At 48.0% G+C, this 72,089-nt stretch overlaps 2 protein-coding genes across 2 annotated transcripts in view; both read left to right on the top strand.

Annotated features, from left to right (window-relative positions):
- Positions 1–25,529, top strand: part of LOC116952634 (potassium voltage-gated channel subfamily A member 1) — a 37,548-nt gene extending 12,019 nt beyond the window's left edge. The window contains exons 2-3 of the mRNA XM_032972209.2: positions 1–14,090; positions 18,596–25,529. The exon at positions 1–14,090 is cut by the window's left edge and continues 4,707 nt beyond it. The gene's annotated coding sequence lies outside the window, so the exon portion shown is untranslated. The remainder of the gene's footprint in view (positions 14,091–18,595) is intronic.
- Positions 25,530–49,838: 24,309 nt separating this feature from the next.
- Positions 49,839–54,660, top strand: LOC116952651 (potassium voltage-gated channel subfamily A member 2). The gene has a single exon (XM_032972210.2). The coding sequence runs from the start codon at positions 50,008–50,010 to the stop codon at positions 51,592–51,594; it is 1,587 nt and encodes a 528-aa protein (XP_032828101.2). The 5' UTR covers positions 49,839–50,007; the 3' UTR covers positions 51,595–54,660.
- Positions 54,661–72,089: the final 17,429 nt, after the last annotated feature.

Raw genomic sequence — 72,089 nt, 5'->3', positions numbered from 1 at the left:
ATTTCCCTTCTACGTGACTTTACCGAAAGAATCAAGAATATGAATTCCTGCAGTCTCGAAAGCTTTAAAACGAGGTGTTAAGATGTTCAAACACCAAATAGAAACCTTTTGCAAGGAAACAAGTCTGCATTAACCACACGTGGTACTTGTGGTGAACACGCAAACAGTTTCAAAGACAATGCATATATTATCAGATAATGAATATTACCTATTTTCTAAAATTTTGCAAAGAGGATGGATTTTTTTGTGTGTGTGCCACTCCTGCTATCCTCGTGAAAATGGATCACAGAGAGGTCTGTGGATCTTCCTGTTGTCCGTTCTACCTTTCGTTTGTGGTTGACTCTTGCCACGGATATTGTAACACCATGCAAAAAAAAGAGCGCTAAATGTCATCATTCAACATGTTTCGCACCTCCGATTAGCACGGTTGGCTATGTACAGTGCAACATAAGTTCAACATACATCTTTTTTTGCCATCATCATTTTCATCCATCCTTGTCCATTGTTGTCTCTAACATCTGTCATCCTCACCCATTGTTATCAACTCCATCATCATCGTCATCGCCGCCGTAATTATAAACATCTTCACCAATTCTCCTAATTACCTCCATCATTAAAGGTAAATACATAACCATCATTATCACATTTGTGTTCATCTCACAGCTGTTGGACCAATCTACAATTTGTCGTCCAAGGCCCTGCTCCTGCGGTACTGTATTCTTTCAAGTGGATTCCCAGCGCCTATCAACAAATCTCCCCAGGATGGGACCAATCCCTCTTAAGCTCTCAGAAGCTAAGCAGCGTTTAGCCTGGATAGCGCTGGGATGGGGGAGACCTCCATGCACGGCAGGCTGTTGTAAGCTGCTGTGGGGGTGACGTGTTGGGCGGAAGAGGCCAGTGCAATTGTTACTGCACTCTCTCACGTCTGTGAACCCTGCCTTCACTAACCCGTACTGACCAGAATGGTGAAGTTTGGTCAAATAGCCCCTGTAACCCATACAGCATGGTGAGGCTCATGTCCAGCAGTAGATTACAATACATGTCGTCTGAATTGGTCGTTGACTCAAAGGTGCACACTGCATCGTAGGGGTTTGGCCATTTCTGCAGCAGTGACTGCAAAGACGGTGAGGATGTGGACGTACAGCGGTGAATCGTTGAATCCGTTTGTACAGAGCGCTGAGACCTACCCTCTCCAATGCGTTTTTTCATTCGGGTATCCGTGCTCGGGTTTCATTCCGCACAGCCAAACACTCGCGGACAGAATTGGCCAAAACGATCCCATTTGCAAGACCCTGCTGAGACTCCGTAAAATAATAATTTTTTTCTGTATTAAAGAGTGGGCATTATAAAAACAAGTTACATCATGGGACCTCCTTTGCCAGTACCAAAATATGAGAATCGGTTTTCCCCTTTTTTTCTGGCAACAAAACAGGTGTTGAGATTTTGACTTCAAGCTTTCGTGATTGCAGGAATTCGAACTCTTTGGGTCTTTCGGTAAAGTCACGTAGATAGAAAAAAATCACGACGTTTTGATCGCAACACAAGCAATCGTCTTCAGGTGAAAAAATTCAGCAGGCAGACTGCTGAGGCAGGAATAAATATTCTATCCACGTGACTTTACCGAAAGACCCAAAGAGTAGGTGTTGAGATGTTAAAACACCAAACTGAAACCTTTTACAGAAAAAGGGGAAAACCTAATCTCATATTTTGGTAGTGGCAAAGGAGGTCCCATGATGTAGCTGCTGACCCCGAGCTCTCATTACTCTGATAGTGGCATTGTCTTTGGGCTGTACGCCTTTTGGCGTCCTCTGGTATAACACCGTTTGAGACGAGGCTCAATAGAAAGCTGTCTCTGGTGGGGACCAATCAGTTTCAAAGACAATGCCAATATATTATCAGAGTGTGTTTTTGTTTGCATGCTGACCACGAGCATTGTGGTTAATGCACACATGATTCCTTGTTAAAGGTTTCAGTTTGGTGTTTTAACAACTTAACACCTGTTTTGTTGCCAGAAAAAAGGGTAAAAACCTATTCTCATTATAAAACAAGGTTTAGCACAGAGACGGAGTGAAAAGTGGCGACATCGATCAGCGGCCATTGTTATCGTCGTCAACGTCGCCATTGATCGCGGTGGCAGCGTCAGTGACTGGTGTCAGACGACGGTCATCCATCGCTATCGTCAGAAACAACATCATCATCATCATCACAGTCTTTGTTGTCGTCCACCATCATTGTTATCGTCGTGTCATTTAAGTTATTATTGTTGGTGTTGCACATCCATACCGACCAACTATCATTCAAAACTTTGACATCCAGAGTTTTAAATGGTTGGATTTACCTCATTGATCAGGGAAACCTTCGACAAGGTTTCGACATTACTGAATGTCATCGGCAGCGTTGTCTCATGCCACCGGATGCCACGATGTTACGGCCTGTGTGACGCATGTTTATCAATTGTACATAAGCAGGTGATGGAAGCGGTAGAGACATTTATGGAGCAACAAAAATCAGTTTGTACGCAGGTGCGGGTGGGGGGGGTAGATGATTACATCGCGGGGATTGTAAGACGTGGTGGAGGCTTTGGGAGACCTTCATCCAGCAGTTTGGTTGTCCATGGCCGATGATGTTGATATTTGTGTCCCGTGTGTAAATTCCACGTGTCTACGATGGGGTTGCATTCTGCCCTTAACGTAACCTCGAATGCATTACCTTTGACATCCGTGCACCAAGTCCCGTATCATTTCCATCGTAATTACGAGAGAGATTCATGAAGATAGCAAGACGACAAGTTACATACCTTCATCTCAAGCCATGATTTGGCCATATTTGGGCAGTAGACAAATATCTCCCGTATGGCCTTATACGGCTTTTGGGGCAAGCGCTGTTAGCGAGCACCTATGAAGGTCGGCACGTACTTGGGCAATACAACGCATACATACGTTTTTGCTGTGTTTTTTATCACTTCGGTGATGCAATGTCATTAGTCGAAACGATGATAATTGTTCGCTCAATTTGGATGCACAAGCTTACGATGACACGCGTCCAATCGCGGATCGATGTGTTTTTTTTCCCAGCTCGTGATGTGCCACGTGTAATCGGTTCACGCCACCCCTGCAGTCACGAGAGGGGCAGCCATCCAGCCCAGTGTAAACAAAAAAACGATTTGTCGAGTTGAATCGGCCCACCCTGAATTGGGATTCGTTGAATCGACTGCACATCGATGGACTTCCACACACCAATCGTTAATTATATTGAGCAGGAAATTGCAGGGCTTAACCTTTTCATTAAAACCGCGTTACAGATCAGTAAAATTGTAAACTCGAGTGTATTGAACCACCGCATTTACTTGGCAACTGAGACTACACTGTTGAAATTAATGTTCGCTTCTTGTAGAAACACGGTACCAAAACCATTATGCAAAATAGAAATATCTTTGCCTGTGTTCAACTTGGGGTTCCAGCTATGGCTCTAAGTATTCTGTAATTACTCTTTGTTTTTTTCGGTAAAGTCACGTAGAAATAATAAAAATAAAATTATATAATAGCATACGACGTTTCGATTGCAACACAAGCAATCATAATCAGGTACAGAATTAACACAAACACATCAGAGGTGGAGGGGTGTGCTCCTCCGCCTCTCTGTGTCACCTGATGTGTCTGTGTTAATTCTGTACCTGATGATGATTGCTTGTGTTGCAATCGAAACATAGTATGCTATTATATTATTTTATTTTTATTATTTCTACGTGACTTTACCGAAAATACCAAAGAGTCATTCCTGCGGTCACGAAAGCACCTAATCAAGTTTTTATTCTGTAATTGTAGTTAACTTATCCCTCATGCAAGTCTTCTCTGGGCATTCTAGGTTTCTTTCCACACAAAAACAACATACCGAGAAAGTGAATTGGCCAACTGTCCCACGCATTCATCTCGAGTCTCATTGGGCCCTTCCCGAGGGGAAGCAGGGATGGTAATTATGGTGTTCGATAAAAAGGTAAACCTATATTCTTGGTTCTTTCGGTAAAGTCACGTTGAAGGGAAACAATAAAATAATAATAATATATATAAAACAATAACATTCTCACGACGTTTCGACTGTAACACAAACAGTCATCATCAGGTGTGCCGTTGGTTTTCACACCTGATGATGACTGTTTGTGTTACAGTCGAAACGTCGTGAGAATTTTATTGTTTTAATATATATTTTATTATTTTATTGTTTCTCTTCAACGTGACTTTACCGAAAGAACCAAGAATATGAATCACTGCAGTCACGAAAGCTTTAAATCAAAAGGTAAACCTACTTAATCTTAACATTTCTGTCACCGCCCGCCAACGATTAGTTCCAAAGCTTACTTGTGTGCATTTACAAACATATCGTCGTCACCATCAGCCTTGGGTCAATCCACTGCTGGATGAAGGCCTTTACAAGCCGGCGTGATCGCTTACGATCCTGCGATTATAACACAGCAACTTATAGTTACCGAACAGATATATAGTGCAGACATTAATTAAATGGGCATGATGTGTGAAAACATGTTGTCATGTGGTGTAGCCATCTCAACAAGATGCGGTGTTTGTCGTGTAATGATTAAATAGTATGATATTCAATTAATTTCGAGTGATTAAGTGAAGATAATTGTTGCAATATTTCTCACCACCTGGTGACGTTTTGAGGTTACCGAACTAAACAAATGTCAACCAGAGGCCAAACCGATCTCCAAATTAACGATTTGGCTTTACATAGCATCGACATGCAACCGTATGTCGAGGCTTTGTAAATAAACAGAAGGAATGTTTACTTTATTCGGGAAAAATGCAGTCAGTCGTGGGGAGAGCGAAATGAGGAAGGTTCTCGAGTCTGGACTATTAACAGGAGCACAGATTTTGACAGCACAGATGCCTGTGGGAAGGTAGTTCCAGACCGTAGGGGCATCGGAGGAGAATAGGTGACCTCCCACCGAGCTACAGTTGCAGACTAGCGAATGAATTTGTAATATTTTCTGCTGAATTATACAATTTCAAGACTAGAACAATGGCAAGTTGCTCAACGCAGTACTGTACAGCATCATAATCCATGGAGATTGTTATTATATGAGGGTTGCCCTAAAAGTAATGTTACATTTTAACAGGAATAATTGTGATTATATCATGACTCTGTGTGTCATACGCGGGCACCATTTCTAGCCGTCACTTGGAACCGATGCCCCAACTGCCTTTGCCTCTCCTGAGTGAGGCGAATCCCTCGTTTTGCCACGGCTACGCAGAAACCGGAGAGCAGGGTGCCCCTGTCCAGTGGCGGAGGGTCGAAGGGCCCTGGTGCAAATAATGAAATGGGGGGTCCTCTATCCACCGCCTTCTCTGTAGCCCAGCTCCTTGTCCCCTCGAGGTCGTGGGCCCCCGGGCGCAGTTGCACCGCCTGCCGCACTCGTCAGCCACGTGACTGCCCCTGTGTGCCCCCCCCCGCCCCCCCCCCCGGTGCCAGCCTGCTTCAGCATCACGGATCACGGCAGACTCGTTCTGGATCTAATTTCGTAAATGTATTCTGTTCCCCATTTTGAGCGAGGCTGACTTCGGAAGCCATCAAATCAAGTCGTGGGTGCGGTACACGTGGGTGGTGTTTGCAGCGTTCTCGCAGCACAATGCTGTCGCGAAAAAAAAAGAGGCAACGTTAGGGGGGTGGGGGGGGCGATGTTATTATGTAGCAGCAAGAGCCTCTGTGCCATCTACATCACTTGCTAGTTTTGAAACGACATGGCCGTTTTTTTTAAACACAACGTGATGTTTACCGGACAAACTAATTCATTCGCGGTTCGGGACCCCGGATATTTGGAACCGGCAGACCCCATCCACCTGTTTACACTGCATACATGGAGTTGGGTTCTGTAACGTGATCTCATTAGACCCAAAATATCTGCTGGAAGCTTATAGAGCGACGAACTTACTAGTTTTAGAAATACAAAAAAATCACGAGTGTGCAGAATTAATCAATTTTGAAGTATGCAAGAAAGTATTTTTTCGTCACCTATTGCAAATTCAAGTCAATCAACACCGTGTAACTGATTGCTTTCCATTATAGCTGACTTTTCAAGGTCCGAGACAGTTTTCTGGCGAGTCCAAGTCATACGGTAATTTATTTTCGCCAAATTGCAAACTCGCCGTCGGTTCTAACGCACGGCGCGCATTCCGCGCGGGCGGAAGAGGCTGCCGTCGTTGTTTTGGCAGACAAACACGCCGCGTTCGCGCAAAAACCACCGCATTCACTGCAATTTACGAAATCGCCCTGCCGCCTGTGAAACGCACTCCCCGCCGTGGCTGCACTTCTGCCGGCGGAACGATCCTTGGTGGCTGGCTGGGCTTAGGGGCGAGCCTGTGCAATGGGATGCAAGCATCTGACCTCACAAATCCATGTATGTCCTCCCCCCCCCCCCCTCCCTTGCTCATGTCGTGCTCCACATGTGGAATAGTGAGATTCCACAAAATCAGAACTGTGAATATCGTGATTATTTACGTAATCGATTACTCTACCTATTATGAGTTCGATTACTCGACTGATCGGATAACACGAAAGTAGTTTATGGAGGGAAAAAAAAGCATCTCCTCCGTTCCCACATGTGCCACTGGATGGGAGGTGACTACCGGCCGGGATTTTTCGACAAGGAGGATGTGCGGGCAGCTGCCGTTTATTAAAGGGGCCCGAGTAATTGACCACAACTAAAAGTAGTTAATAACTTGTTTCGCTCATAATAATGTTTCAGCTGATCAATCGACTCAGTAGAGCAATTCCTCCCAGTTCTACACACGTTGGGCGAGACGACAGCACAATGAGTGGGAAGAAGGAGTGTCAAGGATATGCGGTAGCGTGGCGCTTAGCGCAATTGTGTTACAAATCTGGCGGTCAGAGTTCGATTGCCAACAGCGGTTAACATCACCGGTTATTATCTGAACTGGTCCTGGCGCGGTTCAGATAATAAGTCGATTAATGTACGTATTATCATGGGACCTCCTTTTCCAGTACCAAAAAATATGAGAATAGGTTTTCCCCTTGTAAAAGGTTTCAGTTTGGTGTTTTAACAACTTAACACCTGTTTTGTTGCCAGAAAAAAGGGGAAATCCTATTATCATATTTTGATACTGGCAAAGGAGGTCCCATGATGTAGATGCTCACCCCGAGCTCTCATTACTCTGATAGTGGCATTGTCTTTGTGCTGTACGCGTTTTGGCGTCCTCTGGTCTAACACCGTTTGAGACGAGGCTCAAAAGAAAGCTGTCTCTCGTGTGGACCAATAGAGTTTCAAGGACAATGCATATATTATCAGAGTATATTCTTGGTTCTTTCGGTAAAGTCACGTAGAAGGGAAACAATCATCATCAGGTGTGAAAACCACACATTTCTTGCTGTGGGTTTCACACCTGATGATGATTGCTTGTGTTTGTATGTTTTTCGTTTGCATTCTGACCACAAGTATTGTGGTTAATGCAGACATGATTCCTTGTAAAAGGTTTCAGTTTGGTGTCTGAACAACTTAACACCTGTTTTGTTGCCAGAAAAAAGGGGAAAACCTATTCTAATGTACGTATGTTGAACTTATTTCGCACCGTACGTAGTCAACCATGCTAATCGGAGGTGCGAAAATGCCAAAAATTACTTCTCAGAAGGGTTCAATAGTGCGGTCTGCCCTAGTGCATGACCTTTTGCCAGCAGCTGGGTGAACAAGAAATTATAGGGCTGCACCATTATCTATCTTAAGAATCGTATGCTTTGTCATTTTGATCAAATCTATTGCTTCATCGTCTTTAACATGTGATTTTTTTACTTTTTCAAAATATATCTAATTTGTGCTATCGTATTAGGTGTGCTTTAAGGACGTTTTAATTTTGAAGATGTGAGCTTCTATTTTATTTTTAGCATCATTATTTTTCAGAGACCCGCCAGTTATTATTTGTCCAACTCTTAACAATGGTATTGCCTGAAATGTTGTACACTTTTCCCAAGTACATCAGTTGGCAGAAGGAAATGCCACTAGGTATACGTGTCTGCAGTAGGCAGAGAGCGTTTATCTACAGTACATATCCAGAACGTTTTGTGAATTATTGGCTGGATGAGGGCCTCACCACGGCTTGAGGATAGATTGACCATACTTCACCACGCTGGTCAATTCGGATTGGTTGGTGAAGGTGTGGGGAGTTCAGGACAGTGGATCAGTGTACATACAAGTTAAGAGCAAAAACATTAATACGCAATTTATTTTCCTTTCACGTGTCTTTATAAATATAAGCTTGCCAAAAAAGATAATACTTTTTTATCTTTCAGTTGCAGTGAGGCAAATCGAATTTTATTATTTTTTTCAAAATGTTACATTATTTACTGCCTTGAAATTAAATAATTTTCCTGCCTCAGCGAATGTTTGTATGAAAAGCAAACGCGTACGTAGCTGTGTTTGCATTTCTGAAAGGAAATTATATTTAACTAGCCAGATTTATGAGCCTAAATCCTAGTTTAATGTTTCGCGGTTGCATTTACCTCATAGATCAGGGCAACTTTGGGCAAGCTTTCGACGTAACTGAATGTTATCAAACTGGATTTGAAGCTTTCGTGACTGCATTGGTTATTTCGGTAAAGTCACGTAAAAATAAATTAAATTAAATAATAATAGAACGCGACGTTTTGATTGCAACACAAGCAACCATCATCAGGTACGAATGAATGAGAAAACAAACCTAGTAAACTTGGAAATATAATGGAATACAACGCAGAGAGTCGGCTAACATAACAGTCAATACCCCACCTGGTTGATTTACGTTCTTCCAAAGATTCCTAAATGTGAGAGAGACAAAACACAGACACGGAGACACACAGACAGACACACAAGCAGAGAGAGACAACACAGAGACACACAGAGAGAGACACACAACATAGACACACAGACAGACACACAAGCAGAGGCAACACAGAGACACACACAGAGAGAGACACACAACATAGACACACAGACAGACACACAAGCAGAGAGAGACAACACAGATACACAGAGAGAGAGAGACACACAACATAGACACACAGACACACAAGCAGAGAGAGACTCACACGGAGACAAACAGAAAGACAACTTCTCTGTCGATGCCTTAAATAGAGAGAGAGGGGGGGGGTGGGGCAGAGAGGCAGAGGGGGAGTTGTGTGGAATGTTATCGACAGCGTTGTCTCGTGCCACCGGGTGCCACAATCTTATGGGCTGTGTGACGCATGCTTATCAATTGTATGGAAGCAGTAGAAATATTTGCAAAGTAAATTCCTCGTACACTTTAGAATAAGTGGGGGAGAATACGTTTGTGATGTGTAACTTTAGTCCAGATCATCGGAGAGTGCCCAGTTGGTAGATCGCAAATGGATGGGAGCACGCAAATGGATGGGAGCACTTGAGACACCCACGAGCTGTGATGACTTAGCCAGGATTAAAATAATAATAAAAAATAAAAGTAAAAGAGTGTTGATTTGAAGCTTTCGTGACTGCAGGAATCCATACTCTTTGGTTCTTTTGGTAAAGATCGCCACACAAGCAATCGTTTTCAGACGGCTGCTTGTGTGGCGATCGAAACGTCGTGATCTATGATATTTTCTACCTACGTGACTTTACCTAAAGAAACAAATAATATAAAAGAGTGTTGTTTTAGTCGACGACAACCTTGTGGATTTCATTTGGTATCTTAGTAGTCAAAACATTCCACTCTTGAATGTTGGCTTGCGGGGCACGCAGTCACTCCGCCCTTCCCGGTTATTCTCATGTCAGGCCATCGGTAAACATGTAGCCGTATTCTTTGGGTCTTTCGGCAAAGCGACGTAGATAGAAAATAAGATTAAAAATAATAAAATATATAATAGTTGTGTGGAAACCCTCCCCCTAGAGGCGGTTAAATCTTGACAAAGCTTTCGTGACTGCAGGAATTCTTATTCTTTGAGTCTTTCGGTAAAGCCACGTAGATTGAAAAAAAAGATCTAATAGTCACGAAAGCTTTAAGCCAAGATTTAAACCGCCTCTACGGGGAGGGTTTCCACACAACTATTAGACCTTTTATTATTTTTATTATTTTTTCCTTCTACGTGGCTTTACCGAAAAATAATACAGTTACGTATTATGTTTTCTATCTACGTGGCTTTACCGAAAGACCCAAAGAATATGTAGCCGGTTACTAATTTTGGTCTTCCTCGGTGCTCTGCCATCTCGAATAACGTTACGAGATGATCTTGAACCTGCGTCCATCTTCCTTGAGGCCACGTAGTTAACTGGGTCTCGTCAGTCAGTCGCGCTTTGGTGGTTGGTGGGGTTAGTCGTCGCCATCGTCGCACGTGATCGCGTTCGCCCCACTCGTTGTCATCGCCGACACCCTGAAGGCGAGCCTTCGGTAGCGGCGAGTCCGCGTGTTCAGCACGCGCCTCGAGACATCACAAACAGGAGCGGCGAGAGGAGGTGGCGACAACGGCAATTAAACACTCGATAAAAGTGTCACTGGCCAAATCTCAGAATGTCAATCGAACGAAGGCAATGAAGCTCAAAGCAGGGGACTAAAGATAGTGTATCATACTCTTTGGTTCTTTCGGTAAAGTCACGTAGGTAGAAAAATAAAAAAATATATATCAAGACGTTCCAAATCAAGATAGGGTATCCCGTCTCCAATTAAAGTTAAACCCACTTTTTAAACATAACACTGTCCGTGGCGCGAACATCAATCCCTACCATAGCATTATCCCCGTGCCCTAACTTATAACGCGAACTTAGAAAACATAAAACAACCTTAGCACAAATCATAGTAATAATTCTAGCACGAGCATTAGAGCTATCTCTCACACTGAGGTTTGACCAGGTGTTGCCGTTAGCAGAGAGCTTGACTCACAGGAAGTAGGACAAGTTTATTTCCAGTTCGGTTGTCTTACTTAACCAATCCTCCAGGGTGGATAAAATAATGCACCATTTTCTTTGAAGCGAAAAGGGGTTGTGATATTTGCCAGATGCCCCTCTGTCATAGGAATGTGGAATGGTTTATCATTGGTTCACGAGGGAAAGACTACCCAAACAGTGCGTCTTTGAGGATAGAAACACTTTGACTTTTGGTATAACATTTAACTTATTCTATCTGTAATAATCACATTGGATATAATTGGAACACGGTAATCGGGCTTATCCTGAAATTTTCTTACATTTTCAACCAATCCAACTATACCGCTGCCATTAAACCTATTCCTAACACGAATCTTTTATCATCACCATCATCATTGTCCATTGTCTCTACACCGATTGAAGGTCTCCCCAAGCCATCGCTATGTCTCATAGTTTCGTGATGCAAAAATCCATTGAGAAACTGACCATTAGTTTATATTATCACCCCATGGTGGACGTCTTCTCGGGCTAACCATTACCCTAACACTATTCCTCACTATAACAATAACACTTAACAACAACAACTTTGCCACGACTGGAACATTAATCTTAAACACAATCCAAAAAAATCGCACCGTGATGCTATCTCTTATCTTTGTGTACACTTATTCTGCATTAACATTAACCCTAGCCCAATTTGGTCAGTGGGTGCTCCCACCTCTTACAAGGTGCATTGACCAGCGTGGAAGAGTAGGCCAAAATAAAAACCTCCAGAGGGACACTTTCCAGAGCTCTAAGTGCAGCCCCTTCCGCCAGCAGTGGAATGAGCAATACATTTTAGATTCCTCACACCTTTACCTACCCATTGCAATAACCCTAACACTGTCCTAACATGAACCGTGATCCCCAGCTCCTAAACCCCCCAATCCCTCTCTTAACACATTAAATCCGCGCTGTGTGAAAGTCGTGCGAAACAAAATCCTTTAAATATAATTGCGGTGAGGGTTTTTTTTTAATATTTGCAGCGCTGCACCTCGGCCAATGTCACTTTAGTAATAAAAGTGCGCAATTACTCCTCCTCCTCCTCCCTCTTCCCAAAGACCCCCACCGCCATCGCAAGCGAGGCCTCGCGCAACGAGGACATCGCGCAGTTAGCGCGAGACTTGCGACTGAAATCGTCGTTTTTAACCCTTGCCTGCAAGCGTATCGTTAATTAGCGAACTCCAGTAAGATTAAATTTATTTTGGCGTCTTATTTTAAAGAGGTTGGTTCTTTCGCAGATAGCACGCTCATAATTAAAGGGAGTTATGGATATGTTCCAGATTTGATGGTTAACTAATAACGAAAAAAAAATCCCCAAATCAGAGCTTGACATGAAATTTAAGACGATCCAATAAAAACGTGTTTGTGGTTTATTCCGAAGGGAGAAGTGGCGGTGCTAATATGACGTTGCTTCGAGCGACGTCACTTTTGTGAGCCTCAAGACACACAACTACGTAACAATGTAAATGAGACTCTTTGGTTCTTTAAATGTAAATGATCAGAAATATTTAAAATCTGAAAAAAATGCATCCTAAATTTTACTGAAAAAAAATCTCCCAAATTATTTTTCCTCCAAAAAAGGGAGATATTACATTAAAAAACACAACCTTTCAAATTAAAGCCACTACACATCTAACCACCAATCTCAATGCACTCATTCAATCTTTTAGCAATTTTCTCAATAAGATATGGTGCCATCGCGTTCACAATATCCAATCACCTACGGAGAAGATAGAGAGGATCATGGTGAAATCAGTCGGCTATCTACAAATATGGTTATAGCGTGAAGCGTGATCACTATATTTATCGCTATATTTGCAACTATGGTTGGCTGCTCTTGGTCACAAAAAAACATATTACTAATCCTGCGATTCCTAAAACATTTTTTCGTCGTCCAAAACGATCGGCTTTGAGTAATGAACTGCAGCGTTGTTCTTTCTGTAAATAGACCCGCTAGCTGCCCGCTTATAGCCTACGTTCTCTATCCACTGCTGCATGCTCTTGTGTTCCGCAAGCCTTTGCTGCAAATTAATCTGCGCTGCGCAGCACGGAGAATACTCTTCCCTGGCCGTGCGTATCCGTGCGTTCTAGAGCCTTTTTAAAACGCTCTCGGCCCCCCTGTTATATCCCCCCCTCCCCCTCCTCCTCACCACCCCCCCCCCCCACTGCAAAGTGTCTATCACTGGGCATTAATTGTTTTGTAACTTTGTTTTTCACGCAACGGACACAAAAAAAACACTGAAAGAAAAAGACCACGGTGAGCTGTGTTGCGTGGATGTCTGCTGCAAAGGCGTGGGAGTGGATGTCTTGCTGAATGACTGGAAGCGAGATGTCTTTGTTGCCTGAGCTGGTAAACACTACACCGGCATGACATTGGAGAATATGGTCGCACAGAAGAATAGCTTTGCTTCGAAAAAGTTGAAACCCGAGCTGTTTACATCGGTTTATGATGCACACCATTCTCAAAGGATACGCAAATCGTTAAACGATACGATACGATGAAGAGAGATCGAAACATTTGTCTGAAATTGTCCGTGGGATTTAACAACTCGCATAATAATAAGAAGAATAAGAATATTGAAACCACATAGAGAGAATCTGCTGAGCTCATTTGAAAGCAATCAAGTGTTCAATGTCAAAAGTCGTAACAAAAATTAAGATAATGATGACGATGAAGGTGATGATGACTAGAGCTACCAATGGCATCGGGAATATTTTGAGAAATTAAAAACACCTCGGGACGGAAGAACATAAAAATGGAAAATAAACAAAAAAAGTGAAATCCTCGTGAAGAACAAGGTCGCATCTGCAAGCCCTTTACTCGTACAGAATGTACAGTGCCACTTTTCATTTGTTCAAGGAGTCATTTTTTTTTTTACCGAGCCTCTTGAAGAAGGTCTTTGGGGATGACACCGGGCTGGCTGCGAGGAGGATCGTCATGGCGATGGGAGGGAGGCTGGGGGTAGGTTGATGATGGCAGCGCGCAAGAGATGTTGCTGGAGGTGAAAATCGCCCACCAGAGAGATGGCGATTGGTTTTGATGCGGGTTGCTACATTACAAGGGCGGCGTGCGGGGTTGGTGGCTGCTTTGGATTGAAAAACGATGGAGGAAGAAGCTGCGGCGGTGGTGGTGGTGATGGTGACGGTGGTCGTGGAGAGACGAGTTCACGTTGTGGTGAGTTGGACACCCCGTTTTTTAACCATTTGTTTTGTTGAGTCTTTAATTGTGGAAAGATATAACCGACCTTTTTCTCTAATGGGTATTTTGATATTTTCCATTACCCATTGTGCGACACAACGGCTACACACAAGTTCAATTTATCTAGATCACACAAGTTCAATCAGTGACCCACAACCACTCACAATAATGAGTAACTCAATTAGGTTTGGAATGTTTTCATTTGTTGAGTACTCAGTTTTAATGAAGGAACACTTTGAGGTAATTAGTAGACTTAGCAAAGGGATGATTAATGGGATACAGTATGAAAAAAAAACATTTACGCACTGAAATAACAACAATTATTTAACTTTAAATGTAAATATATGTACCTAAACACGCTTTGGGTGTGTTTCTTTAGTGGCTGGTATCGCCTAACTCTTACATCTCTTTTCCACCACAATCGAGCCGTGCTTGGTGTCGTGCCTAGCCAGCCTGGCGTGGTTCAAGAGGCGCCAAGTTGTTCTTTTTTTCCTACTGCTGAATCCGACCTGTGCCTCAAACGTCACCTTAGTTCAGTCGCATGTAGATGCAACGTGAAACAAAAATCATGAGCCTGACGCCGATCACTGCTCGGCCTCGCGCCTCATGTCGATGCGTTGTGAGGCCAGAGTGTCACGGTTTGGTTCTGGCTCAGCTTGCCAAATGGCCAATGGAAAAACAACCCGTGCCGTGAGGGTCCCGTGCTGGCACGGCTCGGATGTGTGCTCAGTGGATCGGGAATATTGGTGAACTATTGACAACATTTTCAAGGAGTCGAGGATTCATGGCCTAATAGAGGCACTGTGTTATTGATGCAGGGTGTGTCATGGTTATTATTTAAAACAATGCTGTCTACTGTGAAGTAGACATCGAAGACTCGTTGGCATCTTCATTTTTAGAGATTAAGGCAAATGCAATTGGAAACATTTACTGCACCTTAGTAAAGACGGATTTTTATTTAACCGTTATGAACAAGGTGACCCCTTGTAGAGGAGATTATTACAAGTGGAACAATTTAACTCCTGCGATAAATAATAAATTCCACAAATTGTCACGATTCAGGGTAGCGTTTATTTTCAATAATTTGTTCTATTTAACAATGTGTTAAGTTTAGCGGCCTCTGGTGGCTGCAGGGGTCACGTGAGCCCATTATGTACAACATGTACGGATGAAAGTAATCGATTCTCACACTCGTGACTCTTTGCATGTATTGTGAGTGAAAGAATCGATTTTAATCGACGGATCTTTACACGAGTCGTGATTATGCGTTTCAAAGCACTCTCACCTTATTAGAAAAAGAAAAGATTATGGTTAAATAATAAATATCGCAGGCTCCAGCCACCCATGAATAAAGCAGGTGTTAAAGTGTTCTGAGCCGAACGTATCAGCCCAGTCACCAATGACTGCACAAAATGCAATGTACAATTATGATTCATAATTTCAATCAGTGCACCATAATTAATGCCTTAATGGGCTTCATTGTTCCGTGTGGTGAGAGTCGTGTGAAATCACTGGGATATGGTGGCGTGTAAATAAGGTTGCCACCTGCCCTGGTTTTCCCCAAGATCGTTCCTCTTGTTGGGGCAGCTGTCCTGGGCAATCTGCAAAGTATTCCCGTGACATTTGAAGGATCCGCATGCAGTTCTCTCTCCTTCTGGCATTGTGAGAAATTTCTTTTCCCACGATACATCTAGGTATTTTCATATCTCAGAGCTGGCAGCCCTACGTGTGAACAAAGAGCAAACGTGATTGACTCACCGCTGCACGAGAATTTAATACAAATTGTGACCGTGGGAAAAGGGTATGGAGCAAGGATTATCCTACCAAACATTGTGGATTGAGGCCTGCATTGACTTGCATTGATCACATATGCATAATCAACAATATAAATCAAGATATAATCGAGAGATGTATTCATAATAGAGATGTAAGAGAGAGATGGGAAACGCGTTTGGAAGTGATAGAAGCTGGAGATGAGATACACGAGAGATGTAGTCAAACAGCTGGAAAGAAAGAGAACAGAGATGGCAGCAATGTAGATTATACAGAGGACGTAGAAGAGGTAGAAGGGAGAAGTGATGTAAACGTACATCGATAAAAGAAAGTACAGTAATAATAATAGTTTTTTACCCTTTTATCTGGCAACAAAACTGATACATTTTTTTACAAGGGATCATGTTTGCATTAACCACAATACCTGCGGTCAAAATGCAAACAAAAAACAACACTGATGACGTATGCATTGTCCTTGAAATTGATTGGCCCACACCCGAGACAGCTTTTCTTAGAGCCCAGTCTCACATGGTGTTGGACCAGATGACGCCAAAAAGCGCAAAAAATGTATCAGTTTTGTTGCTAGATAAAAGTGTAAACAAACCTATTATTATATTTTGCTAGTGGCAAAGGAGGTCTCATGATGAAGAAATTACAGTATTTATCTACTAACAGAAGCTGCAGTGCAACTCATTTGCCAGGCCTGCACCCCCAACACGTCACGTAACTACGGCATTTAAATGCTGACTCACGTGGTTAACTTCATTCAATTTCAAATCCACTGCGGATCGTATTTAACAGTAAATTTGAATGATGCCACGGGCCACATTAAATGAGCCGTCTGGGATCGAGATTTGCCCAACCGCCCCCCCACTCACTCTGCCACCCCCTCCCGGTTTCTCCGTTCTGGCCCTGGCATAGAGCAAAGGAAATGGAGCACACACAGGACAACAGCAGTCACTGGCAACAGAGTTTTAAGGACCAAGTACAGATCAACAAGGCCACATATAATAGTGTCCACAAGACGGAGCAAAACAAACAAAATAAAAAATCTTGCGAGCAGACAAAGGGAAATGAGAGCAAAGGATTTGCTTATGATTGCATCTGCAAGACAAACGGTCGTTGTTGTCAGCCCGTAACGTCCCACTGATGGGCAAACCGCCCCAAATGTTATTTTATTTGTTCAGTTGCCCCTGTCCGAAAGTGGTCTCTGAATGCTTTGGCATCATCTCGCTCCGTCATTCGTTTCGCCTCTCAGCTCTCGTCAGCTGTTCTCATGACGCGTCCTGCCCATTTTCGATTGATTTATTATGCTTTATCAGCAGCGACATCGGTGACCCCTGCCATTTTATTTATTTATTAATTCCTCAACCTACCTCTGCGACCTACTCCTAACATACTTCATTCGAAAGACAACATTTACATATTGTTCATAAAACATGGCAAGCAAGCAAACACGTAAAACCCACTCTCATCACCCATCCATCTAACCCCAGTGAGGCTGTAAACCATCTCCAAAAACCCGAGGCTGTAAACGTCAAAATTCCACAGGGACCCGATCGTCGCAGGGCAAAAAATTGACGGTGTTCGGTCCGCGCGTCCCCCGGGTACAAATTGATGGAGTAGGGGGGACCAGAGTGACTGAACAGGGAGGTCAGTCACATTTCAGTGGCTGCAGAGTGATCGCGTAAAAGATGCACGAAGCGCAGAGACTGGAGCGTGAAACCCCTTTCTGCCTCTTGGCCGGGAACGGGCGCCCAGTGTCAATCGCCCGACCATTATGAACCGGCCGCCCAGAAAGCCTTTGTTAGGCACGTTCGGAAAGCCGACACGGCCCCCGGTGTCCCGATACAAGATCTCAACAACGGACACATTTGGCGATTGTTCTCTCGATGATATTTTGTATTTGGCATTATTATTATTGAACATTGTGAAAATGAAAAAGGTTAATTGTCGTAAATTTTAATATGCTGGTAGGCCAAGTATGGCGATCGCATTCAGGGAGTTTGCTAAGTGATTGCAGATGTTGTTCTGTTAGCAGCCCTACCACGACACGATAGCTCTTTCCTGATGGATACCTGAGATAATAAGCTCATCTTTTATTTAATGCCAGTTGAAATATCAGTGATCCCAATATTTGAGAAGAGTTCAGTGGTTTCAATGAATTACAACAAAAAAATCCAATGTGCTCCTCTGCTTAAATAAACATTGAGCGGTACTCAACTTGATCTCGAACCAGTGCTGCTTTCCACATTCACATGGAAAGTACTAAACAACAACAAAAAAATCTATCTATAACACAAGCTAAAAAAACAACCAGATTACATTTCGTTTATACACTTTATTTGGATGAATTCCAGCTCTGAGAATAAAAAAAACCATCAGGTTAATTGTCATGTGACAAACATCATTGTAGATAAGCCAATAATGATACAACTTCAGAGATCTGTCGTTCTCTCACACGAAGGGCTGCATCGCTTCACGAGAGATCCCAAATTAATTATTCGTCACGTGACATGATGCCGATAAGACTAAATTTGGGGAAATGACACAAACCACTGGATCTATACCCATATCTAATATCCTGGCTAGACTGTATCAGAGTACAACACCAAACGTCAGAGGATGTCCTGGTTGAGATTGCTGTCTCGGGCAAAAATTAAGTTACGGTGGCTATTTGTGTGTCCCCCATTTTTATTTCTTTACAGCTGGTCAATCAACACGATGCCCCCCACGCATCTCCGTCCGCAATGGAGCCGACACATCAGCGAAGGACGTGGCCCCAGCCATCATCGGGATCCACCTCGACCCGCGTCACCCGAAGGGCACGGTCTGAGGTAGAGGCCAGAGGAGAACCAGAGTAGATCGGCAGTGGCACAGTGGCAATAAAATCCATACTACGTGCCGGTAAAATGTCCAAGTTTGTTCCCTCAAGCCGCTGCTCGGCCTGCCCCAGTCAAGCACAAATATAATGGTGGTTCAATATATTTTTTCCTTTTCATTTTCAAATTTCTGAGCTCTCCCTGGTGCCCGTACTCTCCTCCCACACGCTCCCGTTCATCGCCATGAAGGTGGCATTGGATATGAGCGAGGGTGGAGTTGGTCCTCAAGAACGAGGCTCGGCTATCTATAGCTTTTGTGGACCTCTCACGGGAATGTGAACAACCGACGGGATTCTCCTTGGCCTTTGCAGGGGAAAAAAGCGAGAATATTACTGCAGTAAAACAATATTTGTGCGCGCGCGTGTGTTTGCGGTGTTCGAGTGAATCTATACAAGGTATATACCAGACGCATTTATCAAAGTCCATCATGCTAACATGTGTGCAGACTGCAGCTGCATTTGCTCATCGATTGGCTGTCCCACCGTGGCGATGTAACAGTGTCCGCTTGTAGGCACGCAGAGGCAGTCGACGCTGGCCATAAACAAGATGGGTGAAGTGGATGTGTTGTTCAAGCAGAAATGTGTGTGTAAATCTCTACGGCTGCTGAGATTCACAGCAGACTGCCTGCTTTATGAAGCCACACGTGTGAAAGCGATGTTGGGAAAGCACATCAAGAAAATTCTGTGAAATAAATAATGCCAATAAAGCTGGGAGCTGTAGGCCACAAACGCTAGCCACCTCAACAGACGCACCGAAAGATGAACACATAATTCAGGCCATCCTCCTTGGCAGATGCGGATAGCTGATGCACACATTGTAAATGATAAACTCTCCAGTCGCGTGCGACTGTGGTCATCCCGAACAGAGAGAGTACAACGTATAACCACGCAACGATCGATCCACAAAATACACTGTTCCTGAACGCAGTTATCTTGCTTGACCGCCTGAATGTGAAATTGTAGTTGTTGCTCTGCATCTACTGCATCAGCAGCCGTACGAAAGAAGAAGAAGGCCATCCTCCTCACGTTATAGGCAGAGTAGAGAGGCCCATTGTAGATTGGTGTGAAATTGGAAAGGCACAGGGTGTGTAACACGATTGGTGCAACACGATGTTGACATATACATACAAACAGTACGAGGTGATTCGCTTGTCAATGCAATAGATGGAATTATAACCATGATGTATTCAATTTGGTGTTTATGATTACAGCAGTTTATCAATCGGGCAGGAAGGGTGACTAATTACTACACTTTGTGGGTTTCGTGTCTACTGTCATATTGTGAAAAAGGGACTTTGATAAATACTTTCAATGCATATATAAGTTTACAAAAATCCTTTGCGGAAATATATACTTTTCTGTTATTTGGAGAGGAAGACACTTTTATTTTTATCCATTTTCTTCAAGGTACTTTTGCAACACGATACCTTGAAGAAAATGCATGCTGCCGCAGTGCTGTGATGGTCAGCACACTGGGCCTGCAATCCCAGAGGTCGCCGGTTCACGCCTTTGCCACGGCCGTTGAAACAGTGGCGCGAAAATAATTGCCCTCTCTCTGGCCTCTGTCCACCAAGCAGTATAAATGGGCTCGCCACGGTTCCGAGATTGGAAGGTCACGTGAGGTACGGTAAAAGTCTGCATACTCGCACCTCTTCCAAGATGTCTGCCCAGGCGTGGAGGAGGAGGCCAAAATACCCTCTCTAGATGGAGCTCTGTAGAAAGTTCTAAAGAGCTCTCTGCCTCTATCAGTGTATGAGCAATACATTGCAGGCCCCGAATCTCTTTCGCTTACCTTCAAGGAATCATCCCGGCTTCAATATTGATCTATTTATTTCCATTGGTGGGGAAAATGTATTTTTTTAATGTTTACTTTTACACGTATATAATATACACACATCTCCATACTCACGTGGGGCAATCACAACGTTTTTTAGAATGGGATTCTGAAACAAATCAGGTTGGCGTCACGTGACACGATTTCTCTCCCGTCACCGGTTTAGCGTTAGCTTCACCCGAGCTTCGTGATGCCACGTGGAGAGTTCCGCAGAGGAGGCAACCTCACAGTCAAAATCTAAACGCCGCCCGATTCATAAATATGGGCTTCCATATTGAGCGTAGTCATCTGCAGCTTGTTTTCGAGACAAAACAAGTGGTGGGACACAGACGAATCTCAATTTCGCCGTCAAACCCATCGCAGCGGCGCAGACTGAAGAGTCAGTCAGATTACGTCTTAAAATGCCACGACACTGCAATTCCCCCCCCTACCCCCTTATCAAGAAAGACTGTGAAGATGATTTCTATCAGAATAACAGTTCCAATTGGTTTACATTCCGGGGCCAAGGACATAAGCAATGTCACAATTACACGAGTGATTATCCACCTGTTTAACACGTGGGAGACTTTCGCGACCAATGTCATAATACAGGTTTTTTTTTTTTTGGGTGAGATCGCGTAAATATATACATGTGTCGTTAAACCCGCCACCACCCGACAGCCAATTGGTAAGATTTGTCACGTAAACAGAACATGCCATTTCGTTACTAGTACAGCACACCGGTGTGTTGGAGAGCAAAGCCACATTTACAATCTGAGTACGATGTTTCGCCATTAATTACAACTGGCACCATCAGGCATACAGCCCCTTTTTGTCACTCCAGCCCTAGATGAGAACCTCTCCACGCCCGCGGGACACGGGAGGTTATTTTACCACACTTCACTACGCTGACCAGTGCGGGTTTGGTGAAGGTGGAGAGCAGATGTGGGAGCGCGCATGCCCACACCTCCGATTGGCACGGTTGGCTACGCACGGTGCAAAAGAAGTTCAATGTACGATACAACAACGTAATTTTCGACACTGCCCCCCGATGACAACCTTTTTGTGTGCGTGGTGGTGGTGGTGGTCACCCACGCAACCGCTTTCCACAGCCTCAACACTGCTTAGCTTCCCACATTTAAAATCGGTCGCATTCCGGGATGCTTTGGTCGCAGGCGTGATGCAAGAAGGTCACCCACATCTTGAACGTATCGACAATGTACTCTACGACAAAGGCACCTGTACCGGATGAATTTTTTAAGTGGAAAAACGTTGATGATCCACGGTGTATATTTTAGAATAACCCCCCAAAAAACTGGTTCATTTGCTAAGTATAATCTTCTTTGTAACCCACTATTTTATAAGTGGGTTGCAAGTGGGTGTCCCGGTGGCAAGATCCTATCTGCTTCGCCTGGTTTACAGGAGGTTGTGGGTTCAACCCCAACCCTGAGGCCTGTATCTTTGGAGTTTGCATGTTCTCCCGTGGTCGCGTGGATTTTTCTCCACGTCCTCCGGTTTTCCCATCGCCCTTTAGAAACATATGTTTAGAAAATTTGGCTTCTATACATTTTCACATAAGGCACTTCGTTCAGCTATCATTTGTGGCCAGGTCGCTTCTGAAAAATAGCTATATAGCTCAGTGGGTCTTACCTGGTAAAATAAAACATAGTTTAGTTTAGAATATCCTGATAGATGGTCGCTAAAATTAACTTGACAATTGACTTTTTTTTTGTCTTCATCCACTTAACTTGCCTGATGTAAACAAAAAGCCGACTTAATGGACAGTGAGGTTCCATGGGTTATCACGTTTTTCCAAGATACTTCCTCATAGGGGGTTTGCCAACTCCGATCGCGGGTAGATGAATATCTCACAATGCCCGGAAGACGGGCGGAACTGCATGTAAACGCATCGTCTTGTTGTTGAACAAACGACAAAAAACCTGGAACTTTTAATGTCCCGGAAAGACTTTCAGATTTCCCAGGAGGGCAGCTACCTCAAAAAGAGGACAATCCTGGGAAAACCAGGACACGTGGCGATCCTACCGTTATATGATCGTTTTTTTGTGCACTAATCGGTGACTAGGCTGAGATCATTGCCTCGCTAGGCATGAGAATCTAATCATTGGTTTGGAGCTCTGACATGGCCTTCACAAACTCCCCGAGTCATCTGGTTCTGAAGTCCCCTCCACTTGTATGCACAAATCAAGTGCCACAATATTACACGGGGTAGCATAAGCATGGGGTGACTATTGGCAAAGTTCCAGGAGTGAGCTGGTACATCGAGTGATGTACTTTTATTATCCCGTTCTCAAAACATTCTGATTCCCCCCTGTATAAAATGAATAAAGCCATGGCATGCATAGTATACGGTATACGGTATCAGATTGTGCACCGGTGGTGTGGTTGGTAATTTAACTCGTTAAAACTTAACGCAACACAATTTGAGAAACGAAAGAATCGGGCGGCGGACAAGGAACTCAAGTTGGTCATCGCTGCCCTCGTCGTTCATTGAACAAGCCATGGATGACGTTCGCTGGACCGGGAAAGTTCACCGACTCGCAGCGGCAGCAGCAGCATCCAAAAAGAATGTCCTAAACTGAAAATGTGAAGAAAACAAAATCATCGTTTGATGAGATACACGAGCTTTCACACAACATGCTGTATGAATGGTGGGTGGGTGGGGGGAGGGGGCGACCCAGCGACTATTGATGAAATTGTGAAACTGTCATCGCAGTGTGGAAAAGTACAGACAGTGAACATACTCGAGAGGCAGACACCCCCAGCGGAGACCGCGAGTCGATATTCTCGTCTCGTACATCTTCAGTACGCAAAATTCGTGGCCGCAGAGTTTGCCATGCGGACATCTCTCCGTCTTTCTCTCTCTCTCCGTGATCTCAGCTGTCGAGCAAGAGATGAACGGCACTCACTGTTCAAGCAACGTTGCATGCCCTCTTTTGGGAACGGCTCAAACTTGAATTCATTTATCGCCTTTATTTATCATTCGTAAGCAGGGATTGTTGCCTTCTTGAAAAAAAATAACAACTGTCGTGCTCTTATTTAAAAAAAAGTCAAACCTTTTTTGCGTTTATCCACCCCAGCCTACGGTTTTGCTGGAGGACGGGGAGATAAACAAAACAAATGAATGTGTCATTTATTTAATGTAACTTACGATTTTTGTTGTTGTTGTTGTTGCCGTCTTACGTTCGTTGCGAGAACTTTTCCTCGCCGTTTTGTTTTCTTTGTTTACGGTGATGCTGCGATCTGCTTCGCCAAAAAGGCCAAGCTTGGTTTGGTTGTTGTTGTTGTTGTTTTTTCGCACGCGCATTCGGACCGCGCACGCACGCGCGGCCCCACGACTCACGGCGCCTCCACGTGGCATGAGCCGCCAGGGTCACTCACGGCCGTCGACTGCGCACGTGGCGACCGCCTCCTCCCACGCGACCTCTCGTAGACCCGGCCCCGCGGACTCGTGGCGAAAAAAATCGGCCATCGTTAGTCCGTCGTGGCTGAGATTTTTTTTTTAAAAAGGGGAAACGCCAACTGGTCGTCGCGAGCAAAGCTACTAGCACGTGCAACGCCGCCCCTTACACTTTTGAGCTCACTTTAATACGCGAGACGAAACAGGCGGTAATTCTGTGATGAGACGCCATATCAGTGTAACTGTATTTTGTAAAGCAGAACCAGGGCTTGAGACAAAGGACTGCCTAGGTTTTCAAGGTCGCGCTGCACAGCTCCCGGCGATGTCCGCTTTCGGGTTGCACCGCCGCGTGTTGTCCGGCGCGATGTCCGACGTTTCGCGCCGCGCGCATCGAGACGGGAAAGGAGCTGCCAGCACGCGTGGGGCGAAACGTCAGTCGTAACGCCGAACAGGACGCGGCTCAAACCCGAAAAAACGCACATCGGAGAGCTAAGGATGGTTTATTTTAAAATGAGCAGTGCGCGGGGTTCAAGGTTGATATTTGGGCTGTGACTTTCGCACAATGGTCTACACGCACAGAGTGACGTCACGATGTCTTTGGTATCGGCGGGTGCTCCAGTTTGGTTCGTTGTAATAGAATTGACTTTCGGGCTATACCCAGCCACCTGATTGCAAAAATGTTTCCCCCAATTATTTAAAAGTCTTAAGTCGCACTGAATGTGATTAATTGAGAATCAAATTAGAGCGGTAATTTTTTCTTACAAAGTAAATTTATTTCAGACGCAGTCACGCCAATTTGCCACACTTAGTATTGGTGATGAATGATTAAGCAGAAATAGATTAGTACGTACGCATCTCTTTCAAGAGAGACTGGGGGAATATTGTAAAAATATTAACTACAAGAAAATTTATTTCAAACTTCGTAAGATGCGTAATAATCGCTGTGAAATCAGCACGAAACACAAGACGCTTCCCAACGCGTTACAATTTTACAGTGGAATTGAACTCATTTGCCATGGAGACAATAATATATACACAAACTTCAAGAGTTAACCAGTTGTGCAAAAGATACAATATACGTATGATTTGAACTCGAGGGCTGTCGGGGATTGTGGGAGACAATGAGTGATTCACCCAAACAGAATGATGTTCTGTTCATTTGAAGTGGCCACATAGCCACAAGCTTTGTGCATGCCTTCTGTAAATCTGGCAATTTTTAGTAAAAAAAAGAAAAAATATTAAAATTTAAAAAAAAATCACAAGGCTATAGTATTTATATTATATACAATGTCTGCAGAAGCTACGGACACTTTTACCAGCATTCACGATGTTTTGCCCAGTATTGTTAAAGTGTGTGTTTTCATGTAAAACAAAAAAATCACATTATTACTCTAATTGATAACAACGATAATTATGATATTGTTTAAGTTTATTTTGCAAAAAATTTTGCATGTGAATTGAGACATAAACTATGCAGATAGATAAGCAAATGTGGATGTTATTTCACTCATTAATGATGACGTGACCGCCTTCTTGTCTGTGTCGTGTGTGATTTACTGCACACTGTCGCGAAATTCATTTGGATTGCCGAACGCACCTTGCGTGAATTTAAAGTTACGCGAATGTCGCCTATGCCCGATCTCATCAGATTCTTCGGGGCTAAGCAGGGGGCTGAGCCCCGATGGGTTTAAAAAAAAATAATTTGCTGCAGGCTGCTGCCGGGGGCCCGTACTGTGGACATCGGATGGCAGTGCAACAAAAGCAATCCGAATCAGAATCAACATATTTGCTTATACTGGAGGAATACGATGAGCTACAATGTTCCTTTTGACAAATGTCCAGTTATTTTTGCTGAACCACACTACGTTCGTAAACGTTTATGCTACCCCTCCTTCGCTAACCCGCTCTGGCCAGCGTGCCAAAGAATTATTTTTAAAAACACCGTGATCCGTACGATGTGGGGGGAACCCTCATCCGGTGGTGGACTGACAATTGGGCTGTACATGTGCATACAAATGTATGTGTGTATGTTGAACTTCTTTCGCACCGTACTTCGTCAACCGTGCTAATCGGATGCGCACATGTTAATCAAGCCAACATCTGTAAATCTCAGATGTGGAATAATCAGAATGAAGCGGATATTTTTTTGTTAGTTCAAGTCATTGCTAATCGGACTGCATCAATCGACTCACTTCAACTTGAGAACACGGTTTTTAAGTTGTGGGTGGTTTGCCTGGATTTGAACCCAGAATTTCAGTGGTGGAGGCTCATGTACTGTGATGGGGCATTACGTAGTCCACTGAGGCAGCTGGTCACCTCAACAATTCCTTAATTTTTTTTATCAGTCTAAAAATGGGTCCTACGAACGCAACGAGGTGATTCCACACACAAGACACCACGCCACCCCTCCAGGTCACTCTTCAGTGATTGTGTTTATATCGGATACAATTGAGTATCCTCTTACTGTAATGGACTGAGAGTCAGATTAGTAACTCAATGCGACAGAAACGCGAGCTCAAATCTATACGTTGGTGTACAGAAGATACCGCGTTTAAAATTAAATATGAAATATATTTGGCCACCGACACCACTTCACGCCACCCTCCACCGCTCTCGACTAGCGGGGTCGACTGCTGTGAATGGGTTATTACTTTCACAGTCATTGTCTGCACCGTTTCGAAACAGCCACTGCTCCGACGGGATTTCATTGTACGTTTTAGGAAGGGAAGGCTTAAGTTATTTTCTTTTTCCGAGCACAGAGGCGCACAGAGGCCCAGTGCGCATCCGCTTTAGGAGCGACAATTCAGCGGGGTTGAAACATCGAAGAGAATTGCAATAATTCTCGCAAAATCGTTATTTAAATTTGGGAAGGGAGATACATTTTTTTTCACCCGGGCATTTCAGATATAAAGTCAGCGTCGTTGACATCAGTTTGCTTAGTGCAACGTCTATACAGTACTTGGTGTAACATCTGGCTGTTAATTCAGAAATGCCACGTGTAAAGCTGTCAAAGCCCCACCGGGACTCGACAACTCAAACGTGGTTTCTCTGGAGACTGGGCACTGCCAGTGGAGCCTGGAATTCCACCGCTGCCTCTGGCTCAAGAGCAGCGGTGAGCACGCGCCACCCGATTCTCGTTCGGGCATTGCATTTACTCGCTTGCCATGGACGACACCGCCATTTGGTTGCGCAGCTTGTACGTGTGTAATGACGACTTCACACACTTCTCTTGAGATCGCACTTTATTGAAGACACGTTCGCTTGACACCAGGCGGAGCCCCCCACTGCAACAGCCCCGAGTCTCCCTTTTATACCAACACGAGGCCACGCCCCCCTTCTCGAACCTTCTCGCTGACTCTGGACGCTCGCTCCACCGGCAGACTCCACCGTCCTCTTCCCTCACCTGACCACGCCCCCCTTCTCGATCATTCCCGTAGCCACCGGTCCCTTTGCACTCACAGCTGACTCCCCTGTCATTACCTAGCGTGGCCACTGGTGCATCCGTACTGCAGGCTGACCTCCCTGTCATTACCTCCAGTGGCCACCAGTGCCCTCACACCGCATGCAGGCTCTATTTTCATTACACATGCAAAGCCCCTGTATCAGTCCGCTGCTGGACGAGGGCCTACGTTCTAGCCGTCTATCCGCCCTGCCTGATGATGGCAGGGCGGATAGACGGCTAGAACGTAGTCCAGTAAAACAGTGGACGTTGCGGCACTGCCCTCTGCTGTCTACAAACCCAGCCCCACAGCACCGCTCCTCCTGCTCATTTGCACCAAGACTTTAAAAGTATATATTTTTTCCCAGGTAAGGCCCACTGTGCTGTGTAGCTTTTTTTCAGAAGCGACCTCGCCACAAATGATAGCTCAACGAAGTGGCTTATCACCTGGGCATTTATTGCTGCCAATGATTCTAAAGCGCACGACCATAGGGAGAGAGACACCGCAAACTCCTAGGGTCCGAGCAACAATCGTGACCCAAGACTTTGACCTCCTCCCTTGCCTACCTCCTCCACGACACACAATGCTGAAACTGTTCACGCATAGACATTCACACACACTCACATGCGTAGAGATATTCACACAAAGACAAAGATCCCCTGCATAGCCTGAATAGACTTTTGGGGCAAGTGCTGGTAGTGAGCACCTACAAAAGACCAGTTTTGCGGCTAGCATCATGCCCGGCCGCCTTTGTCTCCCTCGCGGCGATGTTTCGCACACCGCATCGTGTGCGCATCGTGATGCTGAGGCCCACGACCGGTTCAGATAATCGTCACTGGTGTTGCCCAGTGAGCAGGGAATCGAACTCGGGCCACCGAGTTGGTAGCGCGGCGTGCTAACCACTGCTCCACCGACCCCCCCCCCCCCCCCGCTCCACCCACACAGATGTCCCACACAGATGTCCGCACGTGGCAATCGTGGCATTCACATTGGAGACCAAATTAAAATAAACTCTCAGTGAGACTGCAAGGGTACCGACACCCACCGGCATCCTATGAGAGACTCGCCCGTCCCATCGAGTTTTAAGAGGAGATCAGAGATCCGGCAGCTTTATCATTGTCTCGAGAACCCCATCATTGTTGTCGAGAGACTCCCATCAGGGACCAGTCTGTTAGTCGTTTGCTGTATCGTCTCCAGACCCCCATTATAGACCTGTGTCGCGGTGCTTCTTATTGTCTGGAGACCCCAACAGAGAACAGAACGTTACATTATTGTCCAGAAACCCCCATCGGAGACAGGTCCGAGAGTCTATGCTATGCCAATATCTGTGTTTACGATCAATATGTGAGTCACAGCAGGTAATAAACACTGAATGAAGCCACATTGGAACGTTGCTTTTCATTAGGAACTTGAGTTTAACATGTACCTGATCGGCTCACAAGTAGCGATGTAACGTGTATCCCTCTAAGACCGAAGCAGGAGGATTTATCCCCCAACTCTGGCTCTCCGCCTGATGATGCTAGTTGGAATTACCGGCAAAACGTCGTACTCGAATTGAGAATGTTGTGGGTTTACTCTCCAACACACTGATGTTCTGAACTAGTAACGAATTGGCACGTTTTGTTTCTGTGGCAAACCTCACGAATTGGCTGTGTCGGGTGGTGGCGGGTTTAACGACACACATTTATATTTACGCGATCTAACCCCCCAAAAAGCGCTCTATTATGGATTAGGCACTTGCTTGGCATTAACCCCGAAATAACAACGCATGGATATAAATAAATAAACATCCATACCTAATCTAGAGACATCGTAGTGACTGTTAGGAAAAGTGGCCATAACGAACGGCAGCCAGCGGAGGGAAACGCAACGTCGGGGGAGGACATCTCCCGCGGAGATGGGGGGCCAGGAAATCAATTCGTGTAGCCCAAGGTGCCAGCGTTGCATCGCAAGACCTCGAGAGAGATGACGATGCTACGGAGGACGCCTTCACCCGGCAGTGGACAGACGACGGGGCCGATATAATCAGAGCCTTGTCGTGAGGACTCTGCGGAGCTGAACGTCTTCGGCGAGATCAAATTTCTTCGTCCGCGTACGCCAACGCCGATCTGCCGCGCGCGCTCCGGGCACCTTCTGCTCGCTCGAGGCTGGCCCTCGACAAAAGTGGAATCGAGATATCATAAAAGTCGAGACATCACCACCCGCGGAGCCAAGGTCAGAGGAGGCTTGGTGATTGATGCTGCACCGACCACTCTCTCGTGGTATAGTGACCCCGCCCTCAATAGGCGCTCACGAACAACGATTGCACCAAAGTTCTACCAAGGCTAAAGAGGGGGGGGCAGGGGGATGTTTGCGTTTGTGCGAGCACGCTTGATGGTGGGTTGCTCTAGTGCAATGTGTGTGTGTGAGAGAGATCAATACGCTTCAGAGCAATCTTTCGGGCTCGAGAAACGCATTTGGTTAATGCATTGTATTGATACACACACTTAAATGTATGGAGACTGTACACGCGTACAGAAACAACAAGAGCAGCGACAACAACCGTCATTGCGTACGAAGCGATCTTGATGTTTGAGATGATGCCTGCGCCAGGGTTGGTACCAGCCCCGAAACGTCGGGTAAGGGGCTGGAGGGGAGCTGAGTTACCGCAACCCCTCCCCCACCCCCTGCTTCTGCCCCGTTGCTAAATGATTACAGTTAAGTCAAACAATAATAATTATTCATCAGTAGGCATCGGCAAGCCTTGTCTCATGCACACATGGGGTTAGCGCCGGGGAGCGGGACGCACGATGGACAGAAGCAGATCGCTTCGTTGCTCAATCTGCTTCGCGTTCAACATTTTGTTTAAATTTTGATTTAAAGCTTTCGTGACTGCAGTAATTCATATTCTTAGTTCTTTCGGTAAAGTCACGTTGAAGGGAAGCAATAAAATAATAAAATATATATAAAACAATTAAAATTCTCACGACGTTTCGACCATAACACAAACGGTCGTCATGGTCGAAACGTCGTGAGAATTTTTATTGTTTAATATATATTTTATTATTTTATTGCTTCCCTTCAACGTGACTTCACCGAAAGAACTAAGATTATTTTGTTTAAAGTTCGTTTGTAACGTCGACTGCCTCGTGCGGCCCACCCACCCCACCCCCGCCACTTTAAACCAGGTCACGCTACTACAGAGCCGCTTCGCACGTAATCTGGCTCGCAGCACCCGAAGCGAAACGTCGGACAACGTGCAGAACAACCCGAAAACACCACATCGGAGAGCCGTACAGCAACAACAGCGAACTGGAGAGTTCCCTTAGATTCCGGAATGACTGACGGAGTTAATGGTCTCGGCACACGCTAAAGACAAAGATCCCCCGTGTAGCCATAACAGACTGTTGGGGCTAAGCGCTCCTTAGCGAGCACCTGTGAAGGCCGGCACGGCACACGAGGGGGTGGGTGGCTAGCACCACGCCCGATCGCCTTTGTCTCCACCAGTGGCGATGTTTACACACCGTACCAGGCACTAATTTGAGGCTGGGTCGACCTAGGGGAGAACGCCCTGGGCCGGTTCAGATAATCGTCACTGATGTTGGCCATTGGCCGTGAACGGGAAATGAACTCGGATAGCCGGGTTCGTAGCGCAGCCGCGCTAACCGCACACACACCACGCCACACACATACCCACGGCGAAACATGAATTAAATGCCGTGCCACTGAAGGCGAGTCTCCCACCCATGCGGTATTTCTATGGGGGGGCCATGAATTATCAATGCCGAACGATTTAATCTAAGACACCCTCCCCCCGGGGTTAGTTGGCGTGTCGGTTTGACCAGGAAGCCGAGGAGGAGATCGACCCATGGAGGAAGACAGAGGGCTCTTCCATCATACCCATCTCCTGCATGCTCATTTTGCTGGTGTGATTACAAATGTGAGACCTTTACTTAACCGTGGGGTTGAACCGATTAGAATTCCCCGTTGAGTCTGTGAGCAGTATCGCACCTTTGGTCACTGCATGCAAATTGTTGGATTCTTTTTTGTTCAACTTGCACGCTAAAAACACCCACACTACATGAGCCCACGCTTATGGATAACGTCAAAATAATAAAAAAATTAAACGCAAACTTTATTTTTCAAATCACAAAATAAGTGGGCTCGGGTAGGACACGTCCCAAGAGAATGCACTTTCAAGAGGGTCCCAGTCTGGGTATACAGCATTAGTCGGTGTTCTTGCAGTCATATTAGCGAAACAACACCCGTGTATTGTGTGCGAGGGAACGTACAGTGAGGGAAAAAAGTATTTGATCCCCTGCTGATTTTGTACGTTTGCCCACTGACAAATAAATGATCAGTCTATAATTTTAATGGTAGGTTTATTTGAACAGTGATAGACAGAATAACAACAAGAAAATCCAGAAAAACGTATGTCAAAATTTTATAAATTGATTGCATTTTAATGAGGGAAATAAGTATTTGACCCCCTCTCAATCAGAAAGATTTCTGGCTCCCAGGTGTCTTTTATACAGGTAACGACCTGAGATTAGGAGCACACTCTTAAAGGGAGTGCTCCTAATCTCAGCTTGTTACCTGTATAAAAGGCACATGTCCAAAGAAGCAATCAATCAATCAGATTCCAACTCTCCACCATGGCCAAGACCAAAGAGCTCTCCAAGGGTGTCAGGGACAAGATTGTAGACCTACACAAGGCTGAAATCGGCTACAAGACCATTGCCAAGCAGCTTGGTGAGAAGGTGACAACAGTTGGTGCGATTATTCGCAAATGGAAGAAACACAAAAGAACTGTCAATCTCCCTCGGCCTGGGGCTCCATGCAAGATCTCACCTCGTGGAGTTGCAATGATCATGAGAACGGTGAGGAATCAGCCCAGAACTGCACGGGAGGATCTTGTCAATGATCTCAAGGCAGCTGGGACCATAGTCACCAAGAAAACAATTGGAAACACACTACGCCGTGAAGGACTGAAATCCTGCAGCGCCCGCAAAGTCCCCCTGCTCACGAAAGCACATATACATGCCCGTCTGAAGTTTGCCAATGAACATCTGAATGATTCGAAGGGCAACTGGGTGAAAGTGTTGTGTACAGATGAGATCAAAATGGAGCTCTTTGGCATCAACTCAACTCGCCGTGTTTGGGGGAGGAGGAATGCTGCCTATGGCCCCAAGAACACCATCCCCACCGTCAAACATGGAGGTGGAAATATTATGCTTTGGGGGTCTTTTTCTGCTAAGGGGACAGGACAACTTCACCGCATCAAAGGGACGATGGACGGGGCCATGTACCGTCAAATCGTGGGTGAGAACCTCCTTCCCTCAGCCAGGGCATTGAAAATGGGTCGTGGATGGGTATTCCAGCATGCCAATGACTCAAAACACACGGCCAAGGCAACAAAGGAGTGGCTCAAGAAGAAGCACATTAAGGTCCTGGAGTGGCCTAGCCAGTCTCCAGACCTTAATCCCATAAAAATCTGTGGAGGGAGCTGAAGGTTCGAGTTGCCAAACGTCAGCCTCGAAACCTTAATGACTTGGAGAAGATCTGCAAAGAGGAGTGGGACAAAATCCCTCCTGAGATGTGTGCAAACCTGGTGGCCAACTACAAGAAACGTCTGACCTCTGTGATTGCCAACAAGGGTTTTGCCACCAAGTACTAAGTCATGTTTTGCAGAGGGGTCAAATACTTATTTCCCTCATTAAAATGCAAATCAATTCATAACATTTTGACATGCGTTTTTCTGTATTGTTTTTGTTGTTATTCTGTCTCTCACTGTTCAAATAAACCTACCATTAAAATTACACACTGATCATTTCTTTGTCAGTGGGCAAACGTACAAAATCAGCAGGGGATCAAATACTTTTTTTCCCTCACTGTATAAGATGGGGGTAGTGGGGGGGTGCAGGGGAATTGGTCAAGTGGCCCAATTTCATTATATTGTACATCTGTGAAAAAAGCTTTAGAGCTCATCGGATTCCTACAGTATAAATATATATTATGACTCAGTGCACCAGAGCCCGTACCAACTCTGCGATGCGTGCGGCTCTATTCGTGCGTTCGCGTATGGGTGTACAGGCCGGGCGTGGTGCTGGCCACCATAGGTGGCTGCTCGCTAACAGCACTTGCTTCAACAGTCCGTTAAGGCTATACAAGTGTAGTGACATAGAATCGGTCACTTAGCAGCACAGCGCTGGCTGCTGGCAGGGAAGGGGATCTGCAGCTACAGCAGCCCTGACTGACAGCAGGTCACGTGATAGACCAGACAGAGGGATGTAGGGGAAAGGTTACAGAAGAGGCACATGGAGAACCCGCTGGTAGGTTCCAGAAGGGGGGCGTGGCCAGGGGCGGAGCCAGGCTACGCTGACGGGATAAGAGGGGCCCCGGGAGAAGAGCTCGGGGCTGTCGTGTGGAGTGGGATCCCCGTCGTGCTGCTGCTGGAGTCTTCACCGTCGTCTCTGTCTTCACCATCTCGGCGTCGTGAGTCAGGCAGTCTGCCAGCTGTCCTGACTGGGAACCGTAGTTGCTAAGTGTGAACTGTCGAGGCCGTTTTAATAAACAGAGTGCCTCCTACTCGTAGTGTCTCGGAGTCAGTCACGACACAAGTGCGCAGGAAACCTTTTGTCATTGCGTACATATGAATCGCCTACGGTTGCATGCGTCTGTTGGTTTTTACGGAATGTCTCCGCATAGCCAAGGAATCGCTGGGACGGGCATGTATTTTGTTGTTGTTGCCCTGGCAGGTCGCCTTCTGGGCGGTTTATTGCAGGCACAAATAAGTGGCGGTTTCCAGAAAAATTCCGCACGAAATAAGTTGCGTGGATTTACACGGGGCCATGGCCCGAAATCCCTCTTTGCTTGAATCGGGAATATAAACGCACACGCCCTGCATATGTAAGCCCTTAATGCACAGCATTTGTATCTATATACAAAGGTCGCATGTGTAGCCTTAACACACTCAAAGGACAAGTGCTGCTTACGGACACCTATGAAGGGCGGCACGGTGTACGAGTGGGTGGCCAGCACCACGCCCGGCCGCCTTCATCTCCTCCAGTGGCGATGTTTTATACACATCGCACCAGGTCGTCATTTGAGGCTGAGTCGGCCTAGGGGGAATCGAAATAGGGCCGCCGGGTTCATAGCTCAGCGCCCGAACGAAGCTCAGGTCCTAGCAGGCAGACCATCGTAACCACGGGAGATGCTGCATTCTCCACGGTGTGGTTTACGGTATTACTGGACAAAGTATATCAATATATTTTTTATATGTTTAATCAAATATTCGGTCATACTGCGTTGGCAGTGGTGAACAAGTAAAACATAACGTTAAAACTCAGCACATTCGACAAAAACACTGTGGCCATAAAAGGCAAGCATAAAAGGCGACGTTTCGGGCAATGGCCCTTCGTCATATAGGACAAATTTGTTCTCGAATCTTGCCCCAGAAATAGCGACAACGCATCGATGGAGCGACGGGGGGGGGGGGGGGGGTGAGGGTAGATCGCTATACGTGGGGAGCGGTGGTGCATCGGTTAGCGCTCTGCGCTACGAACCTGAACCGGTCCTGGGCCTCCCCTAGGTCGACTCCGCCTTAAATGTGTACCTGGTGCAATGTGTAAACTACTACTATTGTACCAGGCAAGGCCCACTGAGCTATGCCGCTCATTTTCAGAAGCTACCTGGCCATCACAAATGATGGCCCAACGAAGTGACGGGGATTTGTAGCAGCAGCCAAAAACTCTGATCGCGTGAGGGGGAAAACCCGGAGGACCCGGGGAAGAAAATCCACGCGACCACGGGGAGAGAGAGAGACGAGAGACACAAAAATATTGCAGGCGTCGCCACTCCGGTGACAAAGCGTGGCCGGGCGTGGTGCTGGCCACTCAACCCCATCGCGTTGCTGTGCCACCGCCTTCACGGGTGCTGCTCGCTAACAGCACTTGCCCCAACAGTCTGTTAAGGCTATCCGGCGAGGGGTGGAGAATCTTTGTCTTTGGGGCAGTGGTGTCTGTCCGCCACGAGAGGGCCCCGCCGCTCCGTGGCGATGACCGGAGCCGCTGCGCGCTCCACTGCCTCCCTCGACAAATGAACCTTATGGCGGTCACCCCGAGGTAACGATGGCACAGTCATGTTTGGTCCGTTGATGGTCGGCGATGTGGCAATCGACTCATCTCGACGAGCTGTACTCACGACGCACCACCACCACTACGGTTCGTGCGAGCGTTCAGGGTTTCAGCACAATCGTCCTCGCTGTGTTTCAACATCGCGGAGTGTGACACTGATTTCGGATTGATTGGTACCCCAGTCGCGGAGTTAAGTAACACCCCTGAAAAAAAATATATAGTGTCCCCAGAAATAAAATATTTTATTGCCTCGGCCATTTTTATATGATTTGGTACCCCAGGGTACGGCCATAAAGATCAAAATAAAACAACCACAGCCGCCTTCCCTCGGCCTCCCCCAGACGCCTCCGTCGGGATGGAAACACACACCGCGTGCGCAGGGCACAGCGAGCCTCTCCGACTCTAACAGTGGGGGCGGCGGCCGTGTCACAACACTGATGATGATGATGAGGATACGACGCAGATGGTTTTACGCAACCCTAATGGAACCCCATTGAGGGTTGTGACAACTCTAATTTGTGGCCGGCAATGTGCGGACGACCGTGGAAAGTGATGTGAAGAGGCTATAAGATGTTAACGACGCAATATTTATGCAGGCGGAGGCTGTGACAACACCCGTGATATAACAGCAGCAGCCTCGATCTACCCACCGCTGGATTGAAGAACTTTCTCAAGCCGTTTTCCATGTCACAATCCGGCGTGCGCCTGCATCTCGGTCACCTAGCTGCCACTCCAATTCTCTCGTCTCCGATCAGCACGGTTAGCTACGTGCGGTGCGAAAGAGGTTCAACACGGTACAGCCAAACATTCTCGACCTTTAGCCATCATCCCTTCGAGGGACATATCCTACCGAAGCCCACCTACCTTTAACGGCCATCATGATGCCTATTAGTTTCCGTGTGTCCTCTAAGCCACGTGTTCCTCTCGTTGTAATGTCGAGCGCACATAAGCTGGGCTTCACACCTTCGTTATATATTTGTGTTTTAATCCAAATAAATCCTGAAAATTTATCACAGCAATTACACGCCGCTCCACATTCGCTGCGGAACGTGATGACTTACTGGCAGCAGCAGCAGCAGTAGAGCCATCGAGAGGGGAGGCACGGCAGTTTATAAGGTTTCGAGAGCAGTGGCTCTTAACCTGGGGTGCGAGATGCCCTTTCTGGGGGTGCGAAACTGATTTTTTTTAGAAGGTAAATAATCGAAACACAAATTCAGCACGGGCTCGTAAGTACAACTACTTTGTTTCATCAAACCGATGTATGTATTAACGTTGCACATGTTTTTCCTAACGATTGAATACCAAAGGGATTTCAAGGCTGCAGTTAAAGGTTCAGAACCACTGATCTAGAAGGATAATTTGTCATTCACAGCCAGAAAGAACCGTGTGATTTAGGACAACAGCATGTCAACAACAACGTGACAACTTGTCATATCATATATCGTAACACAAATTTATAATAACGATAAGAACACAAAGTAGAATACATCTCAGTAGCCCAACACCAAATCGGCCGAAATGCTCCATATCTTGTTGGATCGGAAGCTAAGCGACGTGGCGCCCTGATAGTATTTGTTTAGGGGCCGCCCATAAATGACGTCACGCACCTAGGGGGGGGGGGGTAAGACATTTGTGACGATGTGTGCCGAGGGGGGGGGGGGGGTTGAGAAATGTGACGTCACATCAAAATGCGCAACTTTAAATAAATATAGAAAACACGTTCTACTTAATTAAATATACTTTTTTTAATAAATGTTTTCTCCTACAACATCAGTGCAGCGCCACATTAAATACGCACTACAATGACAATAATTTAAAGCGATTTGAAGCATGGTTTTTTTGGGGTGGGGGAGCAGAGCTTTGTGACGTCATATTTGAGGGGGGTCTGACTTTTTGTGATGCCGTGTGACGAGGGGGGGGGGGGTGAAAAATCGTCCAAAATCGCGTGACGTCATTTATGGACGGCCCCTTAGACGACCACGTGCATAACGGGTGTTACAGGAAGGCTGCGTTACTCCGTTGTAGGCAGCAGAGGGCGGCGCAGCAAAGTTAGTTGTTGTACCGTACTTGGACAACCCCCACGCCTCTACCTCCCTACCTTCGCCAACACGCAGTGAGCAATGTGACGAAGAATTTGTCAAACAACCTCCCCCCCCCCACGGAGCGTATGGGGGGGGGGGGGCTCATCCAGCAGTGGATCGACAACAAGGGGGGGGGGTACACCTTTCACAAGGGACTGTTCGCCAAAGACGACAGGGGATCGCGTCGAGGCACCGTTGCCAACGGAGGCCTCTATGAGACTTCCTTCCGCACCGTCGAACCACCACGAGCTATGGACGGCACCCCCCGCCCCCTCTAACGTCAACTCTCAGAGGGCTTGCTGTCTCCCAGAGGCTTGCTGTCCCCCAAAGCGGCCACCTTCGTTTCACGCGGCTACTTTTTGTTGTTGTTGTTCACTCGCACTTTGGAGCATTTCCGCTGCTCGCGAGCGGCTGCAACATACGCAAAGGCTCACGGTCGGATCCACTCTGCCGCTGGATAATGTGATTACAATCAGCGTTAAGTCCCGAGTTGTTGGTACCGAGTGCTCATTTCAAAAAGAGCGGGTGGGGGGGGTGGAGGGTCACCGTTGCTCATTTGAGCGTTTTGGCATCGCTCGTGGATCCGGCTGATGCTGACCCAGTTGTGGAAATTTCACGAAAATCCTCCTGGCCACCGTCCAATCTCACTTGCCCTGACTTGTGACAAAAAACGATAACGACGACAACCGAGCACTTCAATCCCCATCAGCCTGATTCTCACGTCCTCGTCGACCCTCATCGTGATTAAGTACTTGCTCTTCATAAGAGCTGCAGCGTGCCCCGGCAGCTGTGATTGATGAGTTGTACCAGCTTCTGTTTTTTTGTGTTATTATATTGCATCCAAATGGGCCGCTTCTATTTTATGCTACTTATTTACTTTTTTTTGTTAAACTCAAATAACTATGAATAAATACCGTATAAAAATCAACAAATGTAGCCGCAACAATTGGTTTCTATAAAAGTCTCCATGACTAACACTGCTCATGAGGACCTATTACCAACTGCAACGCGCAATGAGGAGCGGTAGTGTAGCGGTTAGCGCGCTGTGCTGCGAACCTGGCCACCCGAGATCGATTCCCGCTCACGGCCAACACCAGTGACGATTATCTGAACCGGTTAATGGGCATCCCCTAGATCGACTCAGCATCAAATGAGTACGTGGTGTGTAAAACATCGCCACTGGGGAGACAAAGGCGGCCGGGCGTGGTTTTGGCCACCCACCTCCTCGTGCACCGTGTCGGCCTTCATTGTTGCTCGCTAACAGCACTTGCCCCAACAATCTGATCAGCCTACATGGGGGGTCTTTGTCTTTAGCAGTGGTGGTGTAGGAACAATTTTTTTCTCTGTTGCCTTTGGACTCAGGGCTACAATAATTGTACACGTTGGTGGGGAGTAGAGAAATCGATACCCCCATCATCATCATCGTCATCAGCAGCAGTACGCCTGTGCGTGCTTGAGATCACGGAGCTTGATTGGTCCGCTTTGTCCGTCAACAGGGCTAGCGTGGTGACGTCTGCATTGCATGGCCCACGTTCCCATAGGCAGCTGCCACGGCCCCGTTGCTGATTGGATGCGGAGTTTTTCTATGGAATGCGACCTTGGCCATTCCTCGCGGGGAATAGAGGCGAACGCGCGTGCCTGAAACGGACGCAGATCACTTTTTTCTCTCTCTCTCTCCAAATTTCCACCTTTGTCTTTTTGGCAAAAATCCATAAAAGCGTGCAACCAAATTGTGCCTCAAATGGGCCAAATATCCACAACACTCTGGACGCTCCATTAGCAGGGTATAACAATGACTGCATACCGATGAGCTGGTAAAAAGGGCAAAACAACATCATTATCCCCATGCGATGAAATGACTAATGGCTTCATTCGGTGCATGTCCAGGGAAAACCCGAGCAAATATTCGTCGGAAAGCGAAGTCCACGATTTAATTGTGAAATATTAGGGGGGTAGAGCAAAGCCGTGCGAGGTTGTTTGGAAGTTTTACAAAATTTGCATTAGAAATGCAAACTAAGACCAATGAAAGAGACGTTTAAAACAAACATCCATAGATTGTCAACACCTAACAGTGTATTCGTAAAATAATGCTATTCATACAATCGATTGGCTCCCATTCTCCTCGTCCTCAAAACCTCTACCAGACTCCAACATTCGTGCAAAATGCCATCACATCTCGCGTCTTCCTTTCCTCGTGAAGGCGCTGGCCAGGACAACCTCCTCCGACGTCTCCCACCTTAGCACTTCTGCCTCGCACGCAGTCTGGATCGACCCCACCCCAGCCGTCGGTGCTACCGACTCCCTGGCCCTTATTCAACGGCGGGTGCAAACGACCTCCTCTCCTCCTTTTGCCGACAGGGAGGACCTTTTCTCAGTTTGCCACAGTTCTCCTCCTCCCTTCTTCTTCTCCTTCTTCTTTCGTATGGACGAATAGCAGCAGCAGATTCAAGATGTAATGTTACATGTTGTTATCCACTCAATTGTCTGTTGTGAAGCAGAGTGGATCTCGTCAATTCCTCCGTGAAACGAGTGAAGACAGCAGCAGCAGCGGAGTGTTTACGATGTGGTCGATGATGGTTTGGGATTCGTGGTCGATGTTTGGGATTCGCAGTCGATGGTTTGGCATTCGTGGTCGTCGATGGTTTTGGATTCGTGGTCGATGGTTTGAGATTCGTGGTCGATGATGGTTTGAGATTCGTAGTCGATGGTTTGGGATTCGTGGTCGATGGTTTGAGATTCGTGGGCGCACTCGCAGGCCGCCGAATCATTGATGGCGCCATTTGCTACAAGATCCAAACATCGCCGCAAAAGGCGAACTGGAATCAAGCGAACGGCCTGTTTATTGCACCACGGTTTGCGGCGTACGTTGCGAAAGAAGTTCAATGCACACACGGTGCAAACGTCGCAGCGTGCATCAACACGCCGCCTGGAGCAGGTGGTGCTGATTCCACTCGCATCTTTTTTTTTCCTTCCACGTCCGCGTGACAATCTGCGGAGGCACGCGCGCGCCACATTCCGGCGCATTGGCGGGGAAGGGTCACGTGATGTCGCTACAACGCTCCGACCGAGAACGCGATCTAACAAGGCTGCTGGCACACACTCAAAATTGTTCACGTGTGGAGTGTTCAGGACAAAAAAGCAAACCAGGTGGAGCCGTGGCACAGTGGTTCGTACTCCGCGCTATGAATCCGGAAGAGAGAGAGTTCGATTCCCAGCCACGGCTAACATCAGTGGCGAGTTTACATATTGACCCGTTCCTGTGCCACCTCTTTCACAGACCCGCACCGACCAGTGTGGTAAAAAAACCTCCCAAAACTAATATGGCATGGGTAGGAGGGAGGCCTTCTGCATGCATCTGTGAATAGGCAAAGGGAGATGAATTATTATAAGGGTACTCCTATTACGTAAGCAGGTGCAGAGGAAAGATGGGGTGGAACTGGAGCGCCTGAACTATGGAATCTCATTTGCACGTTAGGTATGACTCAGGAAGGGGCGCTTCCATCCCTCCCTCCTCGTCATTGAAATCCCCAAAATCCACGGCAATCATTACATGTTTTGTTACGTGCCAGTGGGAGCCAGGGCATAACTAGCCATCATCTGACACGTTAATAGATCGTAAGGGATGCTATGGAATTCGTGAATTCACATTTGTGATTATATACACGAACGGGTTACGTGTACGTGTGCAGTCCGTGCAACACAACAATGTTTGCAATGGCACACGGAGACATTTTTAGCACTCTGGGGAGTTGACTGCTATTGCCCGAGGCTCACAGGGACAGACAGGATGGATGGTATTGAACCCCTTACATCAGCTTGAAAAAAAAAACCCACGCATATCGATGACCCCGTGGTCCCGTGGCCACCTATTTCCCACGGCCCTTTTGGACGCAATTGCATTTCGGCGTTCTCTAGATCCCAACTGTATTCTATTGCTGCCATAATCATCAATCATCCCTCCAAGACGATTAAAATCAGTACCACTTTCAGAGTCTGGCAGCACGCTGTGGGAATTAAACAGTGGTTGTCCTACTGAGAGGGTAATAACACCCGTTGTCGATCCACTGTTGGATGAGGGCCTCATCACGCCTATCCGATCATGGGAGCTACCTGACCCTTACCGAACTTCACCACGCTGCTCAGTGACGGTTGCTGAAGGCGGAGGAGCAACATTGAGCCAAGCAGCTCTTGTACAAGGCCGATCATCTGAAGACCGTTCGACGCGCGAGCATAGAAGTGCGGCACAACAATGTGTATTTTTTTACAGCACTGCCCTCTCCTGCCAACAGCGTTGTCCCGGAGCCTATGGCAACGTTATTGTTGAGGATCCATCGTCCGTTCGAGAACTATACAGGATCGACGCTGCTTAGCTTGGAACGGATTTGTCGAGTTCTTTCTGCTGAGCTTCCCTGGACCCCCCCCCGACAAGATCGGACGCATTTCCTGTAGTTTTTTTGCTGACAGCTGGGCACGTGGAGAGAGAGAGAGTGGAGAGAGGGTAGTCCCTTCTTCTCCACCACTCCATCTCAGTTTCCATTACTGGCCTCGGGACCACCAACGGAGATTAGCTCAGCTTGGAGCTAATTTGGGCATGGCTTTGAACATGAGCTTAGGCAGTCAGCAGCGAGCAGCAGCACACCGTGGACTTCAAAGTGGTGTCTTCAATCAGATATAAAGTGGACGTGGATGCGCATTCGGGGGAGGAGGGGGGGGGGGTAGATGGTTCCAGATAATTGCTATGTGCAATTAATAATGTTAAATGCAAGACATCCTTATGAGGAAGGACCGTTTCTCGAAACGTCGCCTGTTATGCACATTCCCTTTAGGGCAGCGTCGTGACGCTGCCAGTGCAACGTCACGAAAGCGTTACAAAATGTAAAGACATAAAATTGGGTCAGCTTTGGCTTAAATCCGTCCCACCTGATCAATAATATTGCCTCCTTATTTTAACAGCACCCCTGCCCCCCCCCCCCCCCCATGAACAGCGCGTGTTACGGACTCCCTCATCCAGCAGTGGACCGGCAAAGTTCTATATTCCCAAATGTCCAAAGCGGAAAAAAAATCCACTGTTGTACTGCACTTCTATGATTTCTGCGTATATGCTACACATTTCCACAAACCCACATTGACTATCGGTGTGAGGTATGGCCAAACAAATCCCATCACCTGGCAAGGCGCGGGGCTATAGGTCCTGATCCAGCAGCGGATTTGACCCGTGGCTTTGAACGCAATTGTCAATTGGGCAGTGGCATACCGTGAACTTCTAAGTACTGCAGTGCATTCAATGAGATGGCGGCTGGAGGTAGGTAGACGTTGGGAGATCATTGGTAATCAAAACTGTAATTAACACGATTAAAGCAAGCCCACGTATTGGGTATAAGCTTTGGCTTCAGGCCACCTAACCTGGTAAAAATAATTTCCTCTTGATGTCATCATGTGTGGTATGTTGAACTTCTTTCGCACCGTACGCAGCCAACCGCGCCAATCGGAGGCGCGGGGGAAGGACAACAAACTGAACACAAAAATCATGTATAAATAATTGAGTTTTCAATCTTAGATGATTTAAAAGTGCACAGCTCCAGCGGCTTCCTAACATCGGAAGGAAGAGCGTTCCAGACGGCCGCATAAGCGCATCTGACAGCGCCCCGCGATGCAGTCATCATCATCATCAGCAGCAAGGATCATTCTACTCACAAACCGTCGCCTTTCCTATGACAGTCCTGCGATGTAGCGATCCATCTCGCACCTGTACACGAGCTGATTTCATCGCTCCATCTCCGGAGCGGATGTCCTCCTTTCGGGCGAGTTTCCCTCCCTTGGCTGCCTCACCGTGGGTTATTCTTCACGACCCCCCCCCCCCTCCTCCGCTTTATTTAATTATCGGCCCATCCACTGCCGGATGAAAGTCTCCAAATTCCCTTTAATTAACGGCGAGCACCTTTCAAGGCCGGCGCGTCGCGCGAGGGGGTGGGTTGCCAGCACCAGCAGATAATCGTCACCGGTGTTGGCCCTGAGCGGGAATCGAACCCGGGTGGCCAGGTTGGTGGCGCAGCGCGCTAACCGCTGCACTCTCACTCCCCACACCAACCCACCGCCCAGCGTGCAGCCACTGGAGGTCGCTATGTTCACAAAGTTCGTTGACAATTTAAGTCTCACAATCGAACTCTTTGAGTCTGGATCATGACAATTAATCCAATTTGTGACTGCTGCGGCTTGGGGTTGGAGGGGGTTGGTGGCGAAACGTCGGGACACCCCGCACGTGTGTGTAACGAATGCACAGAGTGACCGCAGCACCCGTTGTGCCGCCGACTCACACCACCACGCGCCCGCATTGCGCGCGCATTCTGCCCGAAATAGCCACGTGCGCAGAATCCGTATCGGGCAGCCACCACCACCACCACCCCTACCAATGGCTGTGTCCAGGCAGGAGAGGGGGGGATGGAAGAGGCGGGGGTGAGGGGGTGGGTGGATGGGGGGGGGATGTGGGAGTTAATTTCACAACAGAAATATTTTTTCCGGGTAGCTGCAAGAAGAACGAGAGTGTAGGTACGTGACCAGTAGCCACAGTCACGACGAAGAGGGGAATCATGGATGTGGTGTGCCGGGGTGCGGTACATATTTTCCTTAACCGGCACCCGGACAGACAGGTGAAATTGTACCCTCCGTACTTATAGTACTACCCCTGAAGTACTTTATTATTATACAGGGTCGTATCAAATTAACTTCACGACTACTGCTGCTGCTTTGAGTACCGATGACGCTTCGACTGCGTGCCGGGTGTCTCGGAAAATGGACTCGTGACCGCGTGTTGGACACTGCGCGCTCGTTACATTCTCCCAATGAAATATTTTGTTGTTGTTTTTACAACAACAGCAACATAAAACATTGGACGCACGGTACTGACGGCCAAGGAGCCGCGTGGGCTCTCACATCGCCGTTGTAACTCGATGCGCGCTCGGGGGGGAGGTGGGGGGTCCCTGACCTCGTCTCGTCCCCGTCGGCCGCAAGCGTCTCAACAGCGTGAGAGGTTGCGCGGTGTCGCGATTCGTTTCCCCCCGACGGTGGACATGCCTCCGACGAGCAACCGTTGGCTACCTACGTACGGTGCGAAAGAAGTTCAACATACACGTACATATGCGGTCACAGATTGTGGCGATTTAGGGACGGAGATTCCTCACTTTTACCGTCTCATTTGTGTTGTTATGAGTGTTTTTTTACGTCTCGTTGGTAAATGTCTTCGCTCTATTATACCTAAATGTAGTCAACATTTGCATTCACAGAAAATGCGTACAATCTTACACGGGTGGCTTCCATCACGACGTACCTTGCGAGCTTATGCGAACCGTGTAATCGACGCACGGTCAAACTCACTGCCTATGTGTTCATCATCCTCCACCCTCGTCCTCCGCTCCCACCCTCTGCTTTCAAATGCAATGGTAACGAGTGGCAACGCGCCACGGACGGCGACAGACATACGAACTTCAGTTTTTTCAGTTTCATTTATTAGGTGTAGCCCTGTGAGCCATGCGGCTCTTGACTCGGGTGCAACCGCAACAAACAAAAACATGAACAAGAAACATCTTAAAGTGACGACACACAACAGAAAAACCCAGGAAAAAACAGCAAAGTCTTCAAGACAAAACAACCGTATTTCAACGCTGTGTGCAAAAATCCCAGTGGGATGCAAGTCAAATAATAACAACCATAAGACAATTTAGATTAAAGTTATCGGGCTAACTCTGTACTACAACAAACAAACATGGCTAAACCAAAACGTTTGCAAAATTACCAAAATAAAGCTATAAAAACAATGTAACAGTGATCATAGGAACTGTGATTCAAATTTAACAATAAACGATATATACATAACATGTACGACCAAACTTTGCAGCCATAGCTGGCTGCATGAGTCACTCCATAACAACAGGAGCATCAGTAGCAGTAGCAAAATTTTTCAATACACCTGCAAAAGATCAGCACACTACGAATTTACAAGTGAGGGTTACGTGTGTGGTGCAGCAGCGTAGCTCACGTGTGTGCAGGCGGTGAAATTGTACTATGGCCCGTAAGCCGGAGGGGCACAGAGAAGGGAATTGGAAAGGGGAGAGCCCCCCGGGAGGAGAGGGGGGAGCCCCCCCCCCCACTCCCCACCAAGCTACTTGCTATAGGGAAGATCCTGATGACGCGTGAAGCTTAATCAAGTGGTTTGGTGGATGCTGCCACAAGGGGGTGCTGTCAAGGATGGAGGCTGTCATGTTCGAATCAACATCACGCGCTGCTATCAATGTCCACGTGATAAGCACACTTTCGTTGAGCTATCATTTGTGACCAGGTAGCTTCTGAAAAAGAGCTACGTAGCTCAGTGGGCCTTACCTGCTAAAATACAAATAGTATGGATGGTTAGAAACTATTAAACGAAACAGTTTATGTTTTTATTCTACCAGGTAAGGCCCACTAAGGTATATATATCTTTTTCAGAAGCGACCTGGCCACATGATAGCTCAACGAAGTGGCTATCATATGGAAATCTATAGCGATTAAAATACTCTCAACGCGTGATGTTCATTCTAAATGTGGACGGGAAAACCTGAAGGACCCGGAGAAAAATACACGTGACCACGGGGAGAGAGACAGAAACCGCACACTCCAAATATACAGCAGCCGTCATGGTCGGGATTGAACCCACGACCCTCCTGCATACCAGGCGAGGTAGTTCACATCTCGCTACAGTGGCGGAAAGTGGAGCCTTCTGTTACAGCGGCTTGAAGGCTTCAGGGGACCCGACGCGCGTAAGAACGTGGGGATGTCTCGCATAACGAATACAGCGAATGGCACCGACGAATTCGTGGGATCGACGCGCTGTGAAAGTTGAACGGGTTCGGGCAGTTGTGTGCGTACGTCGCAGAGACCCCCCCCCCCCCCCACAGCCCCCCAGTATGTTTATGTATTTTCTTTAGTCTGTCGGTAAAGTCACGTAGATAGGTTCAAATTAATAAAAAATAAACAATTATGAATTTGAACCTATCCAAGTGACTTTTCCGAAAGACCCAAAGAATATGAATTCCTGCAGTCACGAAAGCTTTAAGTCAATATGTTTACGTACAGTTACACATCTCCCGGCGCACTGAGTAGACCCAGCGTGGTGAAATATGGTGAAACAAGCAACAATCCCCATGACCTACACGACGCGCGGGGAAACCTTCATCCAGCAGTGGATTGCCAAAGTGTCTGTCAACGTCGTTAAACGCGTTTCGAACCTGCACAGGGACGGGACGACCGATGTCTTTACAATAATCCAAACAGACACGGGTAGACACAACGCTGTGCGTCGTACAGGCAGCCCTCTCTTTCTCTCCCTCGCTCTCTCACTCTCTTACCCTCTCCCCATGCACACCGCACACTCCCCACTCTCCAACCCCCCCCCCCCCCCCCTTATTCCATTTCAAGAACAACACAGGAGCCGGTCAAGAACAGAGGTCCTCTCTGCGTGACCCCCAGTCAGAAGGCGGGGAGACGGAGGGAGGGAGACGGAGGGAGGGAGGAGAGGGAGGAGAGGAGAGGGAGGAGAGGAGAGTACATTGGTTTCGACCGAGCAGGGGGAGTTCAAAGAATGAAGGTTTAAAATAACCCCTCCTACCCTTGACAGACACGAGTTCTAACCCCCCTACCCACCCCTCTATCCACCCGGGTTACATTGAGGCATCCCTGGTTCCAGCAGAACACGAGAGCAGGGTGGTGGGGTTAGTGAGTGAGTGATGGAGGGAGGGGAGGGTAGGGAAGGAAGTCAGTGGGGTCAAGGGAGATGATGAAGTTGGTGGTGGAGAAGAACGAGCGGTGGAGGGCCGATGGGATCAAGCTCAGCAGGGTGGTGGGATCAAGGCCAGCTGAGACTTTTGGGGAATTCGGAGATCGAAACGAGAGGGGTAACTTGATCTAAGAAAGTGGGGGTCAAGTTGGGGGACTGGCTTGGGGGGGAGGTGGCTCGGGTCAAGAGGGTTGTGGTTGTGGCGGCGTCTTTGCTTGTAAGGTCAATCAAGGGAGGTACAGGGGTGTGCGCGTGTGTGCCGTGGGGGGGGGGGGGTAAGTTATTAGCGCACTGCTATACGAACCCCGGCTATTTAAGTCGGACAATTCCCGCTCACGCTCAACATCGGTGACGAATATCTGAAACAACTCTGGGGGACAACCCCAATGTCGACTCATCCTCAAACGAGTACTACCCGGTGCGGGGTGTAGACATCATCACCGGCGAGACAAAGGCGGCCGGGCGTTACAGCTGGCCACACCAGCCACTCGTGTGCAGCCGCTGTCCTTTTGCCTATAGGTGTTCGCTTGACAGCGCTCTTGCTCCGACGGCCTGTGCAGGCTATACGCGAGATCTTTGTCTTTATATTTTTTGTAGTGTGGCGGGAGGCGAGGCGAGGGTGGGGTGCGGTGGCTGGTTGGTGGGGGGAGGGGGTGTTAGTGGGCGGAGGGATAGTGGGGGTTGACTGGTAGCTGGTGGGGTCAAGAGGGAGGATTGTCCGGCTGGGGAGAGTCACACAGCAGTTTCGCTGTCAGGCGTGAGGATGTCGGACGCCCGTTCGAGAGAACAGCGAGCGGGTCATCAGCATCAGCATAGCCACGCATAGCCGGGCCTCTCTCTCTCTATATATAAACACCCACCCACCCACAGCGCAGCGCTGCCCCCTCTCTACTCACGCAGTAGTCTCGACGCCGGCACGCGTCCCATCGCTCCTCTCTCACAGCACCGCGCGTACGAAGCGCGCACCCCATCGTTGTGACATCGCAATCATCATCAGCATCACAATTATGATCAATTTTTTTTTTTTTTTACAATCGTAGGCCATTTTTACATCGTAGCAGACGTGGGCAAAGTGTTGGGGGGCTCAGGCGGTTGGCGTGTTTGTCTCCGTCGGGTGGATTGCAAGCTCGTTCGTGAGAAGACGAATCAGTTCGCGTAAGAATTTGAAGGCTGATTTGACGTCGAGGCTCATCGAGGAGGCAACTGGTAACGTCGCCGTTTAAAGTTCGCCCAACGTCCGTGCCCGCACGCCTGTGGGGACAGACAGAGAGAGAGAGAGAAATAACACTCTTCCTCGTCGTTGAAGCCACTCGCGTGTAAGAGCTGTCCTCAAGGTAAAACAGAAAAGAAAGCCACGTGAAAAAGTTCGCTGTCGTTATACAGGTCTGGCTGCCGGCGGAACGTGTTCCGTTAGCTCGCGGTTTAATGTCCGTGTTGAAGATATCGCCTGCGCGTATATTCACCCCCCCTTGAATGATCGCACGTAGATTAATACGGCACGCTATTCCGAGGCGCTTTACGGCAAATGATACAATTGGACATTTTGCAATCTGCGAAAGGGGACGCTTCGCAGGTAGTCGGATTCCTCCCGTTAACATCAAGATTCTCGACAACAGCAAGAGGAAGATTCTGCTGAAAGTGGTCGAGATAAAGAGTGAGAGTTATTGAAAGTGGCGGTGCAGTTGTGGTGACGGGACAGGCGGGAGAGGTTCAAGGGGAGATTTCGGAACTCGACTGGTCTCTCGTGCGCCTGCAATTACCATAATAATTAGTACAATTATAATAATTTTAGTACAATTATAATAATTGTACTAATTATTTGAACGGCTACGTTTTGTCGCGAGCGAACGAGATTTTAAATTAGACGGTCGTACCGTTAAGTCTCATCTGGTTCGTGCAATTGGTATTTAGGACAGCGATTGCTATTTAAGATTGCTATTCAAGATAGTAGGGATGCGCTGGGTCTCGTAGCCTGCGCTAGGGTCGCGCTCCATAAAGCAACGATGACTCACGTGACAAAGATCATTGTTGAGAGATACGGAACACTTGCTACGCTTCTAGTATCGTAATTAGGAACGTGTCTCGTACAGCGTATCTCCATGTAGCTATTTATTAACGGTGATGCGGTCGAAATAATGGGATAGTCGTGCGTGCTTGACTATCACCCGATTATTCTCAAAATAGACAAACGCGAACTTACCGGGCCATAAGTTCGTCCACAGCACGGACACATACACGTGCGCGCGCGCATAATTTTCAAGAGACGTAAATTAACATTAAGGTTATTAATAACTACAAATCAACAGAAGACAAGGGCTTGCTGACTCACAGTCACTGCCCCCCTCCTTTTCCCGCCCATCCCCCAACTCCCCCCCCCCCCCCCATTTCACTCTCCTGGCCATCCAGCAGCCCTCACACCCCCGAACAAACACCACGACCATCTCACCGCCACCGTCGCGACCGATCGAGCCATCGTCGTTATCGTCGTCATCCCGAGCCACCGTCACCTCGTGTGGGGTGGTGGAGGGGGTGGTGGGGGGTGGTGGTGGTGGTGGTGGGGACTCCGCAATGACGGTGAGCGGAGAAGCGGCCAGGGACGAGGTGGCCTGTGAGGGCTCTCAGACCCCACACGCCGACGGCTTCCGCTGCGAGCCAGAGCTGAGCGGCCACGAATTCTGCGAGCGCGTGGTGGTGAACGTCTCCGGCCTGCGCTTCGAGACGCAGCTGCGCACGCTCGCGCACTTCCCCGACACGCTGCTGGGCGACCCCCAGAAGCGGATGCGCTACTTCGACCCGCTGCGCAACGAGTACTTCTTCGACCGCAACCGACCGAGCTTCGACGCCATCCTCTACTACTACCAATCGCGCGGCAAACTGCGCAGGCCCACCAACGTGCCCTACGACATCTTTGCCGAGGAGGTGCGCTTCTACGAGCTCGGCGAGGAGACGATGGCGCGCTACCGCGAGGACGAGGGCTACGTGAAGGAGGAGGAGAAGCCGCTGCCCGAGAACGCGCTCCAGCGCCAGGTGTGGCTCCTCTTCGAGTACCCGGAGAGCTCGAACCCCGCGCGCGTCATCGCCATCGTGTCCGTGCTCGTCATCGTCATCTCCATCGTGATCTTCGTGGCCGAGACCCTGCCCGAGTTCCGCGACGACAAGGACCTCCACTCGGGCACGCGCCACGACGTCGGTGCCGGCGACGCCGCTGTTGCCGCTGCTGGCAACAGCAGCGGCGGCAGCAGCGGCGGCGGCAGCGGCCACGCGCACGGAGGTCACGCGCACCCGGGCGGTGGCGGCGGTGGCGGCGGCGCTCTCGGCCACGGTTACGGCCACGTGCCGGGCGTGCACGTGGCTGTGCCGCACGGCCGCGGGAGGCCCACCCCCGAGTTCGGCAAAGACCCGTTCTTCATCGTGGAGACCGTGTGCATCGTGTGGTTCAGCTTCGAGCTGCTCGTGCGCTTCTGCGCGTGCCCCAGCAAGCCGGGCTTCTTCAAGAACATCATGAACACCATCGACATCGTGGCCATCATGCCCTACTTCATCACGCTGGGCACGGAGCTCGCGGCGCAAGACACGGGCGCCAACAACGGGCAGCAGACGATGTCGCTCGCCATCCTCAGGGTCATCCGGCTGGTGCGCGTCTTCAGGATCTTCAAGCTGTCGCGCCACTCCAAGGGGCTGCAGATCCTGGGCCAGACGCTGCGCGCGTCGATGCGCGAGCTGGGCCTCCTCATCTTCTTCCTCTTCATCGGCGTCATCCTCTTCTCGAGCGCGATTTACTTCGCCGAGGTGGACGACCCCAACACGCACTTCCACAGCATCCCCGAGGCCTTCTGGTGGTCGCTCGTCACCATGACCACGGTGGGGTACGGAGACATGTTCCCCGTGACGCTGGGCGGCAAGATCGTGGGCTCGCTGTGCGCCATCGCGGGCGTGCTCACCATCGCTCTGCCCGTGCCCGTCATCGTGTCCAACTTCAACTACTTCTACCACCGCGGCTCGGAGGCCGAAGAGCAGACGCTGTCTGTGCAGGAGGACAGCGGCGGCAGCTGCGAGGCCGGCAACCAGATCAAGAGGAGTAACAGCGTCTCGTCCGTCAGCAAGTCCGAGTACATGGACGACATGGCCTTCCTCGGACCCAACTACATCGAGTGACGCTCTCAGTGGGTGGCTCTCTGTCTCTCCGAGATTTGTGTTTGGGTGTTGTTGTTGTTGTTGCTGTTTCACGGCAAACTTGCACTGCGCAGCGGACCGTGTGTCCGCAGTGCGTCTGTCCACACGCGTTGGGATGGAGCCGGAGGGTCGGAGTGTGTCGGCGCACTGCGCGACGAACCCTGCCAACAAAGTTCGATATTCGGCCACGGCTTACATCAGGTGGCGAGTGATATCTGAACCGGTTTTGGGCTTCCACCAGGTCGACTCAGCCCTAAGTGAGTACCTGGTGTGGTGTGAAGCATCGTGGCAGAGGGGTACAAAGGTGGCCCGTCGTGGCGCTGGCAACACGCGTCCCCTTCCAGCATTCGTAGGTGCTGGTTAAGAGCACTTGCCCCGAACAGCCTCGGTAGGCTCCATGGGGAACCTTTCTCTTGTTTTGTTCACACGCATGGGGCTATAGCGACGCGGTGGTCAGTGGTGTGATGCTGGTGACGCTTTTTCGACTGCTTACCGAGCCAGGCGTGGTAGTTTCGTTGGGTCAACACGTTTAAAAAATAATTTAGGGGCTGGAAAGCCGGCAGTGCCATGTCCTTTGGCCACATCACTCCTCTCGAGTTCTGTGCCGATCCTTCTTAATGCGTTCTTACCAACAACAAAAACACTCTTTTTTATTTTACCAGGTAAGGCCCACTGAGCTACGTAGCTCTTTTTCAGAAGCTACCTGGTTATCACAAATGATAGCTCAACGAAGTGGACTATCATGTGGAAATGTATAGCAGCCAAACACTCTAAACTCGCGTGTGTAAATGTGGAGGGGAAAACCCGAGAACCCCGAAAAAAATCCACGCGACCATGGGGAGAAACACGCAAACTCCAAATATGAGCAGCAGGTGTCGGGATCGGGATCGAACGGACGCCCTCCTGCGTACCAGGCGAGGTAGTCGACATCTCGCCACCGTGGCACCCAAACAAGGCTAGCCACGAGAGTGTGATTGTTTAATTTATTTATACGCACTAAAGACAAAATGTTAAGATCGGCGTCGTCGACGCCTTCTTGATGTGACGGAATCAACACCCCACGTTTGTTATCGATATCGGCACAGATGGGGAGGGCGCCCCCTCGGGGCAAGCGGTGGACAGAGTCGGAAACAACGCAGCGAAGTTGTGCGTCTCCGCGACGCTTCACGTCGAATGGTCCACAAATCACCGCCGCTGCAGTCGGGGGGAGATTTCAGACTTTAGTCGACCTCGGACGGTGATCGGACGGCTCCCGTGGTTACGTGTCAGAGTGGGCAGCTTCACAGCATAAGGGCGGTGTTCTCGACTAAACCACGTGTGGGTAAGAGGAGAAAGATATCTATTTTTAAAAAAATCAGAATCTGGGTCAACTCTCAATAAGTTCATATTGGAGGTGTTTGTTTTTGGGGTTAGATCGCGTAAATATAAATGTGTCGTTAAACCCGCCACCACCCGAATCGGCCAATTGGTAAGGTTTGTCACGGTAAACAAAACGTGCCAAGTCGTTGCTAGTTGGGCACACCGGTGTGTTGGAGAGTAAACCCACTACATTTACTATTCGAGTACGACGTTTCGCCGGTAATTACAACCAACTTCATCAGGCGACAGCCAGATCAATAAGTTAAAACCACTCATTCACGTAAGAACTTTAGCGTTGCGGGATGCTATTCGCATTAATGACGCAGTATAATATGAAGTATTATTGTTAACTTAATTATTATTAACTTAATTTGGGGCGGTGACATGGCCAGGCAGTAGTGGGGTTTACCGCTTGTTGCAGAGGATTTCGGTTAATACTGCGGGTGTGTTAAACACAAATAGGAGCCGTCCGCACCACAGAGGACGTTTAAGTTCCCGTCACTTTATTTGGAAGAGTGGGCCGTGTGTCATGAGCCCAAAGCTGAAACATTACTAAAAATTTCATCACTTGCAGCAACCAATTGACAAATATTCACCCACTCACAGGGCAGTGCTGTGTTGTCGCCTTGTGCCGCACAGAGACAGCTGACATTAGTGGGTCCCCTTAGGTTAAGATAACACAAAAGTGCGCTCCGAGACATTTCATTACCTTCTGCGCGCGATGTAAATGTAAGTATTGTTACAATATTTCATTTGACTTTAGCATTGCTTGAAAGGAAATCTCGATTGCAAGTCGTCCACTCAAGAGATGTTTATTTTGGATATGTCGGGGATAGCGAACTTGAAGGATCAATCGTCTATCAAGTTGTCTGAAATTTCGACGAAGCACCTTCGTCCACAGTTGCTTCTATCCACTACTGTGCATCGACTGTGATAGAGCAGAGTTGTGGGTACAAACCCAACATATTTCGAAGTTCTCAAAGAGTGGGGACAGCCCGTCGTCCTTCATCTGCAGCATCGAATGTGCAGGGGTGACTTGACATGCCATGACTCGATTGTTACGGGGACAATTGTGGGTACAAGCCCAGTGTGTCCCAGTGTTCTCGAAGAGCGGGACAGAGGTTGTTCAAGACGGAGAGCCTCTTATCTGCAGCATCGAGTGTGGTGCAGGGGTGATGTTAATGACGGACAACTGTAATCTTTACCCGCGCAAGCCTCAACGAGTCCTAAACGGCCGTGTTTCAAGGAGTGTTCTGCTTGTTGTTGTTTGGCCAGTTCGTTTTTGAAATATTTTTGTACAATTATTTGTATGCATGATATGCAAATGGCAATGCTCAGAGACAACTATGCATAACGGAAGGGGAGCTGTTGCCCAAAACTCCCATTGTACAGCTAGCCCATCAGGAACATAAGCGACCCTCTCGGAATCAAGCTGGTTATGATGCTGTCCCACCTACAGCCATCGACGCCATCACCTCGGTGCTCAAGAGTCTCATGGAACGTAATCACTGTGGCCCAATGCTGGAATCAGAGATTCAGGACTCTCATCCCGGCACAGCCCATCGGCTCAACGTCCTCCACGTCACGTGCAGTGGCGTAGCAATCGAGTGCGCAGGCGGTGCAACTGCACCCGGCGGCCCACAGCATGGCGGGGGCCCATGCGGTTGGCCTACGAAGAGAGGGGCGGGGATAGGGGGGGGGGGGGGACTGAGCAGGGAGAAGGGGCCCCATTTCATTCCTTGGGCCAGGGCCCATGCCAACCTGCGACTACGCCACTGGTTACTTGGTCACGTCGAGATCTGTATCACCAGAGTCGTGACTCTCTTATTTATTCGTCAAAAAGAAACGGGATTTTACACGAACCAGAAAGACAACAACTATGGCGGTTCATGTGACAGCAGGACGTTGTAAAGGGCTTGAAACAGAGATGAATTCTGTAACTCACATTCACCTTTATATATAAACGCAACTGAAATGATTAAATGCTATCAATTTGAAATTTGCAGTACCTTTGCATTTTATATTCTCCATTGAAATGTCAACTTTAACAGGTCATTTCTGAACATGCCACAACCACTAATTTTCTGCACAATGCCATTACAAGGTGTTTTTAATCCGTTGTCATGTTATACTTGTTACGTCTCTGCAACAGTATTATGTTTAAGTGCGTTATCCCAAAATGTATAGCTTGGGGACAAGCGACTGATTTGTAAATGTTTTGTTGCTATGTACATAATTCTTATGATATATTTAATGGAATGGCATCGCGAAAATCTTAAGCCAAATAACATACTGACGAACGTTTTACACATAAAGGACCTTTTAAAACAACAAACCAACAAAACGTCAACTCGTTTAATTGAAATCGTAAATGTTTTCCGTTTTATCGGCTCGTATGTTCGCTTTCACGTGTTTTTTTTTTAAACACGTGATGGAATTTGGAGCGCCCGTAATCAACATGGCATTTCTCACTCATTATTCATGAATTCAATTTGTTACAAAGCATATGCGAGGTGGAGTTATACATATATATTTTTTTAATTTGTCAAGGTGACCAGGTGGCGGAGTGAACTCATAACGACCCTGTCAGGCCGGATCAGCATTGCCAAGATCCTGGATTAGAATCTCAGGTTCCCAATCACACCATCGATTAAAACCAGAAGTATAGCAGCGCTGGCAGCCCACTTATTACGACAAAACACAACAAATTACAGCGAAGGAGAGTGCAGCCTCCCGCTTGGAGTAAGATTACAACTGTGTTTATAATTATTCGATTACTCTTCCGATTATCCGTTCGATTTTACTTGATTCATCAGATAACGCGAAAATAGTTGGGGGAGGGGGGGTGGTGGAAGGGGTTAAAGCTGACCTCTGTTCCCGCGTGTGCCGCTGGACGGGAGGTGAGCGGCGGTGCTTGATGACGTCATCAGTTACGTCACCCTGTGCCTTGTGCGGGTGGGCCACCGTTTTTTTTTTAAAGGGGTCCAGCAATCGACCATACAAAGTATGGCGCAGTAGTTGACGACAAGCTCTAGTCGATGGAGCAACTTCGTTTACGAATCTTTTCCTATTGGACATCTGTGAAAAAAGAGCTTTATGGCTCATCGGATTCGTCCAGTATCAATAAAGATTCCGATTCTGAGATGCCATTTTGGGGTTGGACCCAAACGTTGAGTTGTCAGCGGTGAATTCCAGATGTTCACGCGTGGACCTCCATACATTCAATTCGTTTGTCAACCATTTACCTTATGTGGTTTGAGCACCCTTTATGTCTACACAAAGGAAGCAAACTTTTGTAATCTGCGCTTTTGCGTTTTAACATTTAGCAATACATATGTATAAGAATGGTTACCTGTAAACATGTGACGGTTAGAGGCAGACTGTTCGTGATGACATGCAACAATTGAAGTTGACAGAATGACAGCGTTTTATTGCATGATTTGAAAAACTAAAACGTCAACGTAATTTGTTTTCAAGCATCTTGGCTTCAATGCACCTGGTGTCATTGTACATGGAATTGGCACGACGATTTGGAGTCTGCCCATGGTAGTTATTTGTGTTAATCGCCCAACGGTGGCACACGTTGCAGCATACAGTATCTTTAGGTTCACACCACTGCTAAGAAGGGGTTGACGTAATCAATATACTCTCTATATATGTTTGTTTACGAAGAAAAGCTTGACTTGGTCTCAAGACTCAATTTCAGGATGGTTCTACAACGGGATGTTTGAGCCATTCATTGTTATTGTTGTTGCATGTGGTAGCTGACCACAGTGCCTGGAGAGAGAGATAAAAAAAAACAAATGAGTTTGAGGGGAGAACTGTAAAGCTGAAGAGCGAGCTTACAAAAAAAACACTCCTGTAGTAGTAATACCTCTGGGGTCAGTCATGAGACGGTGATTAATACAGGTGTAGCGATGCTTCGGTTCATATCGATCCTGATACGCTCCACGGTACGCGCATGAAATCGCGTGTTTTTTGGAAATCGATGTTGACATGCCGCATGTAAATGTAAAAAAAAAACAGAATCGATTTTGAATTTAGTTGCGACTGAGAATTCAGAAGTGAATTGTTTCACGTTGAGTCATTGCAATGCCTGGGTTCACCATTTCTCATTTCTGATGGATTCTGGAGTTCTACAATTCTTCTATAGCACACACATGGGCTTTAACAATTAATTTGCACAAGAAAAAGCAAATAAATAATTGGTCAAAGTGCAGGCATTAATATCACAATATATATTGCTTAAAGATGTCCTGCTCAAGTGAGCACTGAGTTGGTGTTCATCTCCTCTTGAGAGCCCTGAGCCAAAATTGAATATTCCACATTCCTAAGGTTGGGGCGAGTCTCACCAAAGGACAACAACAACTGTTGACCTCGACAATGTATTTATTATTTTATCGACCCCGGAGGCATGATGATGATGACGATGAACCGAGTTGACACCCCCCCTCCCAACCACAATTTAAACTCAAAACCTTCCAAAACGCCAAGTCGTCTGGCTGAATTCTTACCCACAATTACACGAAACGAAAAAAAACCCCAACCCACAAACACTTCCGAGCGAGCGGGACACGGACGAGCAAAAAAAAAATCGATAGAAAAAAGTGAGCGCCGGAGGCGGGTGGGTGAGTCGGGTGGGATGGGATGATGATGGGGGAGCCTTGACGATGATGGGAGTTTGTGTTTTTTGTGTCCCAGCATTGGGCCCGCCCTCGTCCTGTGTGCGCTCGCACGAAAGCGTCGCGTGTTGGCGGGGGGGGGGAGAAGGTCGCCTCCTTTCGCGCTCTGTGCGTGACAAGCGGGGCAGCTGCGTACGCTGACAGCTCCGCAAGCCTCTAAATATGGAACGTGGGGGGGGGGGGGTATCTGGTATTATACATTTATCTGTGTTGTTGTTCCCCCCCCCACCACCACCCCCGCTTTCTCGTTTGCCGGCCACTCTCGGAGTTTAAGTCGTCCCGAAGCCACGCTTGCATCTCGAGGATTTAAAAAATATATATTTAAAGAGCGGTTACGTCGATACGGGGGAAAGGGATGGGGGTGAGCTTTGAGAAATGCGATGGAGACGGGAGAAGACGGTCAACCGGGTGGGAGTGATGCGGTGGTCACCCTGGTTCGTCGCTCCGCGCTTCGGGTCATCATTTTATACAATCATTGCCCCCTTAATTATTTTCCCAATATCACAGCGATCGCAACGATGCCATCTCTGCCTGGACGCGGACATGCGACGTCCCTATGACCAAACCGGGCGCTCGGTGCCACAGCGTGCGCAGAACATATATGGATGGCTACCCGCTCAAATATGTTTGGACATTTCCAGACGAGCCCATTCATGCGTGGGCAAAATTACAGCATTTTTAAAAAAAATGATTCTTACGTTGGAGGTAAGGGTTTGGGAAGGGGACTAGGTGAGTCGTAATGCAAACGTTGTTTTAAAATATTATTTGAGTTTCTTATGCGGGCGTGCTCATAAAAGCGCGTACATGTTGCGATTGCTGGAATCCCGTTCTTGAACCTCGCGGAAATCGGCTCGTTAAACTACTCCCAATGAAGATCGCGTCAAGTTCGGCGTTGTTTTTTGTTTGTTTGCCTATCCACTGCTGGATGAAGGCATTCATCCAAGGCTTTGTGGGTTGGTGGGGGCTTTATTTGCTCACACACTGGTTCCGGTTTGGGTTGGTGAAGGTGGGGCGCATAGATGTGGGGTTGTCGAAGTACCGCACAGTACGGCATTGGATTTTTCTGCATTGCCCTTTGCTGTCCGGATGTGCAGCCTTTGACACCTGTTATGCACGGTAGTCGTCCACCCAAGCGCTGTTCGGGCTGAGCTCCGGCTCAGCTTCTGCGATCCGACGAGATTCGTCATATTCTGAGTGATTTCCTCACAGCTATTCATGTATGTCAAGGTTGCATAAAATCATCGTCATCACCACCATCACCAAAATGTAACATGGGAAATGTGTATCTAGTTTTGCTTGAATTGCGTCGCTTCAGCACGATGTAGCCAGTGGAAACAATGGCATCGCTTAGTTACGTTCGAGTTGTGGAGATTACCAATATCTCATCATACGTAGCTGTAAACCCACACGGTTTACCCGTACTCTTGTACAGGGAAATTGAGTTTTCAGGTCCATACGGCGTACAGCCGTTTCAATACGAGCACATATTTTATTTGTGCATTTGTTTGTGTTTCTCTCCCTTGTGATGGGACTTTGTAGGATGAACGTTGAGATTTATCAGGGGCACGGGGTGATCAATAAGAGTCTGAATTGGTCTGTAATACGGTAGGGAACTGATGCGGGGTTGACAGGTACGTCTCATTATCAGCAGCAGTAGCAGCAACAGCGACAATAGCGGCAGTCTTTCATTTACATTGTGAGGCCCATCTTCACGTGAATACAAGGTTCCTTGTTGTCTTGTTTGGAAGGTTTATTCAGCCTCTCATGAGTTGGCCCTCTGAGCCTTCGACGTTACCACCGGATATTAAGAATCCTCAGTGGCTTAGTTTGGGTTAAGGCACTCACGATGATAGATATATATTTTTTATAATGTAGAGGTCATAGAGATATTAATTTATCTTTTATAATAATGATGATAACAGTCCCTGCCCTGACATAAGGTAATCCTATTTAATGATCAGTTTTCAACAGACTCATTTTGCCTGCGCTTTTTGAAGTTTTTATTTCCGTACAGTATACAAAATATGTAAAATAGTTTTTATTCCTGTACAGTATACAAAATATGTAAAAATAGTTTTTATTTCTGTACAGTATACAAAATATGTTAAATAGTTTTTATTTCTGTACAGTATACAAAATATGTGAAATAGTTTTTATTTCTGTACAGTATACAAATATGTGAAATAGTTTTTATTTCTGTACAGTATACAAAATATGTAAAATGGCGATTTAAAAAAGAAATGCAATGATTGCTGCCGATTTTATCAGGATATCTTTTTTCATCATCCGCCAATAACGTCCAGAACCAGACGTTATTAAACACTTTGCTGTGCGGTGCCACAAGAAGGCCTTACGGTGAACGATGAAACGTGAACTCTCATTCTTTTACTCGGTACCGTGTACAAAAATCCAATTGTTCATTCCGAAAATCAGGAGTGACTAGATACTGGCGGAGTGAAGCTGAACCATTAGCAAAGTTCATCCTTCAAACTCTTTGGTTCTTTTGGTAAAGTCACGTAAAACAGCGGTTTCCCTGCTGTGATTGTCTCACCCAATGACGGCCACTTGTGTTGCGATCGAAACGTCGTGATCTATTATTTTTTCTACCTACGTGGCTTTACCGAAAGAACCAAAGAGTATGGATTCCTGCAGTCACGAAAGCTTCAAATCCAGATTCATCCTTCAATCCACATTTATCCACGGATAAGGAACGTTATTTGGGCGAACAGGTGCGGATAACAGCATCCGCCAATAGCACCTCCGATATCGTCGCAGACAAGCAGAGCTTGAATATAAGCCACGAGCCCATACTCGCTGACAAAAGTACAGCTCAATCATTTGGCTGGCAAGCCTTCTAAGAAAGGCATTGGCCAGTCTGCAGAGGGAGAGCACCGATCTGTTTATTTTTATTTTTCTCGAGCCAAGTAAAGCCACACGTTTTACATTTCCTCACTCATATTCCAAGGTGAGATCACGAAATATATTAGAGGGTAATCAGCAAGCCATCGTCAGCTGGGGTAAGTTGCGATATCATAATTACACTGAAAGCTGCAGCAGCATACCGACCGGTTTACCGAACAGTTACGGAGCCAAAGAGAAATGTAACATCTAAAAAAGCACAACTGACGATGGCGTCCCTTTAGTGTAGGCGGTGCAACGATGCTCGGGTCCATCAATCAATCTTTATTTGATGTTTGCCAATATCGCCCCCGATAAAGTAGGCATCAGTGCACATTACAGCAGAGCATCAACGGTACAGGCAGGGCCGTATTATATTATAGGCACAGAGGGCACTGTGCCTAGGGCTTACTCAAACCAAAGGGCCTACAAAAACAAAATGTAACCATGTTTTTTTTTTGTTTGCATGATTAAAAATGGAACCAAGATATCTTCTTGAATAAAATATATGCATATAGCAAGGATAGGCACGGTGTAGATACAAAGAGGTCAATGTCAATCGTTTTTTCATGAGGTTGAGAGAAATTAACACCGGAGATGACCTTGTCGGTTTTTTTGTTATTGCTAAATTACCAATAACATCTTCAAATGGTGTATTTCGCACCATCTCATCTTCCACAGAGAGCAGCGCGAGCGAAGACAAGCGTTGTTGTCCCATGGTTGATGAGAGACATTTAAAAAAAATCAGCTTTAGCTTCGAAAAAGAACGCTCCCCTTCACAATTCCAAGTGCCGCGTGAAACAAGCGGAGTGACATCGTCGATAGTAACACGGGGCAGCAGCAGCAGTATCCAACTGTAGAAAGTTATCACTGAAGGCCTACGAAACAGAAGTGTCTAGGGCCTACAATAACCTAAATCCGGCCCTACAAATTGTAGAAAGTACCTACGAAGGTACGCATGCGCCAAGTGAAGTGACAGCGGCGGTAGTAGTAGTAACATGTGCAGCAGTACCAGCCTGTAGGTAGTTATCACTGAATGCCTACGAAACAGAAGTGCCTAGGCATATGAAACTTGTCATGATCTCAGCGGCTAACATAGACTGCCCACGCCAACAATTGCTACGTCGCTGACAATTGACAGCAGTAGCTGTGTCTTTCTTCCATGAGGCAATAAAAAGAACACCTCATTTGTAAGACGTGCCCTGCGAAGGCTTGATACGACAGGTCTCATGATGCAACGATTCGTCAATTGATATACATTTTAAGTTCATGATACATGTATCGAATCCTTACACGTGAAAATAGATGTTAATTTTCCCATACGGTCTATGCAATGAGTTCATGTGATGCCTGCAGACACTAGTGGCCATTACATTCACTACAATTCTAATTAAACACTGAGTTTAATCGTGACCTTAAAGTGCGACGAACCATCAAATCTCAGAATGGGGATGGGAGCAGCGGGGGGGGGGGGGGGGGGAGTTGATTCGTCTACCCCTCTATTTGATACAAAATTGATAAGTTGATGAGTTCAGGATTGATGAGTTCAGAATTTAGTCCTGTGGCTACAATCTAGAATTGACCTTTCTTTGAGCGTGCGAGTGGTGCAGTTGTAAATTCAGGCTGCCATGAGAAATCTGCATTTGCATTAAGTGTTGTGTCTCATAGATGTGCATTCAATTGGACACATATTGAAGTGAGCACCCATAAAACCCTGTTATGTATGAGGGTAACCCCATAAGTGATTCCTGCACGTTAAAAGGTGTGGTGCAGATCCAAAACTGCGTAAATTGTCCCGCCACTTTCTCTGCAAGAAACTTCCCGAGGGGTGTCCTGGGGGTAAGACCGCACGCACCCTCCGATTCATGAAATCGATTCATGAAATCGACCGGTCTCCGGCCTTTGCCGAAAGTTCCCGGCGGCAGAAACATTCCACGGAAACACTTCCACTCGTTTCATCAAAGCACTTTGTGACAGTGTGACAGCAGGAATGGGTGCCCACACCACCCCCCCCCCCCCCCCCCCCGTAACCAAATGCCAGCCAATCCCTCTTCGGGACGGAGTGAGGAGGGGAATCCGCCCTGGTGTCATGACTTGCATAATTCTGTCTTGGCGTCAACGAGAGTAATCCTCAGCCACGAAGTCGATCAATCAGCATCTGATCTGTCTGACAACAACAACAACGACAGCAGCGGCCGCCGCAGCCATTCACCACTGACAGTGACATCACAACAGGGCTCGTGCCAGGCTGGGTGTAGCTTGAGGCCACGTGACACACCCAGGTGTTATGGGTTCAGTGGCTGAGATAATTGGTCGATGACGAGTAGATGACCCCAACACCTGCGTCCCCCCCGCCCCCCCCCTTGTTGCGCAAACTTCCTGTGCTTTATCCGCCCGGCGCTCCGCTCGTTTGTTGTGGGCGTCGTTCATCCGCCCTCCGTCACCTTCATCTCGACTGCCCAGTAGCATCCTTCACGAGCCACCTCCACACAGAAGGCCGACCTTGACACCGCTGGATGGGAGCAGTGACCGGGGCAGATCCACTCGACGCCCTATCCTTCCGTACACAACCTGTGCATGCCGAAACATTCACGGGCAGTCGCCTGCACAGAGTGTAGCTGTGGTGAAAGTCGAAGAAACCAGTCGGCAGAGCACAAGTGGCGGAGTGAAGCATGGCATTGGGCTCTGGTGCAAGAAGATGAAATGGGGGGCCACCCCTGCCCCCCCCTCCCCCATCGTCATAGTTTATGTGCTGGGTCCCTTCTGACCGTAGTGCCACCTCCCCCCCCCCCCGTGCGGGAGTTTAAAACCGCCCTGCCGCACACTGGGCAGCTAAGTCACTGGCAAAGCACAAGGGGTGGACAGCCATGTGCGGAATGGCTGCGTGTACACTTTGTGACATCGCTCCACTGCCCAGCCCTCTCCGTGAATTGCGGAGATGGCATGAGGAGTCACATTGGTGGGAGGGTGGGGGGGAAATCGCAGCTGCCCGCTTCTCATATATAACAAAGACAAAGATCCCCCGTGTAGCCTCAACAGACTGTCGGGGCAAGTGCTGTTAGCGAGCGCCTATGAAGGCCGGCACGGCACACGACGGGGGTAGGCGACCAGCACCACGCCCGGCCGCCTTTGTCTCCCTGGCGGCGATGTTTACACACCGGTCACTCATATTGAAGCCGAGTCGACCTAGGGGAGGCCCAAGACCGGTTCAGACAATCGTCACCGGGGGGTTTGGCCGTGAGCTGGAATCGAACTCGGGTCACACACACACACACAGCCTCAACGGCCCCCTTGGCCATGAAATGCCGCCACCTCTGTCATCGCATCGCATCCCTCCTGCAAGCTCCGTGCCACTGTTGCACAGGGAAGGCAGCGGCGAGTAGCGCTGCGCCAATGCCCCAACGTTGCCGCCCGGCACGAGGGGCTTTGTCGCGCCACGGTATCGTGTGCTCACAATAGGCCCACCTTCTGGGTCGATGGAACGACAACACAAAACTTCCCCTTCCACATGGAACAAAACACAAGTCACCTTCGTTCACGAGTTTCCGCTCCTCACTCAAATGCGCACTTCTGGTTGTTACCCAGCTTACCCCACGACCCGCTTAATCACCCCCCCCCCCCCCCCCCCGTCATAACCACCACCGTCACTGTTCCCTCTTCGCAATTGTCATGATATGGCTATCACTCATTCCTCATTCATTCACTCCATTCATCGTCATCAATTACCGTCATCAAATTTGCTTTCAACGAATTTACAGATTCGCCCCCACCCCCCCCCCGACCACCACTACTTAATCTCATCCATTTTATTCACCTCGTCCACCACCGTTACATTCACACGAGTCGTTGTGCCGCTCTTAAATTGGGCGCCTCGGTTAAGGCGCCACATCAATTACGTCGAGATAAGACGAGGTGTCATTGGTAAGCAGCACTCCCTGCACGCACGGCTCCATCCATCTCGGTCTTCCCCAACCCCGTTACGTCGGCAACGCCGGCTTTACATTTCCCTCTGGCACCTCGAAGAAAAGCTGCTTATACTTCACCTCGGCTTGGCATCGTTCGTCATCTCCACTGCCTTTTGCCTCCGGTGAAAATTCTACAGTTCTATGGCAGGAACCCATTTGTTACGGGCACCACGGTGGCGAGATGTCAACTCCCTCGCCTGGTGTGCACGCGGTCGTGGGTTCGATCCCGACCCTGACGCGTGTATATTTGGAAGCTTGCGTGTTCTCCCCGTGGTCGCGTTGATTGTTCTCTGGGTCCTCCAGTTTGTATCTCTCTCCACGGCAGGAAACATGCGTGTAGAGTATTTGGCTGCTATAAATGTCCACGTGATCAGCCACTTCGTTGAACCATAATTTAATTTGTCGTCAGGTCGCTTGTGAAAAACAGATACATAGCTCAAAGGCCTTACCTGGTAAAATAAAAAATAGTTTCACCAGGTAGATCACGAACAACCACTGTTGTCTTCCAACATTACGTCTCAGCAGGTATTTGCTCCTATCACTTGTGCTTGAATTGGCGCTCAAGTGATATGTATAATATTAATAATCTTTACGATTACACGGGGCTTAAATACCTCAGCAACGTGAAGTGCCTCAATCATATCTCACGTCAAACATTCGAAGGGCACCCCCCAGTGCCAGATGTCTTTGTGCTGCACGCGGTCACTCAGCACCAACCTCTGAGTGACCATTAGTCTGATGATTTCTACGTGTAATCCCAATTGAGACACATTTTTATTTAAAGCTTCCGTAACTGCAGGGATTCATATTCTTGGTTCTTTCGGTAAAGTCACGTAGAAGGGAAACAATAAAATAATACAAATATAAAACAATCATCATTATAAACCACAGCAAGAAAATTTTCTTACTTTGGGTTTTCACACCTGATGATGATTGCTTGTGTTGCAGTCGAAACGTCGTGAGAATTTTATTCTTTTACATTTTTATTATTTTATTGGTTCTCTTCTACGTGATTTTACCGAAAGAAACAAGAATATGAGACATTTTTGTTGCGTAATTTAGCAAATTTGGATCCAGATTCTGGCAGACAACGGCCTACTCATTTCAAATGACATCACGGGATCTTTAATATCCACTGTGAAGAAGGCGGCGCGCGTTATCGTAGTTAATCCCCCCGCGGTATTAACCAGGGCAGCCTGCAGGATTCGAAACCGCGAACCCTTGCAACTTGTAGCGAACGCACTATATCTGGGCCATGTCAATTGAGAATTAATGCAATACTGTATAACACTTTGGATGAATGGAAACTATCGTGTGTACATTTTAATGTTTGGCTGTGAGCGGTAGTGTCGATGAACCCAGCGCCCCGAGTTCGATTCCCACTCACGGCCACCACCAGTGACGATTATCTGAACCGGTCCTGGGCCTCCTCTAGGTCGACTCGGCCTTAAATGAGTACCTGGTGTGGTGTGTAAACATTGCTACAAGGGATACAAAGACGGCTGGCCGTGGAGCTGGCCACGCACGCCCTCGTGTGCCGTACCGACCCCAATAGGTGCTCGCTAACAGCACTTGCTCCAAAAGTCTGTTTGTCTTTGTATATATATCTGAGTGTGTGCGCATGTTTATCTGACAAGCACAGACGCCGCACATAGGTAGAACAAACACACTGCATGAATTTGACACTCGTGTGTACATTCTAAAAATACAATAACGATTTATATTCCACACAGGCCACCCGTGCGTTTAATTAAACATATTTAAAACGCATTTAATTAAAACGTGTTTCCAAACATTTGTTTTACCCCGACAGTGTCTTCCTCCGCACGGAAAATATTCTACGCGGGTGAACCTTTACACAATATATACACGGTCATAAAGGCCTTCCTCGGGCAGCAATCGGCAGCGCTTTAAAGCACATCGGAGCTAGCACATGGAGTCATTGCACGCCTTGGTTGGTTGACGTTACTCTCATAGGCAGCAGTGGCGGTGTGCCAAAGAGCGTTAGGGCGGCGGCCCGACGGAGGAGGAGAAGCGGTAAGGACGGGTCGCTCCAACGATGAGGACGGTTCACTCCAACAATGTCAATGTGACTGCGATACTTCTTCCTATATACACAATTGACCGACCTCTGACGCCTTCCCACTCTCCGGATATTAAACTAACTACTACTATTTAGAATTTTTTTTTAAATTGTATTTTGCCAGGTAAGGCCCTCTGAGCTATACAGCTCTTTTTTCAGAAGCGACCTGGCCACAACTGAAAGCTCAACAAAGTGACTTATCGCGTGGAAATTTATCGCAGCCAAAATACTCTGAACGCGTGACGTTTATTCTAAATGTGGAGGGAATAACCGGAGGACCCGGAGAAAAATCCACACGACCACGGGGAGAGAGACACGCAAACTCCAAATACACAGCAGGCGTCAGGGTTGGGATCGAAGCCACGACCACCTGTGTGTAGCAGGCGAGGTAGTTAACATCTCGCCCTCCCCAGGTACAAAGGCAGGCTACTGCATCCTTGTTCCGCAACCATCATTACGGACAATGCAGAGGAGGAATGGGCCCTCAGCCTTCATCCGACGGCGGTTTTTGGTTGGCGTACCGCAAGAGTGACAGACAATTGTTGTTTAAGTGGTCCATTGTCAACATCTAAACAATTATGGGAGAGGAAAGGTTAAAAGGAGGACTTGCGGCCGCTGTAGTCGCGTTGGATATTTCCCCGATGTGCCGGAAAAATACTGGATGTGAAAGCGTGCGAGGCGTTAATCCCAACCTATTAAGGTCTCCCGGGATAATGAGTTGGAGATGTGGAGAGGCAGGGCATCTCCCTTGCTTCCCCCCCCCCCAGTCCATCTCACCGTCCCCCCCCCCTCCCATCTCTCTTCACTTGTAGCGGTCTCTCGCCGTCGCTCTCCCACTAGCCCGGCTGTCCGATCGCGAGGTCTGTGGAAATGTTTCGCCTGTCAGTCACATCTGTCTTCCAGCTGTTCTTTACATCTCTCTCTCTATTTCAGTCTTCTCACCACAAATATTCCGATGGCCTAATCACCCGGAACATCCCATTAATCTTGTCAATACATTGGAAGCTGAGCGGGTTGGAGCCTGGATATCAATTGGATTGGCGGCCACCTTGCGCCCAGCAGGTGCTGTATCCGCTGCTGCTGCTGCTGCGGGAATACTCAGCAGGTGCAGAAACATCCACCGTTGTACTCTGCTATGCTCCAGCGTGTACGCTCCCCACCTCCACCAACCCGCACTGACCAGCGTGGCGAAGCACGGTCAAATAAAACTATACACGACCTGCGCGGCGTGCAGAGGCCTTTATCTCGGAGGGGATCGGCAAAATGTATGCAAATCGTTATTGGTGTGTTTATTTTCCCCCTTCACATGAATGTCTGTTTACAGACGACGAGTTGATCGCTGTATTGAGGCACTGCGTTGTGTCTCCCAGCGCAGAGAACGCACTGGGGCGGTGCTCAGAGTCAGTGGGGGGGAAAAAAATCCACATTACCGAGACAAGGAGCACGCTTAAAAGGATGATCACTGGAAGCTCCTGAAAACCTAACGGATGCTGAAAGTTCCCTAATGAGCTGCTTCGTGATGTTCGTCTCACTATGAACCCACCGCCTCGGCACGATGACATACACATATCGCACGTGTGACACATTTAAATATGTGTACAGGTTACTTCTCCAACCGCTCAATTGCATGCAGAATCGAGCACGACAGTGACGTAGTTGCTGTCATCAGCAACGTTTACCAATTTAACAACAACAACAACAGGTTGGAGATGGGTGAAGTATGGGGGGAGAGAGGGAGGTGGTTTGGGAAGATGAGTGGACATGACGTTGGGGATGAGTATTGGGGAGCCAGTGGACGTTGCGATGGAACCGAGTGGAGGTGGCGTCGCGGGATAAGTGGCGGTGGCATTGGTGATGCGTGGAGAGAGGGTGTTAGCGGGTGTGAGTGGAACTTATGTCGGAGGATGAGTAGATTAGGTGCTGGAAAAACCACAGCTGAAGTGGGGAGGGCATGTCGTTTTTTTATCAAGGTTGCCGAGCACTGGCACAAATTTCCGACATGGCAAAGCAGCCAGTGATGAACAGCACCGCTGAAGGTTTGATAGATAAGATTGAATATGTTTCTCAAAATGAGCAAGGTAATTGTAAGACTATGGGAATAGAGACGATGGGAGGGAATTCCATAGTTGAGCAGCGCCAGCAAAGAAGCAGAAACCAGAATAACATTTTTTTCCTGCTCTGTCTGTGGTGGTTGGGAGAGTTGTGGATGGTTCAACCGTGACATTTTCGCATGTTGGGTCTCATAATTGCAATGACTTCCGAACAAAATTAGCAACCGGCTGCAGCGGGAATTGAACCGACGAAAGCGGAGCAGTGGGCGAGTGCGCGCGACGCGCTCGCTATTAATGAGGCTTTGAGCTGTCCGGCCAAGCTCATTACGCAGCGCCCGTGGACCGCCCGTTCGCTCTGGAGGATCCGCGGCGAGCGCCGCGCATGAGAAACATTGTTTTGTTTTAAAAAAAATCAAACACCGTGTCCACGCCACCTTTGCGTTAATTCGCAAAGGTCAGATTTTTTTTTGTTGTTTGCGCGGCGTGGAAAATTGATCCCGGGCACGGCCAAGAGAGCACTGGCAGGGGGGCGGCGGCCGCTTGCTGCCGTCACTCAGCCGCAGCGTTACCGTGAACGCGGTTTGTTGCCTCGCACCCCATGCGCCGCCAGGCCCCCGGCCAATCCGCCCCGCCACATGGGCCACCGCCAACACGGCCATCGCCGCCGCCGCCGCCGCCACCAGCACAGCAACCGCGATCGCCACGATCGCGCCACCCCGCACGCACCTGCCCACTGTGCCCTGCTGCTGTGCTATGCGGCTGAAGTTCAGATGCACGGCGCATCCATCAGAAATTGAACACGACGGGGAATAGAATGCACGCGCACACGCGGGAACGCACGCGCGCAAGTGGCGATTACACGCGTGCCGCGTACGCACACACACGCGGCGACGCACTGCACGGACGGGTACATGCAAGTGCAGTCGCACGTACGTACGTACGAAGCTGTAATAGTCTACATCATGAATGCTGTATGCAGTTGTGTACTCGTATGGATTCAAGAGCCCATTCGTAGACACATTGGGGCGATTAGTGGCGCAATGCTGTGGACGCAACATTATCGTAGCCTGCGAGTTCAAATCCTGGCCACGGCCAACATCAGTGGTGAGTGATGACTACCGCTTTCCCGTTCACAAACTGGCACTGAGCACCGTGGTGCAGTATGGTCCTCATGCCACGTCAATTTTAACCCCGATCACCACATCACACAGAATGTGCCCGATCGGATCTTGGCAGATAAGTGGGGGTCGAGGCCCCTGATTGTGTTTGGATGGGTGACCATCGTGTATCAAACAGGTTGCTAGGGGCTGTTGTGGGGTTATGTGGTGGACAGTGCAGCACAATGCATTGTCCTCTGCTATTCGCCAACGTCTCCGCTTACAGACTCCCACCAACGGCATGGCACAATAAGTCCTTTATCCTGTAGTGGATTGACAAGGGGCTGTGAATTATTATTCTTAAACACAATCCATATTATTATTTTTTGGATTAGACCACTGCAGCAGTTTTACGCCAAAATCCTCGGCATGGCCCCTCCACCACTCGACAGTGTCGTCACTTCTACACGGATATTACTCATTGCGCGGCCAACGTATTAATGAAATTATGACTAATAAAGCCACCGAAAGCGGTGGCTTTAAGAATTTCCGTGACTTGAATACGGCAAGGAGTGTTCCAGTTTGTAACGGCAACGTTATTCGTGTGCTCAAAATAGACGGCGCTCCGAATAACAACGCCGCCAACGAACGCCCGGGGCAGGCGGCGCGTCGTCGCGCCGCAGATGTCGACGATGTTGGTTTACCACTTCGCCTTTTGCATCGATGCCCCCGTCTCACACGAATGGCCCGTCAGAGGGCAAAGAACGTGAACTGGGCAACGTGCAGCCTCGGGTTTGAACACCGCGGGTGCGGAAAGGCACGGGTTAGTTCGAGAGTGTTCATCGTGGCTCGTCGATTCTTCGCCATTACTCGCCGTGAGCTATCCACTGCTGGATGAAGGCCCCCCCCCCCTACTGGACACCTGTGAAAAAAATAGCTTCATAGCTCATCGGATTCCTCCAGTCATAATTTTCACCAAGCCGTCGGCATCTCTAAATCCAATCGCTCCCACCCTCGCGGTTGACGCACTCTCGGGGCAGGTAATCTCCTTTGACTGGTGCTCCGTCGTTAGTCTCGACCACTCGCTCGTCCACTGGCTCCCGTTGTGTTCACAACCTCACGTGCACTGGCCCCTTCCTCGGGGTGGGCCAACAGCCCCGCTGAGTTCCCAGCTACAATTTAATCATCCGATCCAACGAGACGTGATCGCACACTCATGCTTGTGATTGTAAAACGTGCTGTAGATGAGTTTGTTGTTCCACCGTATATTTTTAGTTTTTTTGTGCTTCGTGCAGTATTGCGAGCAGAGTGCGGTGTGTATGCCTGTTGAATTCATTTTTGCACCGCACGTAGCCAACCGTGCTCATCGGAGGTGCGGGGTAAGGATAACAAACGGCATAACGTGTACCGTGTTGTCTGGTGGTGTTACATAATGTAGTGTATTTTCCCATATTTTTTTGTTTGTTTATTGATGCCAAACGTATAATGTCACTGCCAACGACACAGTAAGCCACTGCCGTCACCCCTCCGCGATGGATAAAACAAGTATCACATTGTCGAAAGTCAACAGTGGTCATTCCATGGAAATTTTACCACCACCATAGGAATGTGGAATATACACCGAGCGGTGGAGATGGGTGAAGGTGAGTGTTTGCTTATATCCCTTCGTCAATGCACTGCCGGATGAAGGCCTGCCCATGCCATACGAGTCACGGGAATTGTTTTCCCAATCCTCACAATTCCGGTTGGTGAAGGGGGGCACAGGACAAATTCAGAGAGGCATATCGCTCGCCACTGGCGTTCGCGTGGCTGGGAATCGAATGCAGGTCACGGGTTCACGGTGCAGCGCGCTGACCACTCCCGCCACCACTCCCTGAGTTTCCTACACACAAGCTATCAAAATCCGTCCGTGCACACACGTGCGGTCACGCGTATGCTATGCGTACACGTGCGCACCATGGGCAGACGCACATTCGAGCGTTTTGTGGAGGCGTATGACGTACTTTAGCGAGCACCTGTTAAGTTTGGAATGGCACTCGAGGGTATTACATGGCCAGCACCACCTTTGCCCAACCCCCTTCGTTTCCCACAGCCGTCACGATACTGGCGACACCGCCACCACGACCGCCACGACCGGGGGACATCCCCGGCGCAAGGTTCACAAATCACCCAGGGATCTCCACGGCCCCGGGATCGAACCCGTTCGAGGCCGACGAGGTGCCACGAGTTCGACTCGCGGCAGCCGAACGGAGGCCCCCCCACACCCCCCCCCCCCCCCCCCCCAGCGTGGGCCGGACGCAAGCGACACGGCGAGCAAGAATAGGAATGCCGATCGCGCCATT

This window comes from Petromyzon marinus, chromosome 3 (genome assembly GCF_048934315.1).
Source record: "Petromyzon marinus isolate PM22_M1 ecotype Great Lakes invasive population chromosome 3, UKy_Petmar_22M1.pri1.0, whole genome shotgun sequence".
NCBI classification, from domain to species: Eukaryota; Metazoa; Chordata; class Hyperoartia; order Petromyzontiformes; family Petromyzontidae; genus Petromyzon; species Petromyzon marinus.
This window is presented reverse-complemented; position numbering and strand designations above follow the sequence as displayed.

Bases quoted from the DNA above. Each gene is read 5' to 3' on its own strand.
- LOC116952651 (XM_032972210.2), top strand. From the start codon at position 50,008: ATGACGGTGAGCGGAGAAGCGGCCAGGGACGAGGTGGCCTGTGAGGGC.